Consider the following 72,089-nt stretch of genomic DNA (forward strand, 5'->3'; position numbering starts at 1 on the left):
AAAAGCAAGGAGGGCATCATAACAGTTTGTAATGAATCACAGAGTAACAGAATATGTTAGGTTGGAAGGGACCTTTAAAGGTCATCTAGTTCAACCCCCTGCAGTAAGCAGGGACACCTTTCATAGAATGCTCATAGAATCAGAGAACGGTTTGGGTTGAAAGGGACCTCAAAGTCTAGTTCCAACCTCCTTGTCATGGGCAGGGGCACCCTCACTAGACCTGATTGCCCAAAGCTCCATCTAACCTGGCCTTAAATGCCTCCAGGGATGGGGCTTCCACAACCCCTCTGGGCAACCTGTCACTGTTTCAGTGCCTCACAACCCTCACAGTAAAGAATTTCTTCCTAACACCTAACCCAAACCTACCCTCTTTCAGCTTGAAGCCATTGTGCCTTGTCCTATCACTGCACTCCCTGATGAACAGTCCCTCTCCCACTTTCCTGTAGGACCCCTTTAAGTATTGTTAGATCAGATTGCTCAGAGCTTCATCAAGACTGACCTTCACAGAATCACAGAATCACAAGGTTGGAAAAGACCTTGGAGATCATCGAGTCTAACCATACCTGTCCTCTACTAATCTATATCCCTAAGAACCTCATCTGCCTATCTTTTAAATACATCCAGGGTTGGTGACTCAACCACTTCACTGGGCAGCCTGTTCCAGTGCCCAATAACCCTTTTGATGAAGAATTTTTTCCTAATGTCTAATCTGAACCTGCCCTGGTGCAGCTTGAGGCCATTCCCCCCTTGTCCTATCGCCTGTTGCCCAGGTGAAGAGACCAACACCTACCTCTCCACAACCTCCTTTCAGGTAGTTAGAGAGCAATAAGGTCTCCCCTGAGCCTCCTCTTCTCCAGGCTAAACTACCCCAGCCCCCTCAGCCGCTCCTCCTAAGGCTTCACCATCCTGGTTGCCCTTCTCTGGACACACTCCAGGACCTCAGCATCTTTCCTGTAGTGAGGGGCCCAAAACTGAACACAGTACTTGAGGTGCAGGCTTACCAATGCCGAGGACAGGTGCACAATCACCTCCCTGGACCTGCTGGCCACGCCATTTCTAATGCAAGCTAAGATGCCATTGGCCTTCGTGGCCACCTGGGCTCACTGCTGGCTCATGTTCTGTCAACACTCAAACAACACCCCCAGGTTCTTCTCCACCAGGCAGCTTTCTAGCCACTCTAGCAAGCCTTGTTGAACTTCAAATGTCTCCAGGGATAGGGCCTCCCCCACCTCTCTGGGCAACCTTTTCCAGTGTCTCACCACCCTCATAGTGGAAAACTTCTTCCTAATGTCTGATCTAAACCTGCCCTGCTCGAGTTTAAAACCATTGCCCCGCAGTGGCTGCCCCACGCCCTTACAAACAGTCCCTCCCCAGCTTCGCAGCAGGTCCCTTTCAGGCCCTGGGAAGTTTGGCGAGGCAGGCGCAGTGTTTTATTGCAGCAACAATCAGGCAGTTTGGAGAGCGTGAGCCACAAAGGTAATGCTGGAGTGTGACAGGCCGGCGGGGCTGCACACAGGAACCTCGGTGGGCAGTGGCAACCTGCCTTTCCTCCCCCCTGTTCCCTACGGTAGCAACGAGGGCGGTGGGGACGGCTGAAAACGGAACGGTCTGAGGCACAACCGCCTCGCCCCGCTGCCTGCTGTTGCAGTGCCACTAACGCTTGCTCCTGCAAATGTCAGTCACGCGTGAGGCCGCAGCGAAAGCCGCGGGGGCCGGATGGCCGCCCGGTTCGGATGAACGGGGAAAACAAACACGGCCGGCGGCCCCCGGCAACCTGGAGCGGGGGGACGGGACGCGTTATAGAATCCATAACGCTGCCGCCAAGGCGAGGGGCGGCCGGGCTGCTGGCGGGCGCTTAGGACAGCGGGTCCCCCGCTGACCCGCAGCCCTCACCCCGACTCCCGATCCCGGGAGCTCCCGGCTACCCAGGGCGGCAGCGGCGGCGCGGCCCGCGGGGCGTGTCCCCAGCAGCCCCGCTCCGCCCCAGCCCGGCGGGGCCGCGGGCGCCGCGGCAGCCGACGGGGAAGGGCAGGGCCGGGCCGGGAGCCGCGGAGCGGCGGTCAGCGCCATGGGGCTAGAGACGGAGAAGGCGGACACCCGCATCTTCATGGACGACGACAACTTCCCGCGGAGCGGCGGTCCCACGCTGTCGGAGGCGGAGAAGTGCGCGGACGACGAGCTGGACCGCGACCCCCACGGGCTGAACTCCCACCTCCAGGTACAAGCTGGCCCGCGGCCGCGGGGACCTATCCCGGCGGGAAGCTGCGCCGGGCTGAGGGGCGGGCGGGGCCGGGAGCTTGGGCGGGCGGGGGTACCCGGCGGTCTCCCCTCGTCCCGGCTCCCCGTAACGGCAGAGCCGCTTCTTGTTCCAGCTGGGGTTCGAGGATGTGATCGCGGAGCCCGAGCTAACCCACTCCTTCGACAAAGTGTGGATCTGCAGCCACGCTCTCTTTGAGCTCAGCAAGTACTTGATCTACAAGCTCCTGACCCTGGTCCTTGCCATACCGCTGGCCCTGGTCGTGGGGATCGTCTTCGCGGTGCTCAGCTGTCTGCACATCTGGTAACTGCGTTTTGTGGCTCGTCGGTGCGTGGGCCCTGCCGGGAGCTCAGCAGGACTCGCCTTTCGTAGCGTCAGCCCCTGACTGCTGGTCACTGTCTTTAACAGCGACAGGCAGCTCACCTTACGTTACCCGCTTTATTCTAAAGGGAGAGAAATGAAAACAATGCTTCCTCTGTGGCTTCAGTTCCCTGCCTTGCTTTTACCAGCAGCCTGTCATGTCTGTGTAAGCTCCTTTGGGCAGAGAGTCTGTTTCGCCATTCGCATGGCACCTACCGCAGTGCACCCCAGCCTCCGCCGGCCTCTGGGGCATTAATGGTGATCGCTCGGGGTTGGGGAGTTTTTCTAAACTTGTTAAGTTGTTGAAACGTGTGTTTGAAACGAAAGGCCTGGGCAGAAGTATTACTTACACCAGGCACCTTCTCAGCACAGTTACTTCTTTCATATTTTCTTTCCTCACAGACTGAAGAAAGCTGTTGAGGGCCCAGCTTGCTCTTTCTTTGCTTCATGCCACAAAATCTACTGTCACTGCCTTCTATCTGGTACATGGCCATCCCTAGGTGCAGCGCCCCAAATCACTTCCACCTAAGCAAAGAACCCCTGCTGAGCTCAGGAAAGCTGCTGCTATCCAGGGTCCAGGTTCACGGTCAGATACAGTGGTCCAAATCACAGCAAACCCAATGTACTTGAGACAGAATACACCGGGGAAACAGGGAAGGGTACCTTGAGGCCAGAAAGGCTGATGATTGTGGAAAAGGAAAACAGCCAGGGCAAAAAATGAGGGTGAGGAAAGACATGAGAGTCCAGCTGAGGAAGGGGTGAATACAGATTATCAACATAATTTCTGTGGAACAGGATTTTCTGTATACATGGGTTTTGGGCAGCCTTGTTTGATTTGGGTAACAGTGGTATCGTGAACAAGTTTTTAAGGAAAGCAAAATGTAATCCAGAAACTGGGAAACAAACTCGGAGCAATAAGAATACCTTGTGTGAACCTGTGTTTGTGATGTTTTGGGCACATATTTCAGTTTTCAAAAGTGGGATGGAAGTTTGCATTGGCAACGTTGTCACAAGACACTTCAAAACCTGAATAACTTGATTTTTGGAGCATAAAGTTTGCATAATATCTTAAGAAGTTACAATGTAGTTTAGAGCTGCCCACCCACTACACCCCAGATTTTGACGACATGTAGTGTGCCCAGATATTTCAGTCCGTCAGCCGTCACTGTGCTGTACTGTACCATGTTACCACAGAAGGGTCTGGTGGGCATGCAGACTTCCAGCACTGGGATATCTGTGGAATGAATCGTTGATGCCCAATTTATTAAGACACTAGTAAGTTTTCATGCTTCAGAATGTTCTTGTATCTGGATTTCACAGCCTGGGTATGTAGGCAGGAGTTTCACAGAACCAGGACTCAGAGGTCAATTTCTATTTATTGAAGTTGTCCCCAGTGACTCTCCGGAACTGTGGGTTCTCAGTACATCTGAAATAGGACTGTCTGAAAGTGGTACTTGATTTTGAAAAGTTTCCATTGACTTTCTGTGAACAGACATGCTTCCCCAACAACTGGTTTTCCTTCCTTACGTTCACTGTCAATACAGAAGTGATCATTTTGATCTTCTTTGCACCTGGGATGGGTGTGAAACAATCACATAACTTGGTAGCGCTATCTGCACCCCTTTGGACCCCATCCAGTGCTACCATCCAAAGCCAGCACTGTCTCATCTTCCCACAGCCACAAGCTGGACGTGTTCCAACACAATGGTGGAACACACTGAGACTAAGATAACTTCTCTGCAGCTCTCCATGTTCCAAATTTCTTGGGAGTAAGGAGGTCAATGTTTCTGCACTTGGGAGGGTAACATAGGAACAACAGATACCAGAGGCGTTAGTCAATGGAGACATAGGGACCCTAAACACATGGCATCTGGTCTGAAAAAATACAGGAACTCCTTATTTTATGAGTGAAAGGAAGGAACTTCCACTGTAACTCTTTTCCTCAGCTCTGAAGTACCATGGGAAAACCCTGGGTACACCTCCCAAGTGGCTGCCTGCAGGAGGGCTTATCAGAGTCTCTGCGCCTCACTTTCATCATCCACACTGCTGAGATAATGATGATGTTGATCTATAGGGCAGCCTTTCCTGAGGCTAAATTACAAGGTGTTTCAAAAACTTTTGGAAGTGCTTAGGCACAAAGCTCTGTTGATGGTCACACACTTTGTTGTGTTTTTTTGTCACGCTAAAAATCCTCATGTGTCTGATTCAGCATTCCTAATGCATCAAGGGCACCTCATAAGTTGCACCCCCTCATACCTGATAGTAGGTGTTGTCTTTCACCAGCAAAGAGATTGCTAAAGGAGACCATGTGAGGCTTCATGGAAAGTAAAACCAACAACAACAAAACGCACCTAGATGTATGTAATAATACATTTAAATTTTTGCCTATGAGGACTGAATATATTCTGATTATGCTCTCAAACTAACTTCTTGAGCTAGAGTCTAGATTTATGCTACCTGGTAGAAGGTTGGTTGAAGATGGGCTGAAATTGACAGCTAGCAGGTTGGTGACCTCCATACAATGTAGTTCACAGAAGGCTACTTCTTCCCATTTCTTCCCCTATACTGATGGCTGTCATTCTCACTATAAAGTGAGAATTCTCACCATCAGAAGCTGTCAAGGCCTGGTTTTAACATGTTTCTGTGAATATCTGAGCCAGCATTTAAACATGTCCTTACATTGAGCCTGTTAAGGGTATGAGTAGAATGCTGCTGGTCCTCTGGGCAGTGCATGCAAAATCACGATCTTCGTTATAAATCAGGGACTGTATTCTTGTTCCAAGCCACATGTATGCTACCTCTTGGAAATTAATACTTGAATCTCTTACATCCTTTGTTGTAGTCTTGTCTGAATAGTGATCGGATATGCTGCGTGTGCGTGCTGAGAATTGGTGTTTCATCTGAGGATCCATAACTTGGGCCTTCGGTCTGAGACAGGCTCTAAAGCACAAGGCCTCAGCCAGCTTTATGCTCTTGTCATCAGCTGTAGCAGTAGGTACTCAGAGCTCCTCTTGGCTTCAACTTTCATTCATAGTGCTAGGATACAGCCAGGGACTTAGAGGGAGAGAGTTAGATATGGACATGCATCATCTCACTTCTCTCCACAACTCCACCTACACAACTTACTGCTATCATACTCAATGCCCAAACCATCTCTGAACTGACTGAAATGAAATTATAGAACAGACACGGCATGAAGACCCACGTTATGATCTCCTGTTGCCTTGATGCTTCTTCATTCATGTCCGTTATCTATCACTTGGTTTTTGAAGAGGAACTAGGTGGATGTTGTCTCACTTCCTTCTTGGTGTTATCATTTCCAGTCTTTCCAGGGCCTGGGGTTATATAATGCTTGGTGTTAATACCATTCATATACTATGTGTTGGTGGTTATGTCTTGGCCCAAGAGTTAATGGGACTCTACATGAAGCTCTGCAACTCTTAGCTAATTTTTAGCTTTCTTGCTTATATTGTAGAGCCACACAAGACTTTTAATCAAAGTCATGATGTATGGCATGTGCAAACTTGGAATTAGGTAATTTAACTGCTGAACAGTACGGTACTTGAAAAATAGCGTTAAGATGTGTCTGAGGCTCATAGTACAGGATGTGAATCTTCACTTTGAAGCAGGAATTAATAGTGAATCGTTTCTGCAGAAACATTGCTGAAGTCTCTGAAAAGTTGAGCTGCTTCCCAAGAGATTGAAAATGCCCTTCTGAGTGAGAATTAAATTGTGCTCTGCCATTTCTAAGAGGCATTTGGTCCTTGACAGTGTTCCCTCAGGGATTAGCGGGGAAAAAAATAATGTGAGCAAAAAGTGAGAAAGGTTGATGGGTATAACTCTGTAGATGCCATGCCTTGAATAGACAGAAGAATATAGGATAGGATGGAACAAACTGGGCCATTTGCTCTTTTCAGTTCAGCAGTTCCCAAATGAGGTAACTCCTTCTACCTAGGGAAAGGATGGGTATTTTATGACATATATATGCATAGCAAGATTCAATGGGAGGTCATATAGGCAGTTGAAATACCTTGGCAATGCTTCCACTTAGATGCCAAACTCATCACAGCTTTGATTTTCTTCCCAGTGCTGTACCAGGTGGTAACACCAGTAGTACCAGTAGCGCAGCAAATTTTGATATGCCAACTTGACTTATGCTGCTAGACATTACTCAAGCAAACAGTGACTAGGAGTGCAGACTGGAGTCAACCCACAGCATTGCGAGTAAAGGATGTATATGTTAATGTTTATTTGACAGGTCTCACAAAAACAAATACATAGCTTCTAATGGTGCTTGGTTATTTATTTTTGTAGTGTGCATGGCCACTTCATGGAAGGCACATCTCACCCACTGGTGATCTGGAAATACCACATGGTAGGATAACATATCCTGTACGGAACAGGATGTGTTCTTATATACATGTAGATACATATATATAGATACACTCACATATTGTAAACATTCAAAATTACTTTTTAGTGGTCCCTTGAGTGCAAAGGACTTTCCTTGAGAAAAGCTTGTTTGAATGGGCTGACTTCTATTTTAAAATTGGAAGTTACCTGAATTGATTAAGTTTGGTTGCCAGCATGTTTCACATCTCCTCCTATGGGAACACCTTGCACTGTTTTTCACATGTATTTACCATAAAATTGGATAGAAAATGTTGAAATATTATAAAAAAAAACCCACCCAGACTTTTTTTCTTTTAATTTACTGCATTTAACATTATCAAAAGAGTTTGAGTTCTTGTACAGTGTGAATAATGCCCACTGTAGTTGCAAGTAGTATGATCATTACTCTTCCAGCCTTCACTAATAACATCCTGGTGAGTCACCACATCTTTCTGTGAAAATTTTGCATAGTGTGATATTTGTTTCGTTTGTGTGCTGTGTGATCCTGTCAACAGAGGGTCCAATAGACATGTGGGCTTTTCTGCTTCTCTGCAATTCAGTTAGATTAAAAAAAAAAAAGAAGGAAAAGGCCAAACTAGTTTTGGGTGGCAGCAAGGGAGCAGTGACATGGCCTTTACAAACTGACTGAAATAGAAAAGGGGTGAAGTCAACACAAGCTGAGTAGCCATTTCTGGTGTTTTCCCTGAGTTGCTTGGAGAAATACCAACTTTTTTCCCCCTTTTGCATTGCTGATGTTTATCAACTGTATTCTAACACATGAAGCCCTACTTTTTTCCCACAGAAATTATTTATTCTATATGCATTGATACTATAGGTGGTTATAAAACACATGGTTTACAGCATTTAAAACTAGAGAGACATTATTCCAGTAATGCCCACAGTTCTATATGGTGTGTATATTACTAGCTGTTTCAGCAGTGACAAAAGAAGAGAAGGTTTTAGAAAAACTATTCTTGTTTAAATCCATCTGGGTTAGCTTAGAGCGCAGCACAGATGCACTGGTACACAGCTTGCATTGTGTGATGAAAGCTGAGAATCCAGTTAGAGAAACACTGAAAATAATTCATTTTGACTCTACATTTCTAAGCTTCAACTGGTTTTAAATGTGCAAAGTTGTTTTCTACTTTGTTATTCTGAGGAGTACTCATTGGAAATATGGAATGCTTAGGTATTTTTCAGACCTATGTTGAAATAGTAAATGAAATATTTCCTGTTGTCCCAACCAAAGTCAATAAGAGTTCTGCAATGGAATTACGTGGACTCACGACTCAGATCTTAAATTTTGAATGCATCAGCAAACTAGAACAGAGCTTATCATCTTTATCAAGAGAAGCATCTTATACCTAATTTGGGAAATAAATGTATTATATATGGCACAAAGGGTTGGGTTTTTTTAAACCTCGCTCTAGTACCACTTCAGTATTACATAAATTATTTATACATTTTGTTTGTCTGCACCCAAATAAGAACATGCAGCTTAGTGAAATGACAGGGGGGGTTGGCCTTCTAAGTGATTAAGAAAGGAGAGTAACTTAGAGCGGTCAGTTACTACGCATGTGCCAGCCCTCACGAACTAACTGCCCAGATGTGCACTTCTGGCTGGTCCCTGTTGTTCCTGTGATTGGCGTAAGCCACCACTAATGACATCGCTTTGGAATTGGCACATAGGGAGAACATCCCTGGAAGGTTACCAGGGCTCAGGAGCTGAAAGCACAATACCTTCAATTACGTACCCAGAAGTGAATTAAAAGAGCTTTCCCAGACCGGGAGTTTTGATCTCATTCTACGTTAGTTTCTCATCCACAAATGAAAGGCTTTACAGTATCAGTAAGATCCCATTTTTGTTAAGTTGAGCATGTGTCTGTACTGCCGTAATCCAGTGTAACAGGATGTTGCTTTGCTTTTTTCTGTTCTATCATACCAACTTTTAGCAGAAAGGTTTTATTGGTAGGAATGAGACAGGAATGGCGACGTGCATGTGTGCCTCTGCGATTGTGTGTGAGCGAGACAGAGAAAAGAAACACCCAAAGAGACAACAAAGCAAGAGTCATAGAATGCGTTAGGCTAGAAAGGACCTTTAAAAGTCATCTAGTCCAATCCTCCTGCAGTAAGCAGGGACACCTTTAACTAGATCAGGTTGCTCAGAGCTTCATCAGGCTTGACCTTGAATGCCTCCAGGAATTGGGCCTCCACCACCTCTCTGGGCAACTTGTCTCACCACCCTCATACTGAAGAACTTCTTCCTTATGTCCAGTCTAAACCTACTCTGTTATAGTCACTGCCCCTTATCCTATTGCTACCTGCCCTTGTAAACACTCCTTTCTCAGCTTTCCCGTAGGCTCCTTCAGGTACTAGAAGGCTGCTGTAAGGTTTCCCATGAGCCTTCTTTTTTCCAGGCTGAATAACCTCAACTCTTTCAACCTGTCTTGATAGGAGAGGTGCTCCAGCCCTCTAATCATCCTTGTGGCCCTGCTTTGGACCCACTTCAAGAGGTCCATGTCCTTCTTGTGTTGAGGGCTCCAGAGATGCATTGAGGAGTCTAGAGAAACAGGCTGTAAAGACCACCGGTTCCCAGTCAATCAAACTGGGGAATGTGGCATTTCTGTTAAGCCTCAAAGACCCATGCTCAGATATGCCCACAGTGCAGCAGATGACTCTGCTCCTCAGCTACAGTGGGGTGGCATCAAGGTTGCAATGTATTACATACACCAGCCCTTCCAGCAACAGAAGTTCACACCCATAAAAGACAGGTCCCAGAGTTAGCTCAGCATTGCCAACTGAGGAGGAGCAAAGACGTGATGAAAAGAAAGCTGGCATCTCCCATACGCTGTGTTGCACACAAATGAAGCTTGCCAGAGGACCACACACTGTGGTGCTTTTGCATCTGCAGGCACGAGGAACGAAATCAACAAGGAATGAGTGTTAGAGTGTAAAATTTAGAGTTACAAAAACGGCTTCCTCTTCCATAACATTTCACACTTGTTATCCTGATTCCTCATTATGGCCAGCAGCAATCTTGAAACTTTCCATTTTCTCTTTCACAGGATCGTGGTGCCTTTCGTGAAAACCTGTCTGATGGTTTTGCCTTCAGTGCAAACCGTGTGGAAGAGCCTGACAGAAGTTTTCGTCGTGCCACTCTTTCACAGCATTGGCCGATGCTTTGCCATGGTTAATATACGCCTGGACCAAGAGTGAATGACAGGGATGTGACACCGCTGTAATCGTAGCTGATGTTATACCTCTTTGCTAACCTAACATGCAAGCACTTGCCCTTCATTCCAAACTGTTAAACTACAATGGCTGGTTTTAAGTGGGAACATGCTATTTTCTCTAAAACTCATTTATTATCAGGGAGAGATCAGCTTAAGGACAAGTAGGCAGCTTTCACAGCTCGCTGTTTTAACGACTGAGCGGACACGGCGTATGTTGGCGACACTTTATTTTAATGGTACTTTGATTGTCAGATTGCAGGAGAATTCTCCTGGGGGCTTAACAGCCACCACAGTGATAATGATTGGCATTACTACTATAAATATTTCGATGGGTAGGCTGCAGGTTCTTAGGTGGAACTGATCTCTAGGGTTTCACATTGACTTTAGTTACTGTAGTTCCTCCAGGGATCATTTTTGGCCCTCATTATGCAGAATGATAAACCCAGTCCTTTGTTATCAGCAATTAAAACGAATGTGACTCATTGCATAAGCATACAGAGAAACTGTTGTATAATTCTCCTATACTGGGACAGGGGAGAGCTCCCTTAAAAGTTCATCCCTTAAAATAAGGTGTTGGCTAATAATTTGGAGCATCAGCTAATCTGTATATTTTATTTAACAAGAGGTTAACTTTGCTGTATATTTTGTACCTTTGTAAATGGCACTTGGTTTTCATTGAAGCATTGTTTCTATAGTATTTGAATTCTAACGAACTTACTAGGCGGCAAGAGAGAGACATTGCAAAAAAATACTTTGGATAACTAAAATTTCAGTTACTATGCAGATTTTAAAGTGTTGCTGTGCAATTCTATTATATTCATTATTTCTGGTTGCTTGTGAAAGCAAAGATTGTAAGTGCTTTCATACAAGGCTATGCAAAAGAGTTGGAAATATGTGTTTATAAGAAATGTTTTTTAATTAAAAATGGGGTGTAGTAAATGCAGCCATGCCTATTTCTATGTATAACCGGTGTGAACATTGTGGTATTTAAAAAGATAAGACACTATGCTGGCACTTTAAGTAGGTAGCAAGCTCTTTCAGAAGGCAAGTGAGTGTCACTGGTATCTCTGTCTAACTCTCCGCACCTATTGACTTGACTCTCTGTGTTGCCTATTTACTACTTTGTAAAGCCTAACCCATAAACAAGCCTTTCTTCCTTCTGCACCTAACAAGGCTTTGTAAACCAGCGTCACAGAACATATGCAGAGGTACATTAAAATTACATTGGCCTTCTGATGGGCTTACGCTGCTGATTTCTTTAAATACAGATGACGAGTTGCAATTGTAAAATCTTTGTATGATTCAGAATGTTATTTTCTAAAACGATGTGACAGATTTCTTATCAAACAAGAGGTATATAATAAAATAATGAAACAACAACTTTTTCCTATTTTAAGTCAATTTTCTCAGGTTTTTCAGCTTTTTAGAAAGCTCTGGAAATGCCAAGCAGCATAGAATACTATGCAGTTGTCCAAAATATGGAAGAGGGAAAAGAAATGGATGAGCATCAATATGGTTCCACTACTATCAATCAACTGCATTTAGCTTATTTACAGTAGAAAATGATGTATCTCTGTGTGTAATTAAGCGCCCACAAAATGACTGCTTTTTCCTAAGCAGGTCTGTTGGTGCTGAATTTTGTCCTCCATTCAAAAAAACTGCTTAATCCTTTTTGCAGGTGCATGCTTTATCTACAGATGAGCTGCAGACTTTCCCTTTTCTTGCTTATAGGCCTGCAGAAGCTAGCTGACACTGTGTATTCTTTGTGCATTAAGAACATCTTTCTACGTTACAAATATTTTTACCATTTGTGCCATTTAGAGAGGGATTCGTGCGGCTTTTGAAAAAACTGGATCTTAATGATTAGTGTTCCTGGAAACTTCTCTGGAGCTGGGTTTTTTTTTTCCTTCTGCAAAGAAGTTAGCTTGCTGTTCAGATGTGTTCTTCAAAATACCTTTGTTATGTTAAAAATGGAAATATCTCTTGAAAATAAAAATCAGTCAGGGTAGGCTTGAAATCTTTTCAGTTATTTTCTTTTGTAACGTCCAAGGATTTTTGCAAAGATATTTTCCACAGAAAAATGACCCCTTGATGATTTTATTTAAAAGAAAAATAAAAATAAATCAACCAGTACTAGTCCTTATGTCTAAAAGGAGTCCTATAAAAGCTTCGAGAAACTCAGGTCTGGATCAAGACTTTGTGAATGAGGCCATTCCCTGGAGAAAAATGTATCATTTTAGGTCATGCACTCCTGGATATATGCAGTCTTGAATAGGCTACTGAAGTCATCTAGGTCTAGCTACCACAGACAGTCAACTAGAATGGTTTGGTTTCTTCTTACTTTGATTTAGACTTGTTATTAATTAGTTCTTTCCACCCTTTCTTCAGCTGTTAGAAGACCCAAGCAAGCTTATAAAGTTTTTAGTTTCTTACCTGTTCTATAACTATTTCTCTGGAAGAGATGTGCTTTCACTACAAGAAAATTTTATGTAGGGGTAGGTTCCTCATGTTCATCTCAATTCTTTTGAAATGTGGACAAACCATCCCAGCTGATCCTTCAGCAGCAGCTGACAAATGAGAATTTAGGCAAGAAGGAGTCAAGAAACCTGGTCTCATTGTCTGCACCAAATTTGCACCTGATTCAGCTCATCGATGTATCTCCTTCCCTTCTGTGGAATGTGGGAAATGACATTTCACTTAACAGTGGTAAACTTTCCATCATCACAGTAGAGTTACGGGGTTAAATAAATAAGAAGTGTGAGATGTTCCAATTCCAGCCTGCCTCTTGTTACTGCAGACCTTAGATTTCTAATCATGAGTTAAAGATTCGATTCTGTCACACAAAATATTTCAGCATCTTGTTTTTCATGAAAATCACCACTAACATCCAAAACTAAGCCTGGATTTGTGTCTATAGAATTTTTTTTTAATTCAGAGACAAATCTAACCTGCCTCCTTATGAGACCTGTTCCAAAACATCCTTCTAACCCGACTCTAGAAACTTTCATATTTGTATCTTTCCCCACCAGACTCATTCACCATAAAAACTGGAACAAATTCTCAACAGAAACTTTGGCTTATCAGTAAATGAAGAGCCTTTTCCCACCTATCCAAAAAGCTCACTTAGGAATACACTGACTGAAAAGTTCAGAACATCCCTGCAGCTCTGGGACCTCAGACCACACACTCCTATTTGGCAGAAGCCAAAGAACGGTAAGTCCATTATTTTTACAGGGCGTGATCGTTCCCCCACATGCAGAGATGAAACTATTGCTGTTAACCTGTATTAACAGTCTTTTAAAAATACATGGAAAAATACATGTGTTTGGGGTGTGGAGTTTGGGTTCTTTTTTTTAATAAAAATGCAAATGGAACAAGGTCAGACACCAGACACTCTACTGGTGGTGTCTTTTAGTACACTGTGCTCATGAAAATCCGAGCCAGAGATCGGCAGCTATGCCTTAAAAACTGAAGTGCTTTCTTCATGCAGGGATTTACAACTGAGGGGAGAATCAATAAAGGCTAATTTTAGCCTGGTGACACTAATCTTCCTAAGTTTATTGCAACAAAACTGAAAATGTCTTCTCTAGAGGCAGTTCAGAGGAGCTAAGTTAGGTTCCTGCTCTGAATCATCTTCCAGAGAAGACTCACTGCACTGATGAGTGCAAAATGTTTGGCTTGGCTTGACTCCCTCTGCTATGTAAGAAGTTATGTTTGCTGCAGAAACTGGGCAGGCCTATGGAAGCAACTAACCCTTCGTGTAAGTAGTGGGGTAGGTTCTTCTTTACATGCTTCTTTCACAACTTGAGGCCAGGGTTGAGGTTCACCAGTGTTAGATGTCCAGTCTTGTCTGTTGTCAGGCTTGCCCCTCCAACTCCGACCAGGAGAAAGAAGGACCTCTTCACAAAGCACTGAAGCAGATCCTACTACAGACACTTGAAAGGAATACAGCTTAGGAGATTCACACTTCAATTTCAAACTTTGAGGAAAGTTTTTCTCAGGTTAATAAGAGCTGCTTTTTCACCCTTTCTACCTACCTCACTATGCTTTTTACTTTATACTATCACAGCTATCACTATGCTACAACTATAAGCTAGAACTGGCCATGAATAGCTTAGGCAGTAAAGCTTGGCGACAAGAAGTCCCATCATAAACCTCAAGGGGTGGGTGTTTAAGACACATTAACAAGACTAGTTCTCACAGTATGATATTTCTGTAAGACACCTGAACAGTTAATGTCAGGACAGGCAGAATGGTACAGAAGAGTGTTGACATTGATCAGCACTCATGGTTCAGCTCAGTATTTGCCAAGGAATTTGATATTGAAAAAGGTTGACAAAAGAGTGACTTTATTTGCGCAAGGTCTGGCAGAAGTGAGGCTTTTGATTTGCCTCTTCAGCCAAGATGGTTACAAGCTATCTTGATCAAGACCTATGGGGACTAGCTCCAACAAAAGATGTACACACCTACCGCAGGATTGAGAAGAGAGTCAGGAATTTAAATCCAAAATCGTAATCCCTGCCCAGCTGCCACCCAACCTGGAACATGTCTAAACTCAGAAGGCATCTCCCTTTCATAAACCTCCCTTCAGTACCTACAATTTTACTTTGGTCATGCCCAGAACTGCCCTTGTTTGAGCAACATGCCGTCTTACTTGCATCTAAGCCCAGTCAGAATCGCAAAAGGAGGGCAGAGATTGGCTTGGACCCCTCAAATTCATGCACTGCCCATCATCAGAATAGGGCACTTCCCAAAACACGCTTTTGCAGGAGCGAGTCCAAATGTGCTGGCACACCTCTGGCAGGCAAAAATTGATTGTGGGTGTCTCAAGCGTTGGATTTCTTTGTCTAGCCCTCAGGCTATTGTGAAATGTGTCACAGGAGCAGCGCTTCTATATAAAAGGAAATGGCTCCTAGCTAGAGGTTGTGAGAAAGAAGGAGTGTGAGGGGATCTCACCATCTCTTCTGGTATGACTACTCCCTTGATGCAAAGAGCTGACCAAATAACAAATGAATACATGAAAGCTTGATGCTATACACCGGTGGTGAGGGGCACCCCTCGGAGGGGAAAAGCTCCGACTCGGTGACTTACCATTTAAAACACAGAAATCCTCCAGAAACCAAGGACTGGATGAGCACCACAGACTGCAAGTCTGAAAAATCATGGAATGAGCAAAACATTGGCCTACACGTTGAACCTATGCCAATGCTTGTTACCCCGCAGCAGTGCGAGAACAGCAGCACGGCTGATAAAAGCACACTGCCAACAGTTCTGACAGCTCAGGCTTTCACCCATCAAAAAATGCACATGAAAGGATGCACTTAAGCAGATGAACAGGAGACACTTAAAAAAACCCAGTGATCTTCATCTCCTGAGCTTCAGGTTTGTAAGTGCCCTGCATCCGGCAGGCTCTTCACTGGCATCCTCTGTTACCTGACAGCCTCGCTGCTGCTGAGACTATACATCAGGAGTACAACTTCCCAGGGCTGATCACGAGCTCGCTGGCATTGGAGTATATCAGGAGTATTGCTAATACAGTAATTGGAATAATTACAGATTTTTTTTAAAAAAAGAGGGAGGGTGAGGAGTGGAAGGGAAGGGACAGGGTTCGATACCAGACAAAGACTCTCAGTGAGCAAACATACAGATTCAATTCAATTTCATGACTCATTTTCTGATGGGTTTTTTGAGGCATTTTGTACAATCCTTTTTTTTTTTCCCCACTGGCTTCTGGGAAGATCCATTTTCTACCCGTACCAAAACCTTTCCTCTTCTCAAACCACGAAGAACAGCTCACATCTTGCACTCACTTTGCTCCATGTTTAGAGCTAGCTGCCAATTAAGGTAATCCTGAGGTTTGAAAGTTCAGTCAAAGCCAGGCTTTAGAGCACAGAAAAAGCTTTTAAAAATTTGACATAGAATACTTAAGGCTGGCATGATGAAGACAGGCGGTGAGGTGAGCAGCCAAAGCACTATATATTTCTGTTCAACAGCTGACCTGGGCTACTAAAGATACAACCAAGCTCGATGAGAAGGCCAGCTTGGGTGTCTACAACCCCGGCAATTATAGGCCACCTTTGGATAATCCATTCATGGCAAACAAGAGGGGACCAGAGCCTCTGTGCTTTCAGAAGAGTCCTGCAAGCCTTTACCAGGTCCTTTTCAGTGGAGCCATATTGCTCCTCTGTATATACTGGGGGTTCCTTGCAGAGCTCCTGCACCAAGTCTCTGACTGTTACATTCATGTGGGTTTCTCATACAACATTGCCAGAGGCAACGAGCCATGGCTTCATCCCTGTCCACCTCCACAGGCGTGACTTCCTCACTCTTACAACTTGGGAGTGCCTATGCCCTTTTTCTCTGTAGGCTTTTTTCTTGGGATATAAGCTCAAGCGAGCACTTCTAAGGTTTACCAGATGTGATAGTTCATCCCATTCTGGGATTCATCTCCTATAGTTTATAAATTCCACGAGCTTCCACTAGCAGTAGCGTTGCGTGATTCAGAAATGTCCTTTAAAGAGGGCTATGGTTCTGCATAAACCATTCCAGGACCGAGTCAGCATTTCAAATTAACACATAGATCTCATATTTTTTTTTTCAGTCATCCTTGAGATACACTGAAGGATGGGTGAAAATATTCTGATCTATGTGCGGGATGCTAACGAAATGAAAAACTTTCCTAGGTATGAAAACAAAGAATGGTTTTTTTTCAGTTTTTGCAGAGACTGAGTCCTTCAATCCACCCATTTGACCTTATGCACACACTCAAATGCTTGGACAGCCGAAGATATTTTAATGATGGCCTAAGTGAATTATTGCATCAATAAAAAAGTTACTTTTAAAAATTGCAGCTAACTTGGAAAATTGGAAAACATCCATCCAAAGCATTTATCCTAAAGTTTATAAGCAATATAAATGTTTAAAGAAAGTTCACTGCTAACTGATGACCATATTGGTAATTTGTGGAGTGCCTTTTGAGCAGGTGCAATTATTTACATCTGTGGAGCCTACATCTATCTTAGCCAGTGGGCTTTTCTAGGTCATTTCTCTGTTGAACTGCCAAAGCCAAACACACCACAGTTAAGATGTTTCTACTTCTGTTGCTCCAATTCTGTGCTAAATGGCATAACACTAAGGTCACTATTTGTCTGTTAATGTTATAAATCTTTCACCGTGCTCTGATTTCTTAACAGAAAGCACAAACAAAAATAGGGCAAAATATAATTCATGGTTTATGAATTTATGGTTTTAGTGCTGTTGCAGCCCTAACCTGAACCGTCTTGAAGACAATGATGAATCCTTACAGATATTTATATCAGGGTATGTCCCTGAGCTTATAAGGGACCTTGAGAACAGAGTGTGGGACAATGTCAGTGTCCCACCATTCCTCTTTAAAAGTAAGGCCAGCGGTTAATGTACATGGCAGACATGCGTGGGTCAGCCTCCTCCCGAGAAAAAATACAGCACAGTTGAAGTGCAGGACTGTTAAATATTTGCATAGTTTTGAAATGAACCAGTTGAGAAAAATCTCCTTTTCTTCATCCCAAGGATGTCCAAGTTTCCACAATTGTTCCTGGGGCAGCGATGACTATGTGTAAACTATTGTCAATGCACGGGGTGTGTGTGTGGGGGGGAGCCCGAAAAACACCTCGCTCGTTCTGGACGTGACACACAACTAAAGTTTTCCATCCCTTCATTGCTTCCTGCCCCCCCCGCCTTCCCTCCCCTTCTCCCCCCGCCCCGTCCCGGGCGGCTCTGCCGCACACAGGCAGGGTCGCCCCCCGCCCCCCGCGGCGGGGACCTGCTGCCGGGGGTCGCGGGCAGTCGGGGCAGCAGAGAGGGCGGCGCGCAGGTGACCCCGTCCCCCTCGTGTCACTGTCCCGCTCATGTCCCTGTCCCCGCGCGGCGTGGCCCAAGCATCCGGGACCGGGTCCGCCCGCTTCCAGGTTGCCGGGACAGGGCTGCTTTCCCCTCCCACCGCCGGCGGCTCCCAGCCCGCGTTGCGATATGCCGGGCCCTACCGCGGCTTGTCATCCACCCCAGCCAAAGGCAGGGAGCAGCCCCTGGCCGGCGGCCAGCCGTCTCCCTCGCAGCTACTTCCCCCTGCCCGGCCGCTCCGCAGAGCGGGATCCTCCTGCCTCCGGTCCTACAAGTTATAGCGCAGAGAAACCCGCGGCAGAGCCGCCAGCCAGCCCGGGGCAGCATGTCCGGTACCAAATACGTAGACTCGGAGGTAGGAAGCGCCGAGGGACATGGGGGGGGGACGGAGCCGGGGCTTTGCAAGCGCTCTGCTGGCTGCCCCTCCGCACTTCGACCCGGTGACGAGTACCTGCAGCGGCTCGGGGCGTCCCCCGCATCCCCACGAGCTCCCCGCCCGCTGCGGCGTCCCGGCCCGGCAGAGGAGCGGGGTGCGGAGACAGCTCAGCAGCGCACTCCGCGTCCGGCGTCCGGCAGGGAGGGCGGACGACCGGGCACCTGTGGGTAGGGGCAGCGGGGCAGGGAGACCCGGGGAGGCTCGTCCGCTGTGGCCGGGATGGGGCCGCGATGAGGGCACCGTCGCGGCGGCCGTGCGGTGAGGGCTGTATGTGGAGGGCACTACGGCGAGGGCGCCGGGGTGAAGGGGGGAACGGTGGTGGCCGTGCGGGGAGGGCCGTGTAGCGAGGGCAGTGCGGGGAGGGCGCTAAGGTTGGAGGGGCACGGTGACGGCGCCGTGCTGCGGTCCGCGCGGCGAGGGCGGTATGGCGAGGGTAGGGTAGCGCGGGGAGGGCGGTACGGGGAGGACTCTGTGTTGGGAGCTCCGGCCGCTCCCCGCGCTACCCATGAGGGCCGCGGCCGCGCCCTCCCCGCGCTGGGGCGGCTGCCCCCCGCGCTGAGGCAGCGCCGCGGGGAGCGGGACCGGGCGCGGGCGGTGCGGGGCGGGGAGGGGGGGGCGCGGGGCCGGGGACGCCTGGCGGCGGGAGCGGGAGCCAGTGCCGTGCCTGGTACCACGGGGGTGTGGTGTGCGCCCCGCGGCCGCGGTTAAATAGCCGGGGCGAGAGCCGCCCCGCAGCGAGGATCCCGCCGCTCCGCGCTCCCCGCGGGACTCGGGGCCGCCTCCCCCAGCCCGCCCTTCTGCGCGGCGCTGCCCTGCCCTGCCCTGCCCTCCTCGGCTCTCCCCTCCCGCCCGCTTCTCCCTCTCTGCAGGACTTTCTCTACACGGGGCCCATCAGGGAGCAGGGCAACATCTACAAGCCCAACAACAAGATGATGGCAGATGAGCTGAGCGAGAAGGCGGTGCACGACGTGCACACCAAAGAGATCGACCTGGTCAACCGAGACCCCAAGCACCTCAACGACGACGTGGTCAAGGTGAGGGGGCCGAGGCGGGACGGGGCGAGGGGCGATGCCTGTTCGGGGGCAGCTGCGTGTCCTGCCGAGGCAGAGTACTACGCGGGCACTGCCAGGGCAAGAGCAGCCCGCGGACTGCTTCCCTCCACCTGCTCCAAGAAGGAAAGGGCTGGGGGAGGGATGGGGGAAGTTGTAATTTATTTATGGGTTGGGTTGGTTGGTTGTTTTTATTTTTTAGACAAAAGGGAGAGGGTACGGGAGAGAGGCGGGCAGCGGGCCAGGGCAGCCCGCCGGAGCTCTTCGCAGAGACGGGTCGCGCTGCAGCGCGGCGGGGTCGCATCCTCCGGCGGGGGCTCACCGGGCCGGGGCACTGCGGGGCTGCGTCCCGCCGGGGCGGGGGCTTGCGGCAGCCCTCCGTGGAAAGGGACACCCCGACGCGTGGCTCCTGCAGCCGTGTGCCGGCAGGTCAGCTCTGCAGCCGGGACATCCCGCCTGGGAGCGGGGGGAGCGGGGGCGGGGGGGAAAGTTGGTGACCTTATGTAACACCGGCAAGAGGGATTTTCCTTCCCTCGGGCATGTATAGAGGTGGCACCAAACCAGTGCAGTCTGGGCTAGCCGAGCCGCTGGACACAGCCTGTGGGACAGATCACCCTCCCTGAGCCAAGTGGGTGCAAAATCAGAGGTCCCGATGGTCGATTGGGTTTGTTTCCTAGTTTTGTTTGCCTTGGTATTTTCCTTTCCCTTGTGCCCTTGTCCAGATTTTTTGGTTGGGTTTCTAAATCGGAGTTTGACTGTTTTGGCAAATCAGGGTCCGTGGAGATTTTTTTGCCTCAAGTCTGTTTGGTCAGAAAAATCACAGACCATATTTTTCTTAGCAGATAGGTTTTGTACCATGCATGTGAAATTGAGGATGCTGTCACCTGGAATTGGCAGAAGCCAGGAAAAACAGGAGTCACTCAGCTGTAGTGGGTGACTAAGCCACTAACTGGCTTATTTAGTGTCCAGCAGAGTGTGTGCAGTTCACCGTCTTTGTTGGTCAGGAAGACCCGGTATTGAAAAAGAGATATATTGTTTTGTTTCTAGAGAATAAAAAGGTTGGACTCTGGTTCCTGAATGTATGTCAGTAAAATGATTTATGCTGTGTGCAGACAATATAGTGAGGTCCCAAGTAACCTCCAATTCCACTGACTTTGACACAGTTTGAAGGTGCTGAATGTGACTAGCCATTGTGCTGGATCAGCACTAAGAATTATCCTTCAGAGAGGGCTGTATACTTAAGGAACTACTGTCAACTTTGCAGTCTAGAAAGAAAGAGATTCAAGTTTTTACTTGTATGGGGAAAAAAAAAATCTGTGTACCTAATGGTACAAATCTTTCACCATAATGGTTAATTTTAAAAAGAGAGAGCAATTCTTGTTTCTTCTACTCGTGGAGTAGCAGCTGAGTAGAGAGGAATGCAAGAGCTGAAGAATGAGACTGCATCATGGCGTGTTGCGTACATCAACAGAAGAAGTCCCCAAAGCAACCAAACCTTCTGAGGATGAGTCATAGCCCCCAGGCAAGTCAGGATCCGGGTGTCCACAAACTTAACTAGGCAAAGACAGATCCTTCTGGGAAAAGAGGGAGACCACTGATGGAAAAAACTCCTAACGGACTTAAAAGAAACTGAAGCATTCAAAGCCCGTCCTTCCCTCTCTGCCTCCCACAGGGGCAATGATTAAGAAAGTTTGGTACATCCAGTCATCCAAAAGAAAGTTGAAAAGTAAGAATTGTAGGAATGGATAAATCAAGGGTTTTTGGTTTGTCCTTTTGAAATAATTGTGGACCAGCTCATTCATTGAAATCCAGCAAATAGCCAGAATACCCATACCGCCTCTGTGTCAGCAAGAGAGCCCCTGGTAGTGCACGTAGGCACATCAAGACACAGGAATGTATCAAAATTAATTTTATGTTAACCAGACAGGATCTATTTTGCATCATAAAACCAGCAGCATTGGACATCGTAAAGCAACGTTTTTCTGTCTTGTTACAGGAATAAATAAGAATTACTTTGTGTTTTTTAAGTATTTAATGGATAGGTGCAACCTGAAAAGTAGAGAGAGGAATATCACCACAGTTTGAATTTATTTGGACACCCCTTTCAGGTTCAGCCTATTAGACGTACCGATAAAGTTCAGACCCATTACCTAGGGGACCGGCTTGGATTGGGGTGAGGACACACAGATTCAGTTCCTGCCTTAGCTATCAGTCTGTGGACCCCTCCTCTCATCCATCATCTGCCCTTGTTACTTCAACTGTAAATGATCCAGGCAGGGTGTAAAAAACACGCTTGTATAACAGGAGTCCCCAGTCTCAGTCGGGTACTGAAAGTCAGAGAAAAAAACTGTCCAGGAGCGTTGTAAAGCCAGGAGTATGGTTCAGGCTTAGCCTGATTTTGTTCAGAGCCATTGCGTTTTTCTAGGTTCAGAACCTTCTGCTTTTTCACCCAGCATTTAACACGTTTCTTACCACTTGACTATGAGGCGCAACAGCACGGAAACCGGGGACAAATCAGTCAGCCATGAAATAGAAATGATTAGACAGAGAACCAGGAATCTGCTCTGTAAGCAGCTCTCTAAAAGGCCTCAGTGTTGTCTGCATTCAAATACTTCCCATAGCACATTTTAAAAATAACCCTTGCTTGTGAGAAGCAGGAGACATGTTCCCTTGATGTGCAACACAAAGCATCTGCACAGCTTCCTCTGCAGCAGATCCGTGGTGCAGGCAGCAGGAGGGTAGGGATCCCGGCAAGAGGGAGAGACCCAGTTCAGATCCTTCTATAAAAACTACACGCGCAGAGCCGCTTCATACCAAACTTATCGGTGACCTTGACTTTACTTACAGTTTATCTTCAAATTAGCTACTAAGTAGAAGCTAAGTGCTGGGAGGTTTCCAGAGGAGTGGTGTGAATGACTAGGTTTCTGTTCAGAAAGGGATAGAAGAGGCCTCACTGAACCTGAGGTCCACGGACAATGAACGGAGTTGGCAGCTCCGTGCTGGAGGAAGCACGATCTAGTAAAATTACCAGAATTTCCTTCCTGTTCCAATTCCTTCAGCAGGAAGCGGGAAGGAAGGGGTTTCTGCCTCATACAACTGCCCTCATACGTCACCTTGGCAGGGGCAGAACATGCAGCAGGGGTCCCATTCCTTGAGGCACTGGCTTGTGAAGGTGGCTGGTCATGTAGGAGGTAAGGAGGGAATCTAGCAAGGGAGAAACAGCATCTGTCTACCTGGGAACTCTCCAGGAGTCACACTGATGATTATATGGCTGTTGTGCCTCACAGTTGTTTCTATTGTCCTTCCCTGGACAATACTCCTGGACTTGTCCCCCACAGTTTTTATTTATGTGTGATGACACACAACAAGCAGGGTAGAAATCTGACTGACTTTTTTTTTTCTCTCATTCATTCCCCAATGAGCTGGGGATTGACATGAAGGTGCCTGAAGTTCAGCCTTGCTCTTCCCGTTTCCCAAAGGAGTATTTGTTTTCCAGAGTACGACTAAATTACAGCCTTTCAGCTCTTTGGAGTTCAAAGCTTCTCAAAGTACCTGCGGTCACGTCTGCACAGACTTTACTGAATTTGGAAGCAGCAGAGGAAGGACCCAGTTCTTCTGTGGCTTGTGCTTCTCAGTGCTTCCTTGCTTCTTGTTCAGGATGGGGGTGGGCCTCGCAGCCAGCCCTGCAAAGCCCTTTGGGACTAGCGAGGACCAAGCGTTCAGGCACATCTGCAGCCAGACTGCAGTTTTTTCCTACGGTGGTGTGCCAGGAAGAAAAGCCTGTGCCTGGTCTACCATCCAGAACATAATTATTATTTTGTTTTAAACAAGTGGTGTCTATCTGCTCTTTGTTGCGTAAGAGGCCTTCTTCTCCCTGGAAAAAAAAAAAAGAAAATAATAAAAATTCAGTACTTGGCTACAGATGTGAGGATGCAGAGCTTTTGTACCAAGTTTTAAACAGCTACATATTCATGTCTTCCACTTACAGCTAATAGAGTTAAGGGCAATTTAAGGAAAAGTCTGGAATTTTTAGTCAGATGTTGACAAATACCACAACACCCTTATGTGGGCATTAGGGAGGATAGTATTTAGTTAGCTGTTTTAAAGCCATTTAAAATTTCTGCCACTTTCTAATAAAAGGAGAAGGTTTTTGAAAAGCAGTTTGCTGTTTCAATTAATCCTTCACAGTTATGGCCCATCCCTGTTGTGCCAAGCGTGGTGTAAGATGCACAGAGAGATGGCTAGGCAGAGCATCTCCCGTCTCCACACCTGACAACCTCCTGGAAGGAGAGTATGCATCGCCCACTGATAATTTCGGATGGGAGGGCTGTCACCCTGATGTGACAGCAAGCATCAAGCTGTGGGGACCAGAGTCCAGTAAAACAAGAGAAAAGCAGGGCTCAGTCAGGTGCTCTTTTCTGAAACAAGGAATTAAGTGAAATTTAACGCAGACCTTTCTTTGTTTTCAGATATTGTTAAAAATCCTAAGAAAATAGATAAATATCTAAGTTTAAATACATCAATTAAGTAATAAATATATAAATATGTATCTATAGATATATGTATATATGGAGGCAGATTCCCATCTCAGAGTTTAGGCCCAATCATAGTGCTCTCACAGGGCATGATTCTCTCCACTGATGATATATGTACCTTAGACACAACACCTTAATTTACATGACAGCATTTAAATGAAATGATGTTGAATCTTTGTGTCATATTAGCGCCCAACTGTGGGGCTTAGATTTAAAGTGCAAGAATATTCAAATGTTTTGACTTCAGCTACCTACAACATACAGTTCTGTTTCCAGTATTTCTTCCCTGGCTAGTGTAGGAGTGGGAGAACAAAAACTCAAGCCATTGTGGGTGCCAGTTTATATGAGGACCAAGTGGGGTTTAAGAGTTCTGAAAAACAGTTTTCTTGCACGTTAATTCTGAGTCTGCAGACATGGAATTTCTGAATGTCCATAAAATTACAGATAATAATGGCATCTGTTCTAATGAAAGCTTCTTTCTAAAATAAAATGTGTTTGCATTTAAGCTCGCAGTATTATTAAAGCCTCATGTACTGCCTTCTTGCTTAACATGATGAACATGACTCATAACTCCATAGGAAAATGTTCATTTGATGGCCATGGGGACAGAGCCAACCATTCAGCATGGATGTTCCTTTTGTTAGAATTTATTGGACACTATCTCACATTCAGAGGAGACAAATACTTTTTCCTTCTGATAAATCCAACAGAATTCAGATTGTATGCTAGAAAAACTTAAGAACAAATTGAATTGACTTTAGAATTGCTGGCTCACTATGTGGATAGAAATACCATCTTTTGTTGCATAGAGTATGGATGTCTGAAGCAAACAAGCAAAAGTATTGAAATCCAGAAATCTCTAGGAGGAAGAGGGACAACTGTATATAGTAGAGTGGTCTGCCCATTAAGTCCCAAATGAGAGTTTTAATTTTGTTGCATTTTAAACAATGGAGAGGATAAAATAAAAATGAACTTGGGTAATTCCATAAAACTTGTGATCTCTGGAAAACCAAAGAGAGATACCATTCTAAGATAAGTTTGTATTTTCCTCTCTCAAGTACTCTTGCAATAAGTAGACAACAGGATGAAATCTACATTAGCAATTGGGTTTTTGAGCTGTTTGATCCAGAGCTACCATCTTTCTTTGTTTTTCCTGACAAAAGACTGTAATAAAACCCTTCTTGGACTAAAAAGGATTTGCTATTTTGAATATGAAAGAGAAGTTATGCTGTTTAATTTAACTTGATTTATTGGGGATGCAGGTTTAATTTTGTTAGTCCTTTTGTATTTTTCTGGCAGATTTCTTACTAAAATAGTTTTTGATAGTTTAAAAGCAAACTTTGAATTTTATGCAGCATCATTCTTGTCAGAAATCATGTCGTCAGGTTAGAATTCAAAAGGACACATAGTTTCGGAACCACTATCCAAACTCTAATGAGGACCAGATTTTACTCAAGATAGTCAAGGAGCTGTGCTGTGGATGTTAGTGGGGCTGTACAAGGATGGAACATGTCTGTAGTCTTCTATTTAGCTGGGCCATGTACTTTTATTTTCAAATAAATGGGAACTGATAAAGGCAGCTTCAAAGATAAGAAGTGAGAAGATGCTCTCACAGCTGAAGGTGAAAGCATCACATTCCCTGTCCAAACTCCAGCTGTGCTGAATTTATACTCAGAATTCCAAAAAAGTTTAAGGGAGTCTCATAGACAGATTGCAAAACTTCCTCTGTCAACTTTGAAATCCCTTTTTGGAATTCAAACAAATGCCACAAATAAAAAATCCATTTTCCCTCAAGATCAGGTTAATATCTCCTGTAGACCTCAGCCATAAAGTCTCTGTTTGTTTAATGAAGTCCAAGTCCATCTATCTGTGTTCTAGTGCAGTTTATGACAAGACCAGAATTGTAGACTAATGATACCTTGATTTTTACAAAATATTAAAGCAGCAGTTACCTTGTATTTAAGGATCGGTAGCTTCAGATTTTCTATAAGAAAGACAACCTTCTAACAGGAGAAATGCAGAGGCAATTTTTTTTTAAAGGAACAGAGAGGTAGCTGGGCATCACTGCTCACTCACTGACAGCAATGAGCATATTTGGGTAGAAATGAAGCAAAAGGTTAGAAAAGTTAGAAAGATTTGCAAAAAAAAAAAAAAGAACTGCAGCAGTTAACAGGACTGTGTTTGTGACTAGTACATGTAGTTAAGGTTCTCTCCTTAAACTCCCTTTATAAATTATGAAGAGAACAAAGTGGTTTCCAGATGTAAAACACCCTCCAAGGTGCCTGTCTCTCCATGCACTGCTAAAGGGTCTGAAGGTCACTATATTTCCATTTCCCATTAGTACCTAAATTTAGGAAGGATGAAGGTAGAGCAAGTTCTAAAAACTCATACTTAATTGCAATTTATTATCTTAATAGCAGCTCTGCAAACCTGCACTGAGGGCAATGTAATAATATAGTTGTTGGGGTTTAACCCCAGCCAGCAACTAAGCCCCACACAGCTGCTTGCTCACTCCCCACTCCCAGTGCAATGGGGGAGACAATTGGAGCAGTAAACCTGAGAAAACTCATGTGTTGGAATAAAGACAGTTTAATGGGTAAAGACAAAAAATGTGTGTTCAAGCAAAGCAAAGAATCCATTCCCCACTTCCCATGGGCAGGCTGGAGTTTAGGCATCCCCAGGAAAGCAGGGCTCCATCATGTGTAATGGTTACTTGGGAAGATGAACACCATCACTCTGAATGTCCCCCCGTCCTCCTTCTTCCCCCAGCTTTGTATGCCAAGCATGACACCATATGGTGTGGTGGTCAGTTGGGGTCAGCTGTTCCAGCTGTGTACCCTCCCAACTCCTTGTGCACCCCCAGCCTTCTCGCTGGTGGGGTGGTGTGAGGAGCAGAAGAGGCCTTTGGCTCTGTGCAATCACTGCTCAGCAGTGATGAAAACACCCCTGTGTTACCAACACTGTTTTCAGCACAAATCCCAAACACATCCCCATGCTAGCTACTATGATGAAAAGTAACTCTATCCTAGCCAGAAGGATAGGATAGAGTTACTTTTATATGTATATATACATATATACATTGTATTTATGTTATATGTAGAAAATATAAAATATGTTCATATAATGTCTTTTATTAAAGTTTCTGGTTAACTCTAGACCCCACTGGAATAAATAAAATAACTCCCATTATCTTTAGTGTAGTCAAAACTTCACCCCATTGCTCATGTTGATCAATGTAGTGCATGGAGAGCGACAGGCACCTTTGGAAGGTGCTTGAGATCTTGAAACCACTTTTTACTCTTTATCATTTGTAAAGCGAGTTTAAGGAGAGGAGAATCTTAACTGGATGTACTACCCACAAGCACATCTTTAAACACAGAGATGGACAGCTAAATGCAGATGTACGTGCTCACAGACAGATCAGTTATTTGCTAAAACAGTGGTAGAATATGATATAAATCATAAAATGAAGAAAGTTTCTTAAAAGTTTCTCTGTGGGAAAACCACAATAACCACTCAGCAGCCCAGTTTCCAGGAAGGAAAACAGCCACTTTATTTTCTGACTGATTATTCTGACAACATCAACACGTTTTCCCAGGAACTGGCTGACATGATACCCCACCAGCAGAGGAAGCTTCGCTGTGTTTCAGAGGAGCGCGGATGTCTCCTCGAAGCTGATAGTCTATCTTTCTGCTGGGTCATGTCAAGACAGGACAGGCGAGTGCTTCAGGAGGAGATCTCTGGAGGATGGCTAGCTGCTACACTGCTGACCCATTGGCATCAGTCATGTTTTTCTCATGAGTACTTCCACAGACGTCGATGAGCCTGCCCATCGGATAAAACAACGCCCATGACCAGGGCTTTTCCAGTGTGTAATCAGTAGTTCAGCATGGGCAAGGAGCAGGAGGTTGTTTTCTCACTGATTAGTAGCAAATGACTATTTTTTTTTTACATATTTTTACAAATTACATTTTTTTTACAGTATTTTTACAAAATGACTTCTTTCTCATTGATTTTCAGTTTGTGAAATAGTGGTCTGCAGTGATGACCTATGTCATGGAGTCATGTAAACTTTCATAATCTGCTTGGGTATTTGTATGTGTGCTGCAAAGGTCACTCCTGACTGAACTGGTGGTCTTCTCTGGCTACAAGAATGTAGTCCTTCAGCTCCACTTTCCAGCATGAATATCCTTGTCTGATAAAGCATTGTTTGCCTTTCTGGCATATTCTATAGTACTCAGGATAAGATTCACAATTTCCTTTAAGAGGACACTTGAACACTTTTCTTGCCACATTATGGAAAGCAGACACAGGGAGACAGGGAATATAAGGCAAATTCATTGGTCAGTTTGCACAAGTAACTGGGGTGGAATGGTGCTGCTTGCTTGTCTAGGGTTTCATTTACTTTGGAATTACTCAATTGTCATTCTTCTGCACTTAACCAACCTTACAGAATAACTGTGGTCATGGCCATCTGCACTCATGGCATCTCTTTTTTGTGTGCAAAGGGAGTGAATGTTGTTCCCACTAATCTGGCCGATCCCCAGAAAAGCAGTGAGCTCTGAAGACAGAGTTCAAGGTTGACAGGTAGAGCCTAGTCTTGTGGCACCCCAACCTGAAGGGACTCATGGGGTTCCCTTGTGAAATGCTTGCCAGCATACCAAGAGTCAAGGTGATTTCATGTGTTGTGATGAAACTTATCCCATCATCTTTTTCACTGTGAGGATGACAGAGCACTGGAACAGACTGCCCAGAGAAGCTGTGAAGTCTCCTTCTCTGGAGACATTCAAAACCCACCTGGATGCATTCCTGTGTGTCCTACTTTAGGTGATCCTGCTCTGGCATGGGAGTTGAACTAGATGATCTTTCAAGATCCCTTCCAACCCCTATCATTCTGTAACTCTGATATCCTGGATGTTTATATTTTGTGGTTACCCATGCTACAGCCTGAGGCTCATACAAATACTCTGGCACTGAATGACCTTCGCCTTTACTACACACCTGACAGCACCTCACTGTTTGCCATTGAAACCAATCATTAGTAAGGAAGTTGAACATCTAGGCATCATGAAGCTCTGGGATTTTTTGGGAGCAAAGCGCCATCTTCTTCATACAACTGCAGGTGAATGTTTGCCAGATGGATATTACACAGTGCTCTTAAAAGGGTGAATGGGTCTCGTGGTGTCTGTGAGGTGAGTGACAGAAGGGCAGCTTTACTCCTCTAAGTCCCAACACCTCCTATGCTCTTTCCCTCTGGTTCAGTAGATACAACCTTATATGCTTCTTCATTACTTTTCTGATAAACTGCAGCAGTGGTCATGAGGATGAGCATCAGCAGATGTGAAAACAAATCATTTTAAAGGGCCAAGGAAACTTTCAGATGTCTAGTTGCTATCACTGATTTAGCAGAATGGTTGTGAGTTTATGGCTAAAATTTATATTTTCTTTTCCTGCTGCTGTGCTGCTTTTGTTCTCCAAGTGCTGCTAAGTTCCAAATAGTACATGGAAGTCAAAAACTAATGATCTTGCATGCTCGTGCATTTTCTTATTTTTAATAACACGCAGCACAGCCTTCTCCAAAGTATGTAGTGCTGCACCTATCCTGAACATCAAGTCCCAAATCTGAGAAGCTGTAGAATGGCATGTTGTTTTGTTGATATTTTATACCTTTTCCTCTTCTGAAGGACATTGAATGAGTTTGGAAATTTCACAAATTACATTTACCAGAACAGAAAAAAGGATTGTGCCTTCTTTTTTCTGTGCTTGTTTTAAGTCTTATAGGGACAGAGCGTAGTATGTTCAACCAATATTATATTTGCAGTCTTGGTATCAGGGAAATATCTGTTTTAAGACAGCACAGGGTAAGCATTAAACACAGTTTCCATACTCTGTGCTAAAACTGTAAATAACACTACCTTGTAACTCTTTCTTGTATAGATGCACATTCAGATTTGGCCTGGCATAGCATGTAAGCATATTGACATCAGTGAAACAGTTCATATTTTTCAGGTGGTGTGTGTATTTAAGTGGTTTGCCTGATTGCAGGTACTAGTAATGAATCAAGGGAGGTCCAGTGAGGACCTGAGCATCTTTTCACTGACTTGTAAAGAAATTGATGGCACTCAAAAATGCAAGCATCCTCATCACTTGGGCTCCTCCTTGGTGCCTGTGTATGCTACCAACATGCCATGAGCACAGTAGCAGCACACAGCTACTGCCCACAAGGATTTGAATCTTTACAATCACAGAAATGTAGATTAGATCAAAGCCCCCATAAAACCCTGATAGCCTTAATACATTTTTACTGATAGACCCAGCCCAGTAATTTTTTTCTCTGATGTAATGGATATTGCATACCTTGAAGAACAAACTTTTGAGGAGAAGCACAACTGGTAAGCAGGCGATTTGAGGCTGGCATTTAACACACCTTTCCAGCCTGCAAGGTTTGGATACACAGGGATTAAAGTGTCAAGGTCAGCAGGCCTACTATTTGCATATGTAAGGCATATATTCTTGAGTCAACTGGGTTTAGTTTTTTAATTTCCCCCCCAAAAAAACCCCAGAAACTTCACACTGCTAAGCTTGTTTAATTAATAGTTTGTTTCTTTAAGCAGGCTTGGAAAAAAGAAGACAAATTCCCCATACCATTTCCCTTTCTTGTAAATCAATCTCTTTTAGAATCAAAACAGGTTCCTTAATTTCCTGATAAAAGTTTAATAAACATATGCAAAGCAAAAGAAGCAGAGGTAATTCTCATAGCAGAATCAGACAAAAGCTTCAAGCAATGTGAAAACTGGCTTTAGCCAAACTGAATAGTAGGAAACAAAGAATAGCTGAAGTCAGGAAGTGTATTGTAGGCCTGAAACAGGAGTTGATGGTGTTTAATAGCTTTGGCTGAAACAGAAGGCTGTAGCAAGTTATTAGCATCCTTTAGAGGGTCAAACCAAATTTCCTTTATTTCTGTTCTGTTGCAAGTGAACGTGCCTGTATTTTCATTAGCTTGGCAAAGAAGGTGATTTCACAGCACAGCCTGAGAGATGTGGAGGAGCAAACCACGCTCTGAACGGGCAGTGTACTGAGCAAGACCTGTGCTTAGCTGAAGCATGCCTTCATGTAGATAAAACAGAGGTCTTCACAGACCTACAAGGCACGTGATGCTCTGGCAGAAGTGGCCTCGAGAGCAATACCCTAAAAAAGGTATCTTATCCTTGCAAGTCAGTTAGACTCATTTCCAGAAATTGAGAGTGTCTTCCCTAGGATCATATTTCTGGCCCCTTTTCTTTCTCCTGTCAGTCCTATTTTTACTTTATGTACTTCAGTTGGACTCCCGCTATCAGTCTGGTGACACTCACTGTCACCGAGCGCTGCTGGACTGAACACCAGAGTCATAACAGGGACTGAGGAGTGAGCAATCCAAGTGATGTAAATGTAACTTCTAACGAGGCAGAATGTCACCTCCTGCTCCTGCTGCCTGGGGAGGACCGATCCCTGTGAGTTAAAAACAGGATCTTTCATGGGAGTGGTTCAGTGCAGGAAGAATCTGGGTGGTATCTCAGTTCCTGCAGCGTAAGGACCTCTCTGTACTGCCTGAACACTGAAATAAATAGAGCGTTTCCCAGCCAATGGACCGGTATGCAGTCTGTTAGCAGCTGAGAAGTAGAAGAGCCCAGATTACCTCTACTCCTTGACTATCTTCACTTAGATACCTCTACTCCTTGCTTGTCTTCATTTAGACTGTACACTGCTGTGGGTAAGTCTGGGTTTGGGCAGCACTGCAGAGGTTCATGTTCCAGCTGTTGCTGGCCTCTTTTGACATGCACGTAATTCCATCACGTTCTTACGTCTCTCAGGCAGGCAGCAGGTTTGTTTTCATGCTGTACAGAGCCGAGAGTTTTTAGAGTTGCCAGGCTGTTTTTCTATCTTTTCTCTCCCAAGTTCAGTTTGGTATCTCCCTTAATCACACCAATGTGCAACATTGGACTTGAAGAATAATGAAACGGAAAAGAGACAGACGTGAGACGTCAGCCATGGTTCCTACAGAGATATCTATTTAGCTTCTGTGCAATGGTAGAAACATTCTGAGAGCTGTTGAAAATGCTCCAAGAAAGTAACCTCTTGACAATCGTTGGTGGCATGAGCACACAGCTATTATCATCTCACAGGCGGATTGATTCCTGAGCACTTTTAGGACAACTGTGTATGATTTGAGCTGGGAAATCCTGGCCAAATATATATCATAAAAGTTCTAATATTAGCATCATCGCCTGGAATGAGGACAGGGTTGTCCATCTGGAAATGTTATATGGCGTGATTCTTCTGTCAGCTCCCTAGAATTAACTCCATGGACATCTTGGAATGTGCAACAGGCTAAAAACATTAGCCACTGAGAATCACGATTACAGGAACTTTAGGATTTTATTTGAAAACCAGTGTGTTCACTGGCTTCCATTTTTTCAGTGAAACATTCATTATAATGAATTCTTTTGAAAGGAATCAAATTGCAGGCCAGTCTTGCTACTTATTTTAAAGGTTCTAGGAAATTCATGTTAACCTATGGTTCCTTTTTGCATGCAAAAAACATGCTCAGCTACATTAAAGATGAAACGATGAAAAGTCTGACAGAGCTCGACGCAAATTTCCTTTCCTGCTGAGATTTAATAGTTCTTTTTTTCAGACAGTTGAAAAAAATACAAGATAGACTCTACCATAGCTGAACTGGATAAAAAGACTTGAGACGTGACCCTGAATAGCCCTCGATGCGCTGAAATGCTCTGTGGTAGCGATGTGTGCAGACTGGCTCTGCTGTGGATCACGTCACCAACCAGGGGGAAGCATGAGCTTAATTGCCAGAGGTTTTAGAGTAAGAGGGCTGTGCTTAAGCAGTGGACCTACAGAAAAGCTGGGGAAGGACTGTTTACAAGGGCAGGTAGCGATAGGACAAGGGGCAAAGATTTTAAACTAGAGAGGGGTAGGTTTAGATTAGACATTTGGAGGAAGTTCTTCACTATGAGTGTGGTGAGACACTGGCACAATTTTCCCAGAGAGATGGTGGAGGCCAATCCCTGGAGACATTCAGGGTCAGGTTTGATGAAGCTCTGAGCAACCTGATCTAGTTAAAAATGTCCCTGCTTACTGCAAGGAGGTTGGACTAGATGGTCTTTACAGGGCCCTTCCAAACTAATGCATTCTATGATTGCATGTAGTCTTAATATAGTAGTCTCTTTTAGGAAGTGGACCCTTCTTTTGCTGTAATCTTGGGTTTTGCCACCATCTGCATATTTTTATAATCTGATTTCAAGGAAACATTTATAATTAGCCAGCACCCATTTGGTTTAAAAACAAGCTAATATGGCATATGGGGCTAAATGAGAAGTTTGCTTCTGAGGAGCTGCAGAATCAGATACTGTAAGTATGGTGCCTTGTGTATTTCAAAAAGAAAATATACCTCCATCATAAACTCAGGCATACATTTTTCCAACATGTGAACTCCGTTCAATCAGATTGATTTCAGTGAACAATATGCAGATCTTGAAATTTTCTTGGAGCAGGGGGAGAGGACAGGAATAGATAGAAGACAATTAGATGCCATCATCCATAGATATGGCTGATTTCTCCATCTACAAACTGTTCTTCTTTCTTTCACGATGCAGTTCTAGAATCCCACAATTGATACAAGGACTTCTGATTGTTCCATTTTGTTAAAGGATCACAATACATCCAGGAAAGTTCTTTGCTCTGTCTCCCTAGACTGCAGCTAACCTTTAACGATAATTTGTGTAATTACTTTATGTCCAGTATACTTTATAAAGTTAATTTGTTGTCAGTTTTTTAGTCCCCAAACACAAACTTTTACTTCTGATAACCCCACAGAGGAAGTAGAGAGCATACTGCTGTCTGTGATGCTTTTTCCAGGATTAGTTGTTTCCATCAGTTCTTTAATCTGGAACCTGTGAAATTACAGAGCCCACATAATTCCCAGTTTCCTGTCTTCACTCAGCAGTGAGTGTACTATACTTACAACCCTGTCTTTAGACATTGATTTCAGGGAAACTGTTCTCTAAGCTTCATACACACGACTTAGGTTATTTCATACCTATAGAGCTATTGCAGAAGAGAACTGTGACTCAAACTCTCTTTTCATTTTCTCTACAATTTAAAATCATGCTGTCCAGTTTCAAAGCCCAGTCAGACCTTGGGCTTTGCACACCCTTACAGAGGAGTGCACATGGATGAGGTGTGTTTGTTGGATACTCAGCCAATAGAAAATCTGCCACTCATTTCTGCAGAGACAAAATTTCAATCTGAATCCTACGTTCAGGTGTAAGGGTGACGATGATGATGAATTCCCGTCATGAAGAATCATAGATCACTTTCAGATCACTAAAACCTATGTCAGAGCAGCAGCTAAAGAGGATGTTTATCATTTGCATTACATGATGTCTTGCAAAGCACTCATAGAGAGTGATGTTTTGGCCCGATAATAGGTCAAATTGAGCCAACTTGATGTTAGGCATTCAAGATAGTTGGTATCACATCTGATTCAGAAATTTCCTCCCAAGGTCTTTCAAGCCCTTCAAGTAAATTGCACCTAGATGGTGCAGTCTTGCTTTGGAGTTACCTTGGTTTCTTTGTTTGAGAAACTGGAAAGACTTATAGTATTTTTCCCATTGTTGGTAACATCTATTTGGAGGTGATTGAACCAGCAGGAGAGTGAATTCTTTCCAATATTTATCTATATTTTACATTATAATACGTGACTGTGAGCCTTTTCCTACAGTATATACAATACTTACACTGTGTATATGTATATTCACCTCCTTCCAGCATGTTAAGGTACTGTTGCCTGAGTTTCTGAGGCCACTGGCCCATATAATACTTGGCCCGCTCTTGTAAATCTTCACTTACAGCAGCAGTATCATCTCATTTTGGGATCCAGTCCCAGGAGTGCAAATTCCCTTTTTTTTTTCCCTTTCATCTGATTTCAAAAGTCATTTAGTTTTTTCACAAAGGAACAGTGTTGTCATGTTCATTTTCCTGTTGAATGCGGCACCTATACAACTAGCTGTGCTGAATAAATTAAATATCCTGTATCGTGGATTATATCAAACACACCTTTGTGTGACATGGAGCTGAACTATCATCACAATTCTGTTAATTTTCTAATAGAAATGTTATGACACTTAAACTTCCTGAATAGCTCAGTATTTCAACAGAGAGTGGTAAAATATTCCTGTTGGAATGCTCTGCTTCCTTAGGTGACTTTTTGAACAATTTATGAATAATAGTCAAAACTATGAAATATGAAGAAGAGTGCGTTCCTTCTAAATATTAATACATTGGCCTGGCTGTGTCTTTCATGAGCAGTGTTATCACATAAACAGGACAGGTTAGAACAAAATGCCTCTACTGTGAAGAGTCTCTGTACGTTTAATAAGAGGAAAGAGCAGCTGCTTAGCCCTTTCAGACTAAGGAGGAGCTCTATCTGATACAGATCTAAATCAAACTTTTTAATTTTTGGATAATTAACAGCTATCTATTCCTGTTCCAAAGCATGTATTGAAATAGTTAACCCCACCATTTATTCCCAGTCTGAATTCAGCAGTGCTCTATGTGGAAAGATGGGGGAATGTAGGCAAATAAAACAGATTTTCTTGATGTGTGCTTGAGGTATGTAAAAAGCAAAAGGAGTGGCTGCATTTATTCCATTTGTGTAGATGTGAAACAGTTAAGTGAGGCAGCGAAAACACGATGAGTCTGTTCACCTGGTTCATCCCTGAAGTAAGCATCAAGGGCGCTCTATGCCCTTAAGGCAGTAGGAGATAAGGAAAATGTACTGTGTTCATCTCTAAGGTAGATGTCTAATTTTGAGCTAAGCATCAAGGCTCCCTGATAGTCACTGGGAAAAAAAATTAGTCCCTGACAAGATTCTTGGCTTAAATGTTGTGTTAAGTGGGTTGAACCATGTTGAGATGTAGGAAGCGTGGGCTTCGGCGTGTCGTTGCAGGGGCCCCTTGCTCTCCAGGAAAGGGGTTTCTGGAAGTGCCCTTGATGCGAATGCCTGACTGACCTGACTTTATGTTCTTTGCTGCAGATTGATTTTGAAGATGTGATTGCTGAGCCAGAGGGAACACACAGCTTTGATGGGATTTGGAAGGCCAGTTTTACCACCTTCACTGTAACGAAATACTGGTTTTATCGTTTACTGTCAGCTCTCTTTGGCATTCCTATGGCTCTCATCTGGGGCATCTACTTTGCCATTTTGTCATTCCTGCACATCTGGGCAGTGGTGCCGTGCATAAGGAGCTACCTGATCGAGATCCAGTGCATTAGCCGCGTCTATTCGATCTGCATCCACACGTTCTGCGACCCGCTGTTTGAGGCCATAGGCAGAATGTTCAGCAGCATCCGGGCCACAGTACGGAAAGAGATTTGAGGGACATTTCAACCTAGGAAAGGGGTGAGGGGGGTTGTGTCATTTGGAGTGTTTTGGTGCCAGTTTTGTGTTTCCCAAAGCAACATACAGCAACCGGTGGTGGATATACTGGCCCAAAACAAAGAATCACTTGCTCAGTTTCTTACTCTATTGTTTATTCTTACTGGACTACTTGCCCTTCTTTTCTTTTTTTTTTATTCTTTCTTCTTTTTTTTTCCTCCCCTTCAGCCTGCACTTCTAACTAACCTTAAATGGCTATTCTTCGATGCCAGCTATATATCATTTTGCTGGCTGTTCAATACAGACACTGAAGTGTTGTTGGATGACTTTTTATCCCACCCTTCATTTCTTGTGAGATAAATCCACAGCGATACTGAAGAACGACAAAAATGCTTTCCAGCACTACAAAGCCATTCATTTTATTGTGGCCAACAAGCGCAGCGCTATTGCGGCGGAATGAACGTGACCAGCTGGCAGGTTTCAGCAGAATGTTCTTTTTCAATTGGGTTGTCAGTTGACTGCAGCTGTTTACAGTCATGACCAGATATGGTGCACTGTGAATATATTAGTAGAATAAATTAAATAAACCAATTACTCAACTAATATATGTCCCCAAAAGCTAACACTTTATCAGGTTGGAGACACTGACACAAGAAAGCTTTCCATGTGCATCAGAAACTTCGGTTGGGTGCCTTTCTGTCTCATTCTCTCTTGGAAGTTTGCATCCAGTCGTTTCTCAACCTTTGCTAGGGTTGCAGAAGCAAACTGCAGTTGAGAACTAAAACTGGTCATTACAGAAATGTTTTCCTAACTGTGACTTACAACATATCCCTTAGTGAGCATTTAGGTGCTTATCTCATAGGCTTATTTTTTTTCTTCTCTCTCTTTTTTGCAAAGTATTCATCTAAATACATATCACAGGTATGCCAGAGATAACCCTGAGTTACAAGAAAAATGCAGGTGTGCCCAACACAAGCCACATGAGGCCAAGGAGGACCTGCCCCTGAGACAAAACTTCTCTCTCAGCTTTCCAAGCTTCCCTGTCAGCAGAAGTCAGCCTGCCGCTAGCACGCAGGTTATTTTCAGGATGCTTTGCTGAGTCCAAACTCATCCATCACGAGAGGTGGTTTAGAACCTTCACAATTGTTCGTTGGTTTGTTCGTTTTCAGCTGAGCTGCCGCGTCAGGAAGTCTTAAACGGAGGGTGCTGGGTGAGAACGACCACGTCGCAAAGGGCAGGGCTAAGACAGCAAAGCCTTCGCGACATCATGTTCTGATGCTGTGACCTGCAGGAGCTTCTTGCCCTCGTGACAGTGTTGTGTTCAGAGGTGCTTTCTGCATTTGGAAAAAAAAAAACAAACCCAGTTGTGAGGCTAAGCAGCTTTACTGTAAACCAAGCCAGGGCCTGAGCCTGCTCCAGTTGAGATCTCCAGCAAAACAGTTCTTGACTCGGAGAGCACAAGATTTGGCCCTTGGGACGAACATGGAGCTGTCTGGTACACCTACAGCTTTGTTATTCTTTTTTTTTTTTTTAACTTAGAGCTGATATTTCACATAATGCTTTACCTAACACGGAAGTGCCTTCGGTTCAGTTTCTGCCAAAGCGTCGCAAACTTTAGGAAATGCTGCGGGGTTTTTTTTTTAGGGGAGGGGGAGGGAAAGGGGGAGAGGGTGCACAAAAAACTTACATTATATTATTAACTACTATTGTTTGCATTTAAAACAGACACTGGTATGGATATAGTTTTATGTCTTTCTATGTACATAATGGAGAGTGTACTATTATAGATTTTTTCAGTATTAAAGCCAAGCGAGGTGATTGTAAACAAGAAATATTTTATCTTTTTATGAAGAAAATCACTCTGAAGAAAACCTTCTTGATTTACTATATAAACTGTATATCCTGAAAGATGTCTGTTCACTTAAGAGTTATTAGTCCCTAATCCAAATGCATTGCTGATCCAAGACATTTACGTTGTTATCTGCTTACAGATATAACTGACACTTTTTTTTTAATTTTGCATGTACATTAAAAACTACAATAAAAAAGATGTTTAATGGTAGTTCCTGTCTGACTTATTTTTCCTTGAAAGTCATGTGAACAGATCTCATGTTATTAGGAAGTAAATCCCAATATTTCTTTATACAGAAACAGAAAGTAATGACATTTGTTTCTCAAGAAAGAAAACAGAAACTAGAATTAATTTGTGGTTCAGGATCTGACTCGGGAAGTTTCTCCCTCACAAAAAAAATGACATTTTTCTTCCAAGGAAATATTTTCTGCTGCTAAATAAGTAGGCAGGAGAACTAGTGAATGCAGTATTGGGTAGGGACCCTGCACTTGTTTAAATGCTTAATTGTGACAAATTCCTTTGCTTTCTTGTTCCTTGGTTTCCCTATATGTAAAATTGGGGTAATGAAGTTTACTTGTAGACAACTTTAACATCCAATAACCAGAATGATATCGTAATACAATTACTTCTTTTAGCTCATTTTATGTAAAAGACTGTGGCCATCCAAAATTCCCTCCTGGATTGTCCAGATAGCTCTTCAGTTAAAATTGTTGAAAGCTTTTGTTTTGGATCCAGTGGAAACAGGATTGTTCCTAATAAAAGCTCATTAGCCTAAGCATTTAACGTATGGAAATAGGGGAATGGCAGCTTTTATCCAGCCGTGTATAGACCTGGCGTGTGACAGGACAGTTCTTTTCTATGTGACACCGTCACAATACCTGTCACACTGTTAAACTAGCACATAGAGCCCTGACAAAACAGGCTATTATACTTTGACCTACAAATCTATTAACCATATCTTAATGTTCAAATAGCAGATGCTAGCTTAAGGTAGTCTGTCATACGCTTTCCAGCAGCAGAACGGTGTATTCAATGGTAGCTAATAGTCCAATGGTAGCAAATAGTGCGTTGAATTGGACTGTGGATTGTAAGAAAATTGAGAAGATTTTAAAAGATAAAAGCGAGGTTGTAATGTGAAAATAAAGAAAATGAGGTGCCAGTATTCAAAAGCTTTGTGCTTTGGCAAAGAGCCTGATAGATTCAGGACGGAGACACCTATTAATCATAACCATTCAATGTACAGTGACACATCTCCGAGACTCAACATGAAAGAGATGACCAGATTCCCCCCACAATTGCCCTGACTCTGGTGCTTTGCTGGGCAGGGGACATGGGGCGGTGCTGTGGCTGAATCCCCTACCTGTGGTCCTGACAGACTTTTGGTGCAATAACACTCATGAACAATACCACAGTCACAACACACCCCTTGGAAAGGTCCAGGTTTGTCTACTGGGGCACTAGGCATTACCTGTTAGACAATGGAATCAGGCCATCTCCTGTCATGGCTGCAGATGTGGTGTATGCAGTCTTCTAGACACAGAAGTCGGTATCATAAGCTGCCTCGGTACCTGTGGGTTCAGGTCAGATGGACACCACTTTTTCTTCCTACCAGAAAGCTTTCTTGGCTGTTACTGGCCCTCCTCCCATGCTCCTGGTCACTAGTTCTTAAACCATTTTCCTTTGAGAGAATGCATAGGGGAGCTGGACACTCCAGTTAAAACCAGCTGAAGGACCCAAGTGTTGAGAAATCAGAATCTGAACTGCCTGGTTGAGTGGTTGATCCCCCTGAATTTTATTCAGAACTGCTACATGCAGAATATTTTTTGACGTACATTTACTGGAATGAATGACATCCACAGGCTCTTGTTAGTGACAGAGAATTTCCACAGCTGCGCCCAGGCTATCTTTTGACCCTGTCTTGGGTTAAACTAGGACTGTTCTCTGCTCACTTGCTGGCTTTCATCGCCTTGTGCATCTGCTGCACCCTCCTCCCTTTTTTCCCTCATCTTCTGAGAAGGAAAGAGGCTCAGAATGAAAGTCTTTGCTAAGCTAGAACACTTTTGTGATCTTCATCTATGTCATACATACCTTATTTTTTTCACTTTATCTGACACTGGGACACCATGTGATACAGGTTCTGTTGTTTCTACATTGCTTTCTTCTGCAGAATTTTTAATGAAAATTTCAGTCGGATGGTATGATTGTCACATCCTATCTTCAAGATGCTTTTCTCTGTTACGGCCTCCTGGAGGCACAGGGGTAAAACATACATTTGGTAACTGGGACAATATATAAATGCCCGATATTCTCACCAGATTCATAACTTCTTTTTTCCTAAGGATGGAAAAGGTGGTAAGAGAGTGGTTAGACTTAGTAGCAGCATGCAACCTCCCTCATAGGCAAGGCATGTTTTAGTGTTGATTCAAGATACAATCCAGGAAAGGCCCTAGGCTCACTGCCAGTAGGCAATTTGGTTTTGTTTCAAGAACCTGAATTTACCTAACCCTGCAGACATCTGAGTTGCTTTGGTACATAATTATCAGTAAAACTCACCGTGAAGGTGCCCAGGTCACACCTACACACTGCTGGGACCTACAATTGACATGTTCCTCTGGCTGCCACCTCCTCCTGCAGGAACTGGAGGTGACTGCTGAGAGACCATTAACAAGAGCTGAGAAATGATGCCTTTCTGAGGTCTGTGGTCTAGCACCCCTCTCCTTGAAATAGAGGAGACTTAAACTCCTCTCACTGCACTCCCAGATGTGAACCTAAGCTGCTCACTCCTCAGTGTGCTGACTACTAGGGTACCATTTTTATAAGCCCAATTCTCCTTGTATGCTGTGCAGGAACTAACCATAGATGCTTAATGATGACTTCCAGGACAGGCCAAGTTTCCTTGAAGGCACTACCTGAGCTTTGTGACATCATTATCAGTCTAAAGTCTTCAGAACCCAGTTTGATCAATTTGTCATCAGCACAGAGGGAAATAAAAGCATTGTGGTCTCCAGTTCCAGCACTTTTGGAGACAATTGTTTTCCATCTTGAAAGGCTAGGGACCTGGATTGAAAGTTATTCTGTTTTCTGCAGACTGACAGTGGCATTCAGGGGTTGTTTTGGCACCCAGGGATTAATGTAAATCTAAGGCTGCCATGGCTGCAACCTTCTCAGCTAATCACATCTCTGAACGTTTATCCAGGATATGGAGGACCCCTACAGTGCATCTATAGGCACTGACAATCTTTTCCAGCCAAGTTATTCTGAGCTACAGAATGCTTCACATCCACTCAGGGGAACCTTGAAGGACCAAGGTAACTTTTTGGCATCTATAGGTGTTCATCTGGGAGTCCTACTCATCAAAATATTCAACCTGCCCATCTCCAGCAGCTGGATCTCCAGATGTAGCTTACCAGATGTTGCCAGAAATCCTGATGGTAGAACGCCCAAAGTGGAAAAAAGTAACATGGAGACCTGATAGGTGATGCTAAAAGGAAAATATAAAATACAAGTAAATCAAAGGGAGATGGTGTACTCTACAGAGAGAAGGGCAGGATGGGAGAATCATAGAATCATGGAATCATAGGTGTTGGAAGGGACCTCGAGAGATCATCAGGTCCAACCCCCCTGCCAGAGCAGCTCCCCAGCTCATATTGCACAGATAGGAGTCCAGACGGGTCTTGGATATCTCCAGAGATGGAGACTCCACCACCTCCCTGGGCAGCCTGTCCCAGGGCTCTGTAACCCTCACTGTGAAAAAGTTCTTCTGCATGTTGGTGCGGAACTGCCTGTGCTCCAACTTGCAGCCATTGCCCCTTGTCCTGTCTCCACAGACCACTGAGAATCTCAGGGGTCTGCCCTGCCTACACAAGGAATGAGGAGAAGCTGTGCACAGCAGGCGTATCTCCATCTAGCTGTGATAGATGGAGACTTCTGTAAGGAAAAAAGAGAGGGACAGCTCTTCACACCTTTCTTCATTTCCTGTGACATTTTGGAAGAAAATTCTGAACCAAAGGAGAACCATATAGGAGAGGAAATATAAACAGTGCAGTGCTAGGCATCAATAGAGACAGCAATAACCAAGACATTGAAGTGTCATTGAGTTGTGCACATTTCTACTTACATGTGACTTGCCCCAAGAGCCAGTGACCACAGGGATGGTCAGAGAGAGCTAGGCATACCTGCACTGACAACTCAGCTCAAAACTTGCCTCGGACACAGTATGTATACCAGATTCACACAACAAGAGAAGCCTGGCCAGGCAGACAACCAAGCCTGGAAGCTGCTTCCCCTCCTGAAGAAGCACACTGAGAAGCAGGCTGGAAAATCTCCCCATGCTGCCAGCAGCAGCCATGCTCATGCATGAAAACTCTGCGTGCAATCCCAAAGCCCAACCCAAATGTGCTGGTGGACAATACTTAGACTGTGTTCCCTGCAATAAGCATGTGCTGCCTTGCCAGACTACTCATGTCACAGATACGCTCTATCTCGCTGACAGAAATCCTCCCTTGTAGTCTAGATTCCTTGTAGGACACTAAGTATTCCAATAATAACAACTGACAACTGAATGGAGCATATGAGTTCGGCATGTACCTTTGATGTTTGATCATACTTTCTCATCTTCTGGCTTGTACAGTATTTTATCTCTTTATTTCATGATGTGTAGGCTCTGATTCAACTGTTACAGTCATCTGTCTGTTCAGCTGTCTTGTCTTAACAAGACCAGGTTCTGTTACTCCTTACTAGACAATTTGGAAGTGGTTAAAATTTTGCCTGTTTCACCTGTGCTGAGTTTCAGGAGGAGAAGAACCCTGTGAAACAAAAATGCTTAGGGACAAAATGCTGGAGCTGGTTTCATCAGATTTTAGCAGGATTGGATCTTTTGGTTTGCATTTGGGTGCCTTTGGAACATCACTTCTACAGTCAAAAACATTCCTATGTGTATCTCTAAAAAGCATCCGTTGAGGAGGCCACTGAAAATACAGATTTGCTCCTCTGGGTTGCAGAATTGTCTGACTAAATACTGGTACTCAGCACAGAGAGGTCAAAGCCAGCACTGCCCAGCTCTTCAGAGGAGTGGGGAAAGCCTTTCTGTTGCATAGTTCTCAAAAAAAAACCCCAAACTTTGGACATCCTCAAAAAGGCCTTGGACATCTCCATATATCAGTTTACTCCTTCCTGGCTGAGAGACTAAAAATTTTACTGCTCAAATATCCTGTCAGTGGTCATCCAAAATAAGGAAAAATACCTTAATGATCTGTTGAATCTTGGATTACAGAGGTCTGAAACTCAAAGCAACACTGTTGCTGATGGCAACAAGAACTAGGCTTAAATGCAGATTCCTCTTAGTACTAGCAAAAGCCTCCGGTTTGAACCCTCACCTCGAGTCCTGTGGGCATTGAACCCTGACTCTCTTGATGAGCAGTATTTCTCATTTAGAAGATTAAGCCTGTATAGAGAGAAGGAAAGATAATTACATGAGGGAAGAATAACAATGCTGAATTAATCATTCATTCATATTAGCAACCATTTCTCTATCAGAGGTTACATCACCACAGTATCCAGGAACTCCTTCATTCATACAGACATGTCACTAACTCATAGGGATGCTCGGCCCTTTCAAGAGGCTTGCAGGGGACTCACAGAGCCCTGCTGCTCTGCTCAGCAGCTTCAGCTCAAGGTATTTCTTTCCTTCCAAAGTCTCATCCGTATTAGCTTGTCGCGACGCCTGTAGAAGGTCTACAACTTGCAGAAGTCTTCAAGTCCTTGCTCTGATTTTGTTCTGATTTCTGTTCTGCTCTGCCTCCATCTCAGCACAAGCTTCCAGCAGTTATGTAGATGATTCCAGGGCTAGAATGCTGATACAAATAAGATCTCTCCCTAGCTGCCCTTCTGCCTGTTCAATCACATTCGTAACTTTCTCCTAGGTGGAGCTCACATTCTTTTTTTCTCTCTGTTTACAAGCACCAGCTAGAAGCAAAAAGCCTTTATTCCTTTAAGGAAACCACATTGAAAGTAACTAGCTAACCATAGTCCTACTACTATGTTTCCAAATGCCTATCAAATAATGACCAATTCTATCAGATAACACTGATGTATTAGATCCTTCTTTTTTCAGTACACGCTGCCCCTCACCATGGTCCCATGACCACTGAGTATGTCAAATGCAAATTTTGAATTGCTCCCCAAAACTAAGCTTCCCCATTGGGTTACCAAACACTACTGTTGATGAAAGTCTGTTAAGAAATGACATTCTTATCTTAAGGAATAACAGTTGATCTGTCAATGAAGGACATGTGGGTAGCTGTAGTCCAGATGAGCAGTCCCGTTGATCCCTTTTCATGGCACATGCCATCAATTCAGTACGTATAAACACCAAACTATTTTCTGAGGCAGAAAATAAGTCCCTTAGGAGCTCTACTCTCAGTGACTTAATTTTGCATAAAGAATGTAGCAGGTGCAAATAGTTGGCATAAGGCATGTCTGGATATTTCTAAAAACTGTTCAATAGCCTCAGAAAAGGGCACAAAGTGGAATAGCTCTCACAAAATAAGTTGCCTGTTTCCAGAATAAATATTAGTACACACATCAGAAGGAAAAACACTTTCATACTGCCCTGCAGAAACATTTATCCCATGTCTCCTCAAATGACTGGTTCTCGTAAAACAGAAATAAGCTGCTGGATTTTTTAGTTATTCCCTTTTCCAACACTGATACCAGCTTTGTCGTGATTTCTGTGCTGTTGGTACCTAGGACTGAAAATGAAAACACTTCTGCCATGAAAACCTTTCCGTAGCCTGAGAGTAGTGATGTGAACACAAGGAATCTGATGTGGATTTTAACTCTGTGTGTGGCACTTCTCATGGCAATAAGGTCTGTTTAACTAATTAAACTTCAAGTGATTTATTTTGTGTTTCTTTCCCTGGAAACTTATTTGATGTGAAACACACACACACAAAACAGAAAAGAAGAAGTGTCATCTCAAAAGTTTGACTGAAAAATTTGTATGAGACACTTTTATTTCAAGGCTGCTAATCCATGTAGTCACCACAGCTGTTGTATAAAAATCCTGGGTTTGGTTTCTAACAGAAATACTGCAGCAAGCCACAAAGTCACAGGGAGGTTGTACAGTGCTTGAGTAAATCATCAGCTAACAAAATATCTCCTGACCAAAATGGTAATCCAGCAGGAGCACAGTTTTAAACAAGTAGAGTCTCATATAATTTGCTAGAAAAACTTCTGCAATTGACACCATAAAAAAGCCAAACTGAAATTGGGCATTCTTCACAGAAACCTTTGGATACGGTGCCATTATTGTCCTGTAACCAATTCTCCATAGAGGCTGGAGGTGGAAACTGGGACCAGAGCAAATGTCACCTCTTCACTGGTGGATGCCTTGAGGTTTGTGTCTCCAGGCAGCATGGAATAGCTTTGAGATGAATGGAGAACACAGAGCTCTTGAGGAAGCCAAAGCCAAGCCCAAAGTATGAGATCACGCCCCTTGCTACTCCCACACAGCTCTACAAAGCATCTGGGGAGAGGATGAGTGCTCCCTGGGGAGCTGATGGGAAGGGAGCCAGCGCCTCGCTGAGAGCTGTGTCGCCATGTCAGAGTGGTGAACAGCTGGTAGACCTTGATGATTTGTCTTCATCACTGCTCTTCCACAGCCACAATGTTGGCTGGTCACAAGCAGGGGTTGAACCCCTTCATAGGTACCTAAAAAGTCCTCTGGCTTGCTGATTAACCTCCATGGTGACATGTAGTATGATTTGGGATGTATTTTTCTGGCTCCCATGACATCAGAACCCTTCTGCTGTTGTATATAATTATAAAAATGTTCCTCTGACTTCTTGTTGCTGAAAATACACAGGCTGGTTTGTTTTCAAAAAAACAACATGTTCTCTCCCTCTTGTTTTTTCTATTTTTGGCAGGTTTTACCATGAAAACTGTGGCGATAACTACAGCTGAAAGCTGCAGTAAGACTTAAGATGACACCCTCTAGCATGGAGTTTACAAAGGTATTTAGCCTTTAGCTTCCCTCCTGGGACATAATACTGGATCTTTTTATTTATGTCATACTCCTAAGCAGAAGATGAAGCACGCTGTTTGTTTGTAACCAGTACTAAGGCCTTACTAGCTTTAACCACAGGGTAAACTATCGCTGCAGAGGGAGATGCACAGCAGCAGAAAGGGAGTAGGCACTGAAATACACCATGCAGGGGCCTGAGTAATGGGCAAAAAATGGGAGTGTAACCCTGTGACCATATTTAGTTTCCACATGTGAATCTTGGCTGGCTGATACCTCCCCCGAATGCCAGTGGAGCCTGAGAAGCTGGAAATCTTTCCCTCTGCACATAAAGAGTCATGACTCATGCAGAAGAGAAACAGTTTTCTTCTGCAGGAGGAACATTTTTCCTTATTGACCAGGGAGACACACAAAAATAGCTTTGCTTTCTGAGTGATTCTGTCAATTCACAGCCACGCTGTGGAGGTAGGAAAACCAAAGAAGCCCTTACAGCTCCGGTAATTTGCTAGTAAGAAGTAGAACTCTCTGTTTGAAGATAGCCAGCCAAGTTCACTAAATGCATCGACTCCTTGAAGACAATGAATTAAACTGAGAGTAACTCAGGCTGTTCAATAAATCCCAAACGTCAAATAAAGAAGTGAAATGAAGGCCCGAATAATACTAATGCAAAATATTTAAAATGCCGTGCAATTTAATCTCCCTGAGTAGGGAGCTCAATGTATAGTCTCGTTTGCTCTGAGCTTTGTTTCTGATGCAGCACATTTTCAGCATCAAAAGTGAAGGAGAGTTAAACTTCCATGAAAGATGGAGCCCTCCCGATTGCAGGAGAATGGTGTTTCTTGGAAAGGAAGGACACTTCTGAGAATCCCAGATTACTGGAGCTTGCTTCCTCCAAAACTGTCGAAATTTTCCAAGTTACTTCAATGGAAACTGCAGTAAGCCAAGGAAAATCCCACCCCACAGTGAGGGAGGGCATCGTCAGGAGGTGTTAGTAATCAGAGTGGGTAACGCTTGCTCTCTTCCCCTCCTGATTTGCTCCTCTGATTTGCTCCCCCCTTCTTCTAACGTTTGTCGACGACACTGAGCTAAACCAGCTGAAAATTAGGCCCTCGCCAACCACAAAGGGGCTCACCAAGTCCCACGCAGCTGCGTCCCACTGTGTTTAGCCTGCTGTCCCCTCCCCTTCTCCACCTCAGCCCCTTTTGCCCCCCTGGAAATCACCCCCCGTGCGCTTCTCTTGAACGCCGTGACAACGCGAGGTATGCAGTGCTTTAGGTTCATGCTTCGCGAGGGAGAATCCCCACTCTGAAAACGCCCTGACAGAGGACACAAGCAAGCACACACACACCCCGCCCCAAACCGCCCCCCCCTCCCACACCCACCCACCCTCCCCGGCCCCCGGCCCCGCTCCCCGGTGCGGCGGGCGGCTGCGGCATTGCAATGCCGAGGCTGCCATCTCCTGGCTGCGCCTCCCGCCAGCGGCTTTCGCGCCGCCAGTAACCAACCCCTCTCGTTCGGAGGAGCAGCCGTAAACCGCCCGTTTGGAGCTCAGAAAGGACATTAATTTGCCCCCGCTGAAGCCCATCACCCCAAGGCACGTCTAGCAGCGGGTCTCTGCTATAGTCCTTCTGACTTATGGGGGGAAGCTCTCACTTACGGGGGCAGGGGGGAGGCTAAGGTTGCATTTAAAATTACACATCAGTTTACAAGATGCCTGGAATAAAAATGCCTCAGTGACTAGAGCATTAGTCTTAATGCGAAACATCAATTAGAACCATATAATCATCATGGTTGGAAAAGACCTTCAAGATCATCAAGTCCAACCATCATCACTCCACCACCACAAGCTCTAAAGCATCTCCTGAAGCGCCACATCTACTTGATTTTTTGAACAGCTCCAGGGATGGTCATTCCACCACCTGTTCCAATGCTTCACCACTCTTTTTGGTGAAGAAATTTTTTCCTAATATCCAGGTTGAATGTCAGTACAACTTGAACCCATTCCCTCTTGTCCTGTCACTAAGTTATTGCGTAGAAGAGGCCAACACCCTCCTCACTACAACCCCTTTCCAAGCAGCTGTAGAGTGTGATAAGGTCTCCCCTCAGCCTCTTCTCCAGGCTGAACAGTCTCAGTTCCCTCAGCCTCTCCTCATAAGACCTGTTCTCCACACCCCTAATCAATCTAGTTGCCCTTCTCTGCACCCTCTCCAGCACTTTGATGTCCTTTCTATACTGTGATGCCCAAAACTGCATGCAGTACTCGAGGTGTGACCTCACCAGAGCTGAGTACAGGGGGATGATCACCTCCCAGGTCCTGCTGGTCACACTGTTCCTCATACAGGCCAGGATGCTGTTGGCCTTCTTGGCCACCTGGGCACACTGCCGGCTCATGTTCAGCCAGGTGTCAATCAACACCCTCAGGTCTCTCTCTGCTGGGAAGCTCTCCAGCCACTCTACCCCAAGCCTGTAATGCTGCCAGGGGTTGTGGCCACAGTGCAGGACAATTCTAAATACGAGAAACCAAAATAATAAGGCTGTAATGTGCCTGCTCCAGGAACCAACCTTGTAAAGAGCACATTAGTGAAGTTACAGCCACTCGCATTTCATCTGGTAAAACAAATGTTTGCCCACCACTTTACCAGTGGAAATGTACCCTCTGCTTTCATTCCAGCAGAAGTGTGTCAAAAGGTCATCTGTTACCACAAGTGTGAAAGGGAGGGGAAGTGAATAAACCCCTCCCTGAGGACATCAAAAATGGATCCAGCAGAATCTTGCCTTTGACTGAAATCAACACCAGGCTTTCCACACCAGGAAAGTGTAGTCAGAAAGAAAACAGGGAAAATGCCAAATTAGACAAGCAAACCTCCCCCCCGGTTAATCATAGACAGCAGAGGGATCTCTAAAAAAGATTTTTGGGGTTTTTTTTTTGGAAATTTTGTCTGTTTTTTTGCTGAGCCAGAGGCTCCAGAAGCACCAGGCAGTGCTGTAGTGATGGCAATGTACCACGTGAACCCACTTCAGTCCCACACCACACTTACAGCACAAAGCAGCCACTCTTAGGAGCCCTGTGGAGCAGATAAAACTTGTTCCTTGAGGGAGATGATAGTTTTATCTGCAGCTGATAATTTTATGCAGGATTATGTGATCCTCTAAGGGAACAAGTGTGCTTTGGGAAGCCCGGTCCTCTGTGTCACAAGTAGCGGTGAGGTAGGGGCGCAAGCTTGGGCAGCACCATGTTTGCTTGAATTTTAGAGTAACAGTCAGGATAACAGCAAGCTTGAGTTGTTGCTGGTTAACATCTGGCTGGTGGGTGTTGCTTCTAATATCACAAAGCAGTCCTAGGCCTCAGCTCTCCGGCTGGGTTAAATCAAGCAGGCAGATCCTCTGTTTTCAGAGCCACGCTAGGCATCAGGAGCAGATTGGGGACTCTGGCACAATATCTATTAATAAATAAAAGCATCAGGCTTTGCATTTGAATAGGCCCTTTTCTTTGGCAGATCTCAAAGTAATTTCTAAAGAAGGGCAAACGTTATTATCTCCGTTATGGGGCTAGGTTTTATGACAAGCTCACAGTTGGGGACTGGGCAAGATCTTGGCTTTACAAAAAGCAACAGCTGCTCTCCTTGGTTAAATGCCACACACCAGCAGTCCCAAAAGTTCCCAGGTCCTGGCCAACACACAAAGCCCCTTGGCCAGATGGGCAAAAAACAAGCGCTGGAAAGCTGGTCCCATTACCCAGTTGGTTCCTGAGGTAACTAAAACTTCACAGCTTGTCCAGAATCATAAAGTAGCAGCAATATTTTTTAAATTAACCTGTCTTTTATTTAGTTTTTTTTTGCTTCCCCATATTCAGTTTTGAAGCTGTCTTCGTTTTTCATTAGGCAGCAATCTAAACTTACTTGCTACAGGGAAGAAATACCTGTTTTTATTTGAAAACATCCTGTTGGGAAAAGTTTTGAACCTGTTTTCATTGTGTGGATTTGTTACAGTCTTGCAGGTAGTTCTGCAACTCCTGAGCACACAGCATCCTTGTAGAAAGACTACCCAGAAGGAAGTCTGCTCCACATGCATGCTTGGTGTGTAATCACTGTATCTTAACATCCCAGTTGATGTTCTGGGTATTGGGTCACATTATTTGTTAAACGAAGGCCTTATCGCAGTCATTACTGATTCTCAGTCAAGATGTGAAGCCAACATCTCTCCCAGATCCCTTTGCAAAATATAAATAAAATGTTTTCTAGTTAATAGTTCAATAAATTACTTTGGCACATACGCGTTAACTTGGCCTTTTAGCTAGCAAGCCAGAGCAATGCAGGCTATGGTTTGCAAACCACGGTGCAAGGTAATACACCCTCATGTGAGAAGTTCTGTGTGTTTGTTAGTAAAGAGAAGAAAGCTGCTTCCCAGCGCAGGAAGGCTTCAGAAGTTTCACATGCACGACCCAAACACGTACACACAACAAAAACAAGCTCCTGCTGTTGGATACTGGCATTCGTTACCATCTGACAGCTGCTCTGAACCAGATGGGAAACAGCCATTCCAGTTCTGCTTTAAGCCACATCCCAACACCAGCATCACTGCAGGCTCCCAGGTTGGCATCCCAACCAAGAGGCAGTGGGGCAAGTGGGTAAAGGAACCAAATCCCCCCCGGCTGCCCATGCCATCCCTCCAGGAAAGGACTGAGGCATATTTAGCGTGGAGACAAGAGAAGCAGGGAGCAGTGGGCTTTCCGATGCTGTGCATAGAAAGCTCTGACCACGCTTCATTCACAGGGAATATCTGGGTCCAGTGTTGACAATTTGGCAGCGCCTGAAAGCTGTCGAGTTAGCTCAGAAGTGACAAATCTAAGAAAAGAAAAAGTAACAACTGATCACCAAAAGCAATAGTTCCTAACCCATGAGTCAAGCCTTCTCAGTGAGGCATGGTGGCATTAAAGATAAGATATAGAAGAGATAGCAGCGGTACTGATGAGACTGAAGAAGAGAGACAACTATTAAGTTTATTATGTGCCTTCGTTCTCTTTTTCACTTCCAGGTTTAAATCTCAGGGAGAAAAAGAGCACACTGCTTGGTGGTAAGATAATACAGTGCTATAGATCTCTGAAAGCAAGGGCCACCAAAGAGCCATAGGTCACAGGATGATGGAGGAGGGGAGGAAAAGAGAGGGTAATGAAAAGTTACAGCACCTAAGACACTTTGGGTATTACCGCTCTTAAGAAAATATTAATCCAAAGCCTTTCCTTATTTAGAATAGTAAAATCAACCAAATCCAAAACATCCTTATTAAAACACGGAGCTGGATTCAGCTTCAACCAAAGCCCAGTGAAATTCTCACAAAAAACCCCTAAAATATTCTCAGCCCTTACAAATAAATATTGGGGCTTATTTCTCTCAATTTGTCTAATTCTGGTACCCTGCACAAAGATAAACTGCAAATTAATTGTCTATGAAAAATATCTCTTATACAGAGAGGTTTAGAACATAGAAAGTGTCCACTTCTATACATTTTTATGCATATCAGCAACTTGATACTCATAAAAACCCCCTTTCTGTTCTACAAGTAAGTGTGCCCCACCCAGATCCATCAAGTTACTGATTGTCTCAAGCATATCAAACCCCAAAATAGGGAAAGCTCCTCTCTTTCCCTCTTGTTCAAATGTGTGTAACCTATTAGGCTTCCAAGATCCTTTAGGTGTCCCAGTTCCACTGGATAATAAATATCTTGTAGTTTTGCTTTGTCCAAATCTGTGGGTCTGTTTTATATCTTAATATCCAGAAAAAGCTATTTTCTGGATTTGCAGTTTCTCTTTCTCAATTACTCTGGGGTAAATCATCAACAATTGGATATTAATCATTCATTGCTGGGACCCCATATTTTTACTCAGAATCTTTGTACTCCTTTGGGGATAGCTGCTTTAAATTCCATGCCAGGCTTACCAGTGCTGTAACGCTGATGTCCTGTTTGTCTGTCCAGCACTCCCAGCCAGCACAAAAGAAACATTAGCTGCTGGCCTTGCCCCTGTACTAAAAATCAGATGGTTTCATCATTTACGAGATAATCATCATTCACCTGTAGGATCAGACGCAAGCCCATAAATTCAGGGGGATTGTATTTCATTGGCTTTGGAGTTAGTCTTGCATGCACAGTTCCTCTGCTGAAGCTTGCCTCCAAGATCTCTGCTATTAAATGCCCGTGCTGTATATAGCTCACATATTCCAATCCACTCCCTTCAATACCTTTTCTTCCAGTGTGGGCCATGTTTAGACTTGAAAATGAAACATAAACAGAAAGACTACTTGATTCAGTTCAGCTATTTTTCACTTTTCTGGAGTCCCAGAACACATCTCATCAGATAGAGCCCAGTAAAGCTCTCCTATGTTAGCAAAGCAACAGCCAGCCAGTTTCAATGGCCTACTAAAAAATCCCATCCTAGACAGCTGTCCTCCCAACTGCTTTAGGATGGGATGGCTGTGGAGGGACTGTCTAGATCTGTTTTGGTTTTGGGGTTTTTTTGCCAGCTGCAGAAAGAGGCAATATGATGAGCTTGAAGCAGTCTGCCTCTACAATGGCTGACAACAGTGAGATGGATCCCACTCACTGGATGGAAGTAAATAGTTCAGTCATGTGAAGCTTTTTTTTCGCCCCCCTTTCATAATAGTAGAGCATCATCTTGAATTCACTTCTGAAAGTGGAAACCTAAATTAAATGCTCTGCCTTCCTTACCTGCTGTGTGATTGAAACGGCAGGCTGCTCAGAAGCCTTAGCATGCAGACAGAGGCACGCTGCACGCAGAAGGACCAACCACAACGTTAGCTCCTTTTTGTGTAAGATAGGCAGGAGCATGCTGCACATGTATGAAGTGGTGACTGCATTAACCTGCTTGCACGCACACTTTCTTTGTGCAAGGACAAATGACATTGCCTTCAGTATGCAAATGAATACACACAAACTTAACATGCGGCCCAGACAGAGGTGAGCAATTAACGTAAATGGCCTGAAAGCACACTCATACACGCAGAAGAGACATAGATAAATAATAATCTATAACCCTTTTAAATGCTAATAACTAAAAAAAAATCCTGTACTTGGCCACAGAAAATAAGGAGTGAAATTTTCTGTGCCCCAGTGACCGATGTGGCGACAGTTTGGGTCCCAGCAGGTGGAATTAGAAAGGAAAAATCAACAAATGGCGTAGGCAAATGCACTTGTCGAAGGTATGGCTTTGATGTGTATCAGGCACAATGAGACGTGACAGCCATGCACTGACCGCAAACCCTTGAGAGGCTGCTGCTGCTTCAGAAGCCGTAAGAGCAAAAAGGACACTGGAATGGCAGCCCTGGCAGGGTGGAGGCACCAAGCAAGCGTCTCCGGGCCATGGCCAGGTCACGGGGCTTCTGACAGAATGAAAATTATTACCTACACCTCTGGAACTGTCAGATACAGGGACTAGAGACAGCAAGTATCAGGCAGAAAAGCAAAATCAAAAAATTGTTAGCCATGGTATTACACCCAGGACTCCTGGGGCAGGTACAGGTTTTGGGTTCCCCACTGCTGGGGAGGGTGGGGAGGGGGGGGAACCTTGGCTCTTGCAGCCCCAGGAGGGGAACAGAGGGGCAGAGGCAGTAAAACCAGGGGTGATAAAATCAGAAAGTGAAGCTGTGCACAGCAATCTCTGCTGCCAATTGACTTTCCTCTGGAAAAGAGGTACACGTTGGGAAGAGCAGGCGGCGGAACTGCTGTGGTCTCCAAAAGGATGGTTGTCCTTGGGCAGTACTGGTGCAGGGAAAGCAGAGTGGTCCCTGAGAGAGCACCCCCGAAGCTTCAGGAAAAGACCACATTGGTCTGAGAAGATGGGTGGCAACAGTAAGAGGTATTAATGCATAATTATTGTATGCAGAAGTTAGATGCAGAGGAAGTGCTGCAAGCCAGCATTAATTCAAGTCTTTGAGGGTGATGTGGCACTGGACCAGCTTGCCCAAAGAAGTGAAAGATGCCCCATTCAAGGCCAGGTTGGATGGGGCTTTGGGCAACCTGATCTAGTTGAAGGTGTCCCTGCTCATTGCAGGGTCGGAATAGATGACCTTCAAAGGACCCTTCCAACCCAAACCATGATTCTATATGGAAAAACACATGGGTCCCTCCAGATAACCATGGATGGGATTTCTAGGCCCAGAATAAGGAATACTTGAAGGGATTTATCAAGGAGAAAGTGACAGATGTTTGTGGACTGAAAAACAATGGAGAAGTAATATTTTCCACATCAATAATAAAGACCTTTTACTCCGTGCTTTTACCTGAGCAGATCAATAAAGGTTACAAATGTTCCGGATAAAGCAATATATTCTAGCCTAAGTTCACTGTTCAAAATGCCAGGAGTTTAGGCAGAGAGCCAGGTTTAATAAAAATGAAATAGAAGCCATGGTTTGACTAAATCATTCTTTTGGATTTCTAGACAACATTATAAAGTGTTAGTGGCTAGAGTACAGAGCACGTCGAGGGCATGATTCATGGCCGTTTTACTGCAGTTGTACACTGGCCGAACATCCCTGGACTCAATAAACACCACAGTGAATCAGACATGAAAGCTGTCAGGAGAAAGGAAACACCAAATGCCATGATCTTTATCACTAATCTGTTACCGTAGTACACAGATCCTGAAATTGCCATGAAGGATCTTTGTGTCAGGCACATCGCTACCAGACCTGAGATTTGGTGGCAATTTTTGTTTTCCTTACTGTTCTTCCTTAAGCTCCCCTGTCCTTGAGCCCTACGATTAAATAGAAGCTTCTGGGTTGGTGGTGGTGGTGTTTTTTGGAAGGGACTCTATGGCCCTCGGGGAGCTGCTGGCAAAACCTGAATTTAAAAAAGTCCTGAACTGCAAGAAACAAATAAAAAGAAACCATGGTTTTATTGTCACTGTTTTCAAATGCTTCTGATTTTAAGCTACTGCAGTCCTAGAAGCCCTTGGTGGATCGTTTTGCAGAGCCTGGAGCTGTGGTCAAGAGTTAGTATTTCAGAGTTAGGGATCTAGAGTCCGAAACAGTTAAAGTTAAGGGAGCGTGACCTAAATAAAGGTAGCAGAGGTCAACACAGAAAATAACAAGACAAACCAGTAGCACGGATCTACCTTGATGATTTAAAACCTCACTTTGCCGGATTTATTGCTGAGGCCATTAACTGCTGTGCCCAACTACAAAAACTAATGAGACCATTAAGGGGAAAACTAAAGAAAGAGAGACAACCGGACTTTTTTTTTTTGTAACTTACGGCTTGTAACTAGATTGTTAAATTGTTAACATTGCCATTTAGTATGTATTTACTGGGTTTAGGGAACCTTGTTGCCTGGACTTTGGGGCTATTAATACAATGTAATGGAGGTATCTCCTGGTTACACAGCAGATAGATCAGTGTACTGGGGAGAAATAGGAGCTTAATTCTCCTGATAAGAATCATGCTGAGGGCCATGATTCCCATGTTGAAAGAAATTGTAGGAAATGTTTGGTGAATTAAATTCAGATCAGAGAGCTATCAACAGACAGCTTTGGAGGTCACTTGTTGTTCAGTGCAAAATGCATTTGACAAATAGTTGTCATCAGCACCGATTCATGATGCGGTCCGCAGTGTGCAACCTGGCCTTTTGCACATAGCATCCTCATCTTCCCAAGGTACAAGATGTTCTGTAAGATCCTGAAACAATTCAATGCAAATTGCCGTTTCCAAGATGGGTTCCTGCTTAGATGCTTCTCATTGGTGTTGTCTGTAAGGGGTCTGCTTGGGGGACCAGCAGCTTGGGACCCTGAGGGCTGGATGCAGGTTCTACAGGTGCTTCTACATCTACAGGCTTAAGATCATGGTGATCCTAAAAAGACTTGCCAGACAGGTGCCAAAGAGGGTAAATCCTGACCTAATGTTGATTCTGGTCCTGAAGTTTTTCTTCGAATCATTGCATTCAGTTGCACAAACAGAGATCTGTTGGGTACAAACATTGCACTCCCAGCACACCCATTTTTAGGCGTGTGTGAACCTGCTTCAGCATTCTCACATGAAGCTAGATATCAATTTTAATGTTGACTTATATACTTTTCAGACAATCTTTTAAAGCCAAACTTCAGTCCAAAGTTACGCCTGGACTCTTCAGATGAGATTCATTTTGGATTTGCTGGCAGCAAAACCTGACAGTAAGTCATTCAGAACTGGGTTTGCTCTTTTGTTAATTAGTTACCAGTGAGGTTTGGAAATGTTACAGTAGAGCTTCCAAATCATCGGGTATGTAATGACACTCTAAGCAAAAATGAGGATTCATGCTATAAAGACATAACTGTTTGAGAAGAACTTAGCACAAAAATATCGATGTTGAAGGGTGAAGGGGCAGTCTTGGATCTATGGTAAACTTTCTCTATCACTTCCGAGCGTGTGTGCTTGTGCAGAAGACTGCAATTTAGATGGCTGCTCGGCAGCCATGATAGCCCTGGGTGATGTTGGGAACTGCACGGCTCTGTGTTCCTCCACACAGATAAATCCATCAGTCCTATTCTGGCTGATAAGGGAATACAAGGTGTCTAATAAACCCAAAATTGTGCATGTACACTTTTAACCCCGTTTGGAACAGGCCTGTTCCATCATCAACGTGGTTCTGATCTAGCTGGCAGGAGCAGACAGAAAGGCTTCCCCCATAAGTTTACAGATTGCTGACAGGAAAGATATTAGAATTGAAGCAGTTATCACTTGGTGACTTTCCATGTTAGAGAAGAATGAAGATCCATGCCCTTTTCGTGTATACCAGTGAGAAAGATCTAGCATCTCCTAGCAGTGAATGCATCTATCATACATAGTCACAGAATCACAGAATCACAGTTCCCTTTTTTGTTTTGAGAAGTGAGCCCTAAATTCCTGTCTCAGTGGCATAAAGGCATTGTTTGTATCCTTACAGCATGTGGAGAGGACAGCACTGAAGTGCCCAGGCTTTGTCAAACCCTCAGAAGCCATCCTCCCCAGATCTTCTCTACAGTGAGCTTTTTCCTTCTAATCCTTGAGCTACAGAGAAGATAAGAGGTGACAGGAGAAGCTGTCACTTTCGGTTGACAGTGCTTTGCCAGGTCAGCGCCTTCCAGCTCACAGGGGAGCGCTCAGGCTCTGTGGGTGCCGTGGGCAATGTTGAGGCCCTGTGCTGTCTCATCCCATCTCTTCAGTAGAGCAGGGTTCAGCTGCTCAGGTGGGGATTTTGCTGCATCTGGATCAACATTCACATACTTGTAAGGGTACTTCTACCTCCAGGTGTCAGTGGGAACCATGGACCTCATGTAGCCAACAGGATCATGTTCCATTGCAATTGTGCCATGGCTGTGTTACAAGGGTCAACAACGTGATCATAGTTTCTGGGACACACACATGACTATTTTTAACTTCTGCTATACACAACCCAGTGTTGTTTTGCTGTTGATACAGTTGGCAGACTTTCAAAAACGGTTGTGCAAAATGGAAAGCTTGCAAAAAAGAAGTTCCTTTCCATGTTCACAAGGCTTGCAAAAGAACATTTTGCTTCTGTGTTTCACTAGAAGACAAACATCCAGAATGTAGCTGGATAAAATAGCTGGGAGTGGCCTTATTTACTTCAGAAACAAGAGAGGAGGATTTCTGAGAAGAAGGAGCCACAGTCTGAGTTACTTACAAGCTGTAGCCCCATAGCTGGTAAGGAACAGGCTGTTTCATCCATAATGCTCCAAATACAGTTTATAAGCTTGTAAATGTCCCTTATGGAGAATTACCTTCTTCTCATCATTGCAGGAGAGACACACAGTTTCCAAACTCTCCAGAGAAAGGGCACTTCTAGGCCAGCTCTGGCACACATTTTTAAATTTCATAGCATTCTGTAGGTCAGGAGCAAAGAAAGTGGCTTCCTTAGGACCTCAACACTTTCTATAAAGCAGCAACATTAATATGACTTATTACCTTCAGAATTCTTGAAATCTATTGCAGGTTAACAGGGAACAGTCTTGTACATTAAGTTAGAAAGACTTGTTTTTCAGCAGCACTCCACATTTTTCAGCATGCTCCTGCCAAACACAGTCTTCATTCTGGGCAGGGTAACCTTTCATCAGCTTGCTTCCAGCAGATATTAGGCACCAGTGTTTAAAAATTATTTTTTTTTTAAATCTTCCAAGCATGTAAACCTTGTGGCTGTACAGTAACCCTGTAGATTTAGGCCTGCTTGTCCTCTTAAAAAGCCAAGATTATTCCATTTTCCAAGCAATTAGTGAAGGAAACACCACTCAGTAGCCAAGATGTTCTTTCCGCAATACAATATCCTCTGCCACCTTGCTCAATCATCTCCTTCTTACTTGAATAAACTGTTTTATGTGGAGTTGTGGAGAATCTGTAGGGAAATCTTTTCTTTACACCTAAACCAGAGCCTTGGAGCTCCTAAACTGGGTGCCGGTGTTTGCAGGCTGTCTTTCCTAGGCACCCTGCCAGGGAATGAAGAGCTCCACTGGAGGACAGTGTGAGGTGCCCAAGATGAACTTTCCTTCTGAACTGCTGGGTCTGTTACCCGCACCCAACAACACCTCCTTAGAAAAAGATATTGTCAAGAAAGAGGGTTCAAAATCAAATGGCATCAAGAACCATCAGCAGGATTCAGTATTCCATTTGCTATTGTGCTATTTTTTCCCCCATTGGAAGCAGAGTTTCAAATGAATCAAAATATTCTGCAGCAACTTTTTAATTTCATTGGAATTGTAAATTAAAAAGCTAGCTGCAAATTAATTTCAGCAGTGTTGAAATAATTCATTGTTATCATTTCAGCTTTTCCACTTCACATAATATGCATTCTCAAAATGTTTTCCTATGATCAGCTAACTAAAAATACAGGAATTCCTGCAGAGCAGGACTTCCCCTTTTCCAATCTGCTTTAGAGCTGGCTCTGAAAATGTGTAGGATGGGGAGGAAATCTTTGCACAGATCCCTCTGTCCAGAAGGCACATTTTCGGGGAAACTCATGTAAACAAAGCTAATGTCTATTAGGCAGTCACAGGACTGAAAACAGAGAAAAAAGACCTGGGAGACAGTGTATAATACCTTTATGTATTTATGAAATCTCAGTTGCCATAATTCCATCATCTTTGGACGGAGTGGGTGTGAACTTTATCTGTGTATATGCAGTCTGTACCTCATGCCCAGCTTTCGAGAACTGAGCATCCTCTATGAGGCACTAAGCATTGCCCTCACAGACCTTTTTCAAGTGAAGTACAGGGTACCCTGGAAAAAAACCCAAACACTTGGACATACCTGAAAGACCCTTCACCTTTGAAAGTGCAGATATTTCTTTGGAAAACTGAAGTAATGTAGGAAATCTTTTAAATCTCTACGATTCAGAAGAGGTCAAAATCTAGCTCCTGTCAGTGTCTCTGTGTTAGTAATTAGACTGGTTATTCTTTGCCTTGTGAGGGAGTTATTGTGCATCACAGCACACCAGCCATGCTACACCCTGCCCTTGTGCGTTCACTGGTGGCACACCACTGCCTGGTGTTCCCTAGTCACCAGCTGAGCCACCCAGAGATGCTATGGGATGTGAGAATGTAGGATGCTGAATGTTTTTGGTCAACACCCGATTCATACAGATGCATCTGACCCATTTCAGAAGTCACTGGAAATAGGCAATAACCCGCTTAACTGAGGCTGAAGAGAAGAAAATCCAGGCTTTATTGTTAGGAAAGGTTTCTGTCACGGTGGGGGTGGGGAGGGTGGCTTATAAATGAGTGGCTGCTCTCTCAGAAATTATTAAATTATTGTGGAGAGCTGGTGGCAACGCTGTGTACTGAGATGGATAAAAATCAGCCAGAGCTGGGATGTGTCATAAAGAATTTAATTACAAAATGTCTGACTACCAGTGTCAGAATTTTGATTGGCCTGTCAATGAGGAAATTAATGTTATTGCTGTAGAATTAATGATGGCTTAATTAGCAGTAATGCTTTATTTAAAAATTATGATAAATTTCTCATTGTAAAGGTGCACGATTGTTGCACTTCATCAAAATATTTGTCTTTGAAAGTGAACGATACGTTAATAATACTTGGGTTTTACCTTTTATCAGTGCATCTCATTAGTGTGACCCACTATGAATAGAATGATCTTATAAAAGCATTAGAAAGTGTTTATGAAACATTAATGAGTCCTGTCCATAACCCTTGCGGGGAGATATGTGCTCTTATAATAATTTAACAGTTGGCTGAACTCAGGCAGGTGGTTTATGCAGATTATTAGAGGTCAGCACAGCAAAATAGTTCCTCTTGCATCCCGAAGGTTCTTGTCATCGATGAACAGCTTCCGCAGTCCTTCTGCGCATATATATTCTTTATTTAATTACTCTTTAAAAGACTCTTCTAAAAGGCTGCTGCCGTAGCTGCAGGCAAGGTAGTAGCTGGAAAAATACACAATAAAATCCTGATTAAATATGAATACATTCAAACAGGCAAAATACAAGGCAGGCATCATAATGCTGTACAAAGTCCCTCTTCGGAGCCACTGGAGGTGGGACACAGGCTTTAAAACAGAAAGGTGAATTAGCTGGTGATAAAAAGAACCTTCAGCTCCACATCCAACTCCTCCTTTCATCCTGTATTCCTCTTTTTTGTTGTTTGTATAAAAAAGCACCGATATATTAATGGGAAAGAATAGTCTGTCAGCCGAGTTTAAATGGGAGTGGGTCAGCGATAATCTGCTGCTCAATCTATTGCGCCTGGAATCTGATTATAAATCAGAGCCACGGGCAGTTATCCCATTTCACTGCTGTACAACAATACGGGTGGAAAGGCTTTTCAGATTATTATTTTTTTAATAAATAGGAAGAGGCAGAGTGTGCGGATGCCTACGTATTTATCTCCTGGAAGGAACCCTCCCCAAGGAGAAGCTCATCAGAGCGCTGTCACTCAGGCAGGGACATGGAGGGGCTGCTGTGGGGGAGTCGCGCAGGGTCCTTTGCTGCTCCTCATGGTTTTTCTGAGAGCATTCCTGTACCTGGCAGCTTGTTTAATGGTTTGTAAAAACAGCCTGACAGACATGTAAAGTCTACTCTGATCTGTAAATGAAGTTATGTCTTCGGAGCCACTATATAAGCTGCGCTAACGAGCCACGTTGCTATTGGCCGGTGTGTAAACATGTTGAAGAGCCATTTGACAAGCAGGAGTGATGATGCTTCTGAAAGATTGTCACAACATTAGTTATTTAATACAGTACTGAAGTCAAAGACACTTGCCTGTGCAAGGACATGCTTCTATCACAGATCCAGCATACTAAGTACTGGCTGGATTACTAGCAGCTCAAAGTAAGAATTACTTTATGCTTTGGGCACTAATGTAGGGGTCTGGTAAGAAAATCTTGCTGATATTTTGTTGAATATTCAGTCATAGATGCTAAGCCTAGAACATAACCAGCAAGCAATTAAAAATATAAATACTGTTCAATTATAGTCTCAGTAGTTATATTTTCTGGTTATTTTTAAATCTACCTTAGGAGTGAAGATGTATGTCATGATTTTTAAAACATAGTTCAATTAAACATAAATTGATTAATTTTAATCTTCAAGAAGCTTTAGGTAATTGTTTTGAGAAGATGAAATAAGCATGTAAGATACCTAGAGGCTTGCAATCACTGCAAGAGGGAAAAATCAACATTCATATCTATGTTGGACAGAAGAGACTAATAAATTAAAACCATCTGAAAGGTTTGTTTGTTCTCCAAACTCTGTCTGCAGAGCAGATACAGTTTTTATTCAGAAGGCACTATGGCCCATTTGGTAGATGGATACCTGCTTGTTTTCTAATCACAACACACATTTACTACTCTTTACTCCATGTGGTTCTGCATGAACCATTATAGGTTCCTCCAGCAACAACCAACTGCATCTGCTCCTGGTGATGTAGGATCTACAGCACTGACAGACACATTGCACAGGCAGAATCCCTGAGTCAGGGAGAAGCAAACTTGACTTGACCACATGGGCAAAACACCTCTAGGTCTTTACAAAAAATTACCAAAAAAACTCCATCCTTGAACTTGAGATATGGTCACATCCCAAAGAGTTATCAAATATGGGACCTAATACTGTAGTTCTGATGCATCTCAGAGTAGGGCTTCCAGTTTGCTTATCTCCCCTAGACCAGTTCCAGCCCTTTGGATCAAAGGTAGATCTCACAAGATACAGTCACATATAACAAAGGAAGCCAGACTGACTGCGTGATAGGTAAACTAACGGGTTTACCTATCTGATTAGCAATCAAAATGAATATTGTAGAAAAGCAGCCTCCAGAAATATCCTGAAGGCATGGCAGGATTATTTTTTTCCTGGGCACAATATAATTACATAATACCATTATAAGGAAGACAATTGTTGTATTAATATTATCCTGGCAGCTGTAGATTTGCTACAGTAGCTTTATTAAGGCAATCACAAAATAATGCAACAAGTCATCTTGAAAGCCCATAGTCCAATTTCGCCATGGCTTTCATCCCATTGACATCAAAGGAGTCAGTCAGTGAATCGTGTCTGTGCCATCAGTCTCACAGGAGTAGGAGGAGGGAGAGAGAAAAGATAGAAGGTCTCTTGGAAGACACAGTAGTTTGTTTGCAGGACAAAATCAACTAACATGCCTAAATCCCATCAATTTTCTGTGAATCTGCTGTGCCCTGGTGCTTGTTACTTTTGAAGTGGTACAAAAGTCCTTAATTGGCCTGAAACTGAAAATTTTCTGCATGTCTTTCACACTTTAGTGACGCAAAACCTGGCTGAGTTAGCCCATGGTTAATCTCTGAGGAGAAAAATCCTCAGAGATTCTCTCAGGTGATTCAGAGGCCTGTGACAAAGTGCACAAAAGCGTGAGAAAGCCCCACTTGTGCAAACAGCAGTGCGAGGGACCTGAAGAGCTGCCTGAAATGGGGCGAGGAAGGTGTCTGGGAACATAGCAACAGGACCTGCTGCTTCCATAGGGCAGCCCAAACAACACTCCATGTTCTGAGTTAAAAAGACAATATATATTTATTTAAATAAAAAAATTAAAAATTCTATGACCATATAGCAGGAACAGAGACAGGAAAACAGATGACATTCAAGAGGCCGTCATGCCAAGCCTCAACAAAATAATACCCAAACAAGTTAAAGAAAACTTCCCATGCAAGAACAAATACCTTGAAAATCAGCCTGAAATTGTTTGAAAGCATCTGTCACTAACGTAAAATGCTCGGTGTTTTCAGGTGGCAAAGTGCTTATCCTGCAGGTTTGTCAAGCACCAGAAGAGTTTGGTCACCCAAGTGCAAGTGGTCAGTTCATGTTTCCCCCTTGCCATTGCGTTCAGTACTCAGTGTATGTGCATTTTATATTTTTATTTATAATTTCATCAAGCATAAGCCCTATAAACCTTCCTCTGGTGTAGCACAGACCAGCTCTCCGGCAGAATTATCATCATTCCTTGAAAAAGAGATTCCGCTAATGGCATGCAAACCCTTCTGACCACACTGTTTTCTGTGTCAAGTTTGCAGCTAAATTAACTTCTTGTTGACAACCAGCCATTTACCGGACAAAATTTCACATTTTTCAAAAAGTGGATTACCAGAAATCTAAATATTTTTTTTGCTTTGTTTTGTATTGTTTTGTTTTCCTGAAAAACCCCAAACATTTCAGGATTGTCCCTGTGGTGGTTCCTGAAAGCTGTAGCTGTCTCCAGTCCCCTCCGTTGTCCAGGTTTTCTAGCTGGACTCGATATCATATATCGAGCCCTACAGCCAGGAACTCGTACAGCAGGTCAAGGGAGGAGCAGTTTGTTTAAGAAGCCCACACAGCTGAAGGTTTTGGAGCCTGAAGCATGCAGACTACTGCTCCCACGAGACGCTTGAGGTATCAAAACAAAACCATTTTCAGCTGAAAACATAAGCTTCGTTTTTCATCATAAAGCATAATTTTCATTAAGGAAGAATAATTTCTGAGCAGCTCCAAGAACAACAGTCCAGTGGCATACACAGTTCAATGGCTTATTAAAACTGAAGTGGGGAATTTGCATGTTATGAAATTGGGGTATGGCCAGGACATTCTCGGAAAAAAAGAACCAGGGGAGCTTTGCTAATCATCAACAGTCACGGATGCCAGTGGTAACACCTCTTCCAAAACCTGTTACCTCCAAAGTGTTGCACTTCGCTGGGACGCAGTGAAGGAGGTAATCAGGAAGGATTCAGGGGAAGCTCAGCCGTTAATAAATGCCTATTTTTGCCAAAGCTGAATAAAACTCCTTTCTTTTGCCAAGAAGCAGATTACTCAACATGTGTACCTCTTTCTCCATCTGTATTAAGACGGAATAGTCTTTCCTACTTTTGATTGCTGGTATTATTAGAAACACCAAATCAACAGTCAAGATGCATCTTGCATGTGAGAAAAGCACCTCACATTTTCAGTACAAACTGAAGCAGTTTCCACAAATGCATGTTGGAAAACTACGTACAGCACAGCAACTCAAAGTATTTTAAGATTAATAAAAAGTTCTTGCTCCCTCAATAGCAGGCAGCTGGGCTTGTTTACCACTGTGGGATTTATTCACAGCCGGGAACTTGCAAAGGCTCTCTCAGAAATTGGGTACTACCTTAGGATCATATTGCAGCATCTTCTTGAAGTTTTCCCAGCAAAATATTTGCTGCCCAACGTCTCTAACAGTCAGGTCCTTTCTTTTCTCTCTCTGACTTTTCAGCACGCTCAAGAGGGTACATGAGAGGAGGGATAAAAGGCACGGCCCTGAAGAGCATGACCAGAAGGTTGTTGACTGTCTCAAGAGAAGTCTGCAGCCCCACAGGCTGGCACCTTGCCCAAGAACTGCATTTGGCAGAGGGGTACAACAAACAGGCCACCAAATGGGATGGACAGGCATTCACAAAGAAGCCATGGAGTCTGTCCATAAATACTGCAACAGTCCTAATGTTTCAGCAGCCCTGAAAAGCTGTTTGAGGTACGTTACGGAAGGATTAGATAACAAAGATGGTGGCTTGCCAAGGGTAGAAGCCCAACCTGAAGAGGAAAGCCTATAACAGCTGGTCAAATCTTTGTCATAGGTCAAAAATCTCCTGGGTAAATCCCCCATTAAAGGATTTTCATTGCAGAGCTGTCTAAAAGAGGGAAATACTTGAACCTTCCTACATTGCCATTCACTACAAACTTCCTGTTACTTTTTATAGGCCCATTCAAACTTTTGACAGATTTTTTTTACAGAAGTACTCTACTTATAAAAAATAAACAAGCAAAAATTAAATGAGAAAAGGTACAAAAGGAAAAAAAACAAACCCAGGTTAAAATTATCTCTATGTCTATTCATTCTATCTTGAAGGTTAAAAGTATGTTGCAGTCAGACTCCTTTCCTTTTATAATTTTACTGATTTAAATTTCTGGTGTTCTTCAGGTAAGAGAAAGTCCTAAAATATGACGCTTTCTTTTTGAAAGTGGACTGCACACTATTGCCTAAATCCCACTTGTAAGTGTTCAGTCTTTTAATTTCCTTATTAGCTGACAGGTGAGAAACACATCAAACCGCACGCTGGTTTTGAATTCATAAACTAGTGTTTGGCTTCTGCTTATGCTATGAGATGAAGACAGGCTTCCAGACAAGCATGAGGACATTGATCCTCACATCATGCTCTCCACCCATGGATGGATGCTTTCCACATGTATCCCTGCTTATTAGTTTCACTCAAAGCACTGTGCTCAGGGCAGCCCATGAATAAGCTCCGGCCATAGACTGGTGCAGGGAGCCCAACCTCCCCCATGCTCATCTGTTCATGTCACCCAAGAGGGCACAGGTACCAAGCTTTCCTCCCCAAGTGTACGCTAAATATTCCTCTGAGCCCATGACAAAGCACATACCTGCTCAGAAACAAGGAGGCTGTGCTTGAGCAAGGGCTTGAAACTAAAATAGCAGGCTAGGCACATCAATGGTGCTTCTTCTACACATGGCTGAAGCAGTGTATTGCACTTTACTCATCCATACCTACAGTTATTTCCTCAGGAAAGAGCAGGACTCTGTAAAATTCACTTTGTTTGCAAATGTATACAAAGATCAGTCAGGCAGAGCAGGGAAAAGGATTACTCGGATGCAAACTACGCTGCCTGTATCTGCCCATGACAACAATAAAAAATACAACACTTAGGCAAAATTGCTGACTCTCTAGTGTTTTGGTTTTAAAATATAATATTGATATTGACTTTAGATCTTGCCTGATTTACTTTAATTTGAGCCGGACCTCTACAGAAACCTGTTGCCTAGGTAACAAATGCTGTGCACCATAATAAGGCAAATTGCTGTTGAAATAAATAGTAATTATGGCCCTGGTTTCAAAAGTATTATCTTTCCCTTTATTTTAAACTATCCTTGGGTAAGGCTGTAAGCATCGTCTTTGTTCATTCGCATCTTCTCATTGCACAGCAGCTGCAGGGGGGAGGAGCACACCCTCCCTCTGCTCCCCTGGCAGCACTAAGCACGTACGTGTAGATATTTTCAAATGGTATTTAATTGCTCAAGTGTGCACCAGTGCAAAGTGTAACATTCCCATCAGGAAAGAGCGAGGGTTGACATTGCTTCTGTTCAGCACTTCTTGAATGAAATGCTCACAGATGAGCGCCGTAAGTCAGCCTCGGCCTACCCAAGGTCTCACAGTCTTCCCCAAGCACCCTACAGAGTCCTGCCCTGACCCGGGGCCTTCCATACTTGTTCACATTGGCACAGGATTTATACAGCATATATGGCACTCTGTCTCATAGTTTGGTGATTCACAGACAAGTATGATCTCAAAAAGCGAATAAAGTCCTGCAAAACATTGATCTACTCTTACAGTATTTGTACTGGAAAAGCAGATGTGGAAGGGAATGTTCACGGCCACTTCAACCTTTTCTCCTCTTCATCAGTTTTTGGCACAGTATGGTGGTCTCAGCTCTCATAACATACCAGAAGCAGCCGCAGTCCAAACAGCTGCCCCTGGGTTGCCCTGGATGGGCCATGAGGGAATACCGCCCATGGGCAACAGTCATTCATCTGTCACCTGGGGCTCCTGCCACAGCCCAACCACAGCATGCAGCCAAGCCAAAGTCCCACATCCCACCCTTTTCCACAGTAATCAGGCCCCAGAGGAAGGAAAACTACTGTCAAGCTGATAGAACGTCAGTAAACCCACACAAGAGGCTCTGTAACCCCATCACATGTAGGAAGCATCAGCCAATTTATGGTCAGGCAAGGGGGGTACAGCGTCCCCTGCTGTGACCTTTTGCCCATGTCATGGAAGAAGGATGCTCAGGTTATCATTCCACACAACTGCTCCTCTGCAATCCACATATGGGGACTTATGTTCCCCCAGTTTCCCTCTGCAGAGAGTGGGCTATAGAAAACAAACATATTCATCTGTATAAGTTATCTGTCTGGAAAAAGTGACAGCAAGTCCATCCCTAGATACATATGTTAGCTTCTACTGACACCAGATTTACCAGCTTGTAATCAGCCAAAAAAGCTAACCTGTGGTCCTCCCAGGATGGTAGACCTCTGGAGTGGTGACACTGTCTTTAAAACATTCCTCATCTTAATGATTTTCCTGTGATTTCCCTGGTGTTTCTACCTTGGTCATGTGTTTGCTTCCCAGAGCTATCAGACATTCTGCCTGATAAAGTACCACAGATCCCAATTTAATAACAATGATGTGACAGCAGCCAGGGAAGTGAGAGCATATGAATAAAAGAAATGTTCAAAATGCCACTTTGATCAGCAATATTGTCTTTCCTTTAGGAGGAACTAAGTCCTGGGGTGAGGGCAGACTTGTTCAAGGCAGAAAGTGTAAGGCCGGCCATCCTTTTGGCTTCTCTTCCAACCTCTGAAGGATCTATAGCCCACAGGGACACCCCTGCATAATCACATCCTCACATCGGGTTTTTCCAGCATGGCTCAGATTCGGTCAAGGTTCCTTTCAAACGGGGCCAGGAGTACACTGAGGGTATGCTTACACGTCTGTTCCTGATGAGCTTTGCACACCTCTTTGGAAATTCGATAGGAGTTTTGAAAGTAAACTGAGCTGAAGCTGCAGTCGTTGTGGTGTAAGCTCCGGGACACTGCCCAGGCCATGGGTGCTTAGTCAGGCTTTAAAAGCTCCGTGCAGAGAATAAAAGGCTCAGCCCTGGAAAGTGAATTTTCATCTACTTTGGCTACTTTTTGAGACTTCCAAAAATGTGCAGAGCATGGATCCATTGCCCCGTGGAGAAAGAATGACATTTTCTAGAAATACCAGCCCAGCTTGCTTAAAACATTTGGGTGTGTGTGGATGCATGCATGTGTGTAGAGGAGGGCAGGGAGGCAGAGGGAACCAGAGACGCTTTATCAGAAAACATGATCTGTTCTTTACAGAGTTTGACACACACAATCTTATCTAATTATTCAGAACATTTAACATCACCTAACTCCAGATAAAAATCTCTCTCCTACTCCCCTGCCCCCTCTTTGCTGAAACTTAATACACAGAGACTAATATGGCACAAAACCCTCTCATTGAGCTTTAAGACCCAAGACGACAACTCGTGACCCTTGCCATTGATTGCCAGCCAAGTTACATACATCTCGGAGTCTCAGTGGGCCACCATTTGTCACCATGCTGACAGTGAAATATGGCTCAGCCTATTGCTCTGCAGAAATAACCTCAGCCCCAGCCAGTGGCAACGGGGCGCAGTTTGCAGGATGTTGCACTGTGTTCCCTGGGAGACCTCGTTGTGCTGTGTACCCTGGATAATCTGTGGGGTTTGGGAGAGGCCACAGCCAATCAGGGCGATGAGCAAGCTGTTCCTTGGAACAGTTTGGGAAACCAGGAGTGCCAGCACTGCCAGCCCAGAAAAGGTGAACAAACCTCACACTTTGGGAAAGATCATTATATCTTGGATGGAAAATAAAATTTTTAAAAATATTTTTCAAAAGCCTTCCTCACCAGCACAGCATATTTCTGCGGAAAGATGTTGTCTGTGAATCCCATGCTTTCCAAACTGGGGGTTGCTGAGTGCCTCCGATGCACATTTCATTTAGCCAAAGGAAAGAATCTCTGAATCAGGCTGTTTACTGGGTGTTGCTGCTCTCCCAGCGTGCTGGCCAAATTTGCCTTGTGGGTTTAGAAAAACAGCGAAAGGCCAATCAGGCTGCCAGACAGCTATTCTTTATCATTGGGCGCTCACAAGTGCACAGGTACAATTGCGAGGACGCTTTGCATTATGTGAGACGGGCGTGCACACAGGCCAGGGAACTAGGTGCTTAATCTGACCTTCTGCTCTGTGGGAAAGCTCTTTGCCTCCAATTACCATGTTCCCAGCAGGGACCGAGTTTCCTCATTCGCTCCTGAAGTCCTAAATTCACATACTTCAACCCTCCATTTAACACCAGAGATACACACACCAAAAAACTCCTGCCATTCTACATTTCTTCAGGTGAGTATAGCAGAACCACCTACGTTTTGGCAACATTGAACTGTTGGAACACACAACTTTCATTTAAATCCTAGTAATGCTGCTCCATACCTAGCACCAGAGTATTGTGTTCTTTGCTCATCCTTTGAGAACTGTCTTGATAAGTAGTAATGGAATTAATCTGATGGGAAAGCCATGCTGCAGTGAAGATGCTGGTATCCCAATTAAAGTAAATATTAATGTGTTAACACCTACGTGGGATGGCAGAGGTGCTTTCCTGTCTACTGAAATAAAATTGCCAGAAAGCCACATCCAGCCAGATCAGTGGTCCAGTGCCACCAGTATTGCCCCCCCAGCAGTGGCCACCTCTGGCACTCCAACTCTACCAACTGGACTGCTGGGTTATTGAAATAAAGGTGGTCTCAGCTCTCTCCGAAGGAGGATGCTTCTGATTGGATGCATAAAATGTTCAGCAGAGGCAGAGGCTGCCCTCCTAAAGCCTATGTGAAAGCTCTAATTGCTGGTCTTACAATGCTAAATACCTGTGCAATGCAGAACAGAACCAAAAGCAAAAGAGAGATGATGGCCAGAAACACCCTGGAAATAGGAGATCTGGAATCCCATACTACCGGGCAGGGGGAGGATTTGAATGCTGATCCTGCTCCTCTCAGGTGAGACTCCAGACTGCCAAGCTACCAAACAAGAAGAGAAGGAAATCTCTCCAGGTTGGTTATGAGCTATGAGATGGAGGGACCCCAGCTCCATACTTAGCCAAGGCTGCCAGGCTTCCACCCCATAGTATAATACCCTGGACATGGTAACTCTCTTCCTTTCAGCATCCCAGGCTGCCAGGTTTCTCTCAAATGTGATTCTATATTTAAAAATGTACAAGCACATGCACTTCAGTAAAAGGAATAAAAGCCTTAATTCTAAGTGCAAATATTTGTACTTCTGCTTCTAAGCACTATGGTATTTGACACTGCTCAAATTAAAACCCCAAATGTTAATCCGTGGCTCTAGTAGCAGCAGCATGAATACAAGATTTCTTCTTTGCTTTCCCAGTGACCTTATCCATTCTCTCTAGAAACAAAAATTCTTCCCTAGGTTGCCTCCATGATTTCTGGCTCATCAGAGGAGTATTGCTGTGATAAATCCAGCAGGAACTCTCTTGTCACATGTGAAAAGACTGACCATTTCTCTTTTCTTGTGTGTAGCCATCTATCATTGCACTCTAAGGAGGAAAGGAGTTTGGTGAGGTTTTGTTCTGTTTCGGTCATTGGTCTTTTACAAGAGAAAAAACACCCCTATAATTATGCTGGCTTTTGCTATTCATATTAGTATTTTCAAACTTAGAAAACATAGCTTAATTAGATTAACCTCCCTAGGAGAGGATTCAAATAATTTAACAGTGGAGTAGCAATCAGAAGAATGTAATCAAGGCTGTAGAATGTCAGACACATAGGTTCACCAGTTCTACCTGACAACAAGCTAACCTCAGGGGCCTATGAAAGGGTGTTGGAACAGCACTGGCACTCAGTGAATACACCCTCAGCCTCCAACAGTTTGGAGATGCTGAGCTTCAGTTTGCATATAATAAATCTTGTTGGGTTTTTCTTCCTTGGGTTTTTCAGGAGAGAAAAGTCACACGTAAGACTGGAAAATACACCGAGGAAATGAGATAAATATCAGACCTCTGTGAAAGTAAACAGATTTACATTTGAATAAAGCTGGTAGTAGAGGAAAAAAATAAAGGTGCATTTTAAAATAGTCTATGGATAGGCAGAAGAAATTATCTTGACTGGAATCAACAGGAATATGTCATGATGTTTTCTTAGCCATCTTCAGGCCAACTCCCAGCTTCAGAATGTAAACTCCAAGTACTCCATAGTTTTTTTACATACCATTGAATATCTGCACTCTCCCATTTGGTTTCTTTTCAGCATGTTTGGGGTGTTTTGAGCACATGAATATTAAGTTTTACAGCAGTACAATTTGTGCTTTGATTTCTTTTTTAAATCAATCTAATACCTCTTAGATATAATGCACATCCTCCAAAAAATAACCCCAACATAATACTGGAAATCATGTGCATTGTATGTAAAGGCTACAGTAGAAGAGTCAAACCATCTCAGACAAGGTTGTCAATTCACTTCTGTCTTCCCTATCCATCAGTCGTGTCCAACACCTCTAACCAGGT

The 72,089-nt window shown here is 43.9% G+C and overlaps 2 protein-coding genes across 2 annotated transcripts; both read left to right on the top strand.

Moving 5' to 3' along the window:
- The first annotated feature begins 2,055 nt into the window (after positions 1-2,055).
- On the top strand, positions 2,056-11,683 carry CAV2 (caveolin 2). The gene is made up of 3 exons (XM_084273585.1): positions 2,056-2,218; positions 2,373-2,560; positions 10,075-11,683. The coding sequence occupies exons 1-3, from the start codon at positions 2,069-2,071 to the stop codon at positions 10,223-10,225; spliced, it is 489 nt and encodes a 162-aa protein (XP_084129711.1). The 5' UTR covers positions 2,056-2,068; the 3' UTR covers positions 10,226-11,683.
- Positions 11,684-18,400: 6,717 nt separating this feature from the next.
- CAV1 (caveolin 1) lies at positions 18,401-38,214 on the top strand. The gene is made up of 3 exons (XM_084261319.1): positions 18,401-18,475; positions 19,426-19,590; positions 36,232-38,214. Exons 1-3 carry the CDS (start codon positions 18,446-18,448, stop codon positions 36,571-36,573), a joined length of 537 nt encoding a protein of 178 aa, XP_084117445.1. The 5' UTR covers positions 18,401-18,445; the 3' UTR covers positions 36,574-38,214.
- Positions 38,215-72,089: the final 33,875 nt, after the last annotated feature.

Source organism: Gallinula chloropus (genome assembly GCF_964237585.1).
Source record: "Gallinula chloropus genome assembly, chromosome: 1".
In the NCBI taxonomy this organism is placed as follows: Eukaryota; Metazoa; Chordata; class Aves; order Gruiformes; family Rallidae; genus Gallinula; species Gallinula chloropus.

Coding starts and splice junctions, on each gene's coding strand:
- CAV2 (XM_084273585.1), top strand. CDS start 2,069: ATGGGGCTAGAGACGGAGAAGGCGGACACCCGCATCTTCATGGACGAC. Junction 2,219..2,372: donor GGCTGAACTCCCACCTCCAG/GTACAAGCTGGC, acceptor TTCTTGTTCCAG/CTGGGGTTCGAGGATGTGAT. Junction 2,561..10,074: donor CTCAGCTGTCTGCACATCTG/GTAACTGCGTTT, acceptor TCTCTTTCACAG/GATCGTGGTGCCTTTCGTGA.
- CAV1 (XM_084261319.1), top strand. CDS start 18,446: ATGTCCGGTACCAAATACGTAGACTCGGAG. Junction 18,476..19,425: donor CCAAATACGTAGACTCGGAG/GTAGGAAGCGCC, acceptor CCCTCTCTGCAG/GACTTTCTCTACACGGGGCC. Junction 19,591..36,231: donor TCAACGACGACGTGGTCAAG/GTGAGGGGGCCG, acceptor TCTTTGCTGCAG/ATTGATTTTGAAGATGTGAT.